The following is a 69,313-nucleotide window of genomic DNA, read 5'->3' as shown; positions in this document are numbered from 1 at the left end:
ATCTCACTCCTAAAAGATGATCACTCCAAAAATGAACGCATAGTTTCTAATTTAGGAAAAAAAATCCGACAGCAGGAATCTGACATTGAAGAAATATGGGCCCATTTTAAGAGAGCTAACCTAAGAATAATTGGAATAGAGGAGGGAAAAGAAAGTGAAACCAAAGGGATCAACAATCTCTTCAAGGAAGTAATAGCAGAAAATTTTCCAAACATAGAGCAAGAGGTCGATACACAGGTCCAGGAAACTTATAGAACCCCGTTTAGACAGGATCAGAGAAGAGGATCCCCACGCCACATAATTGTCAAAATGACCAATGTGGAAGCCAAGCAGAGAATCTTAAAGGCAACAAAAACAAAGGGCCAAGTGACATTCAGAGGCAAACCAATTAGAATCACTCCAGACTTCCCAAACCAAGTCATGAGAGCCAGAAGGGTTTGGAGTAACATATTCCAAACTCTGAAAGAAAACAACTTCCAGCCAAAAATTTCCTACCCAGCAAAACTATCTATCAAATTAGATGGGGAAATAAGAAGCTTCCATGACAAACAGAAACTGAAGGAATTTATGTCTTCAAAACCAGCGCTAGAGAAAATACTCAAAGAGATTAACTACAAAGAAGAAATAGGTAACACGCACCAGAACCAGAGAAACAAGATTTTCCATCCAACAGACAACTAAGACTGGTTATCTTTGGAGATTCATTATTTATGTTAGTCTTTTACCTATTTCTAAATTGTATTGTTTGCTTTTACTGTTGCTAATTTTTAGGACTTCTATTTGGAATATTAATATACCTTCAGATATAGCATTTGGAAATATTTTATCCCATTCTATCAGTAACTTTTAACTCTGTTGACATTGTCTTTTGATATACAATATTTTTTTAGGGAGTTTGTTTACCCTTCTGTTGCCTGTGCCATTGAAATCATATCCAAGAAATCACTGCCAATTCCAATGTTGTGAGGTTTTATGACCCAGATTTTCTTCTAAAACTTAATCGTCTTAAGATTTATATTTAGGTCTTTTATCTATTTTGAGTGAATATTTGTATATGGTGTTAGGTAAGGGTCCAATTTTATTCTTTTTCATGTAATTATTATTTTTCAACAATATTTAGTTAAAAGATTATTTCCTTCACCAAATATTTGTGGAAACCTTGTCAAAAATAACTTGACAATATAGGGAAGAATTTATCTCTAGGCTTTTATTTAACTCCAATGGTTTATATATCTGCCTTTATAACAGTACTACACTGTTTCAATTATTGTAGCTTTATAAGGTTTGAAATCAGAAAATATATATCTTCTAGCTTTGTTCTTTTTTGCGATTGTTTTGAGTATCTAGAGTCCATCTTTCATATTAGGACAGATTTTTTCTGAAAAATAAATAAATAAATGTATGATAGTTTCACCTTAAAAAAAAAGAAAAAATATCCTCTGGTAAGAAAGAAAGCAAAAAGAAATATTGAAATGTTATCTTTAAGTCATCAAAAGCTTGGTATCAGACAAATGAAACTGTTATGTGAGATTATCATTGTTAATATTGGATAAATTGCTATAATACTAGATGTCAACCACTAAGCCAAGCATGGGAGGGAGGGATGGGGAGGGAATGGGGATCGGGTGGGGGCTGAATGGGCGATGTGTGCATGTATGTCTACAAAAGTTTTTTTTAATCCCATTATGATGTATGAATACAGTGCACCAATAAAAAAAATAATAATAACATAAAACTTCCTTCCTTCCTTTTAGTACTGGTGAGCAAACCCTTGAGCTACTCCCCCAGCCTTATTTATTTATCTATTTATTGTGTGTGTGTGTGTGTGTGTGTGTGTGTGTGTGTGTGATGCTGAGGGTTGAACCCAGGGCATTTTACCTCTAAGCTACACCCCAGCCCTTTTGTTTTTTGTTTTGAAACAGGGTCTCATTAGGTTGATGACAGTCTCACAATTTGCTAAGGTTGTCCTCGAACCTGTGATCCTCCTATCTCAGCCTCCCAAGTACTGGGTTTACAGGTTTCCGCCACCCCACCCAGCCTTTTTTATTTATTTATTTATTTATTTATTTATTTATTTACTTACTTACTTATTTATTTTTGCAGTACGGGATGAAACCCAGGGACATTTTCCCTCAAGCTAAACCCCAGCCCTATTTTTTTTTAGTCTTTTTAAAATTTGAAACAGGGTCTCACTGAGTTGCCAAGGGCCTCACTAAGTAGCTGAGGCTGGCCCCAAACCCGGATCCTCCTGTCTCAGCCTCCCAAATGCTGGGACTACAAGCGTGTGCCACCACGCTGATAAGTTGGGTCCCTCCCCCACGTGATCTCGCAGTGGAACCCCAGAAGCCAGAAGTGGAGATATCGCGAGACTCCAGGTGCCTCCAGAATCGGCATGCCTATAAAAGATCGGTGCCTCCCATCCCCCACGTGACTCAGCCGGCCCATCAGGACTGTGCGCAACTCTCCAGACGCGTGGCCGTTGGTCCCTTCCCCCAGGGCCAGCTGACTCTTCGAGGGTGCCGGGTCCGAATAAAACAGCGGTCTCTGATGACCCCGTTGGTGTTTTTACCTCCCTCCTCAACCCCCTAACTCTATTTTCAACCTTACATATGCCCAGCCTTATTTTTTATTTTGAAGCAGGTTCTCCTAAATTGCTGAGGCCAGCTTCAAACCTATGGTCCTCCTGTCTCAGCCTCCCAGGTAGTGGGATTACAGGCATGCACCATGCCCGGCTTATTTTTTATTTTGAAGTAGGGTCTCACTAAAGTGCTAATGGCCTCACTGAGTAGCTAAGGCTGGCCTCAAACTTGTGACCTTCCTGTCTCAGCCTCCCAAGTACCGAGATCACAGGGGTGCTGATGTCCAGCACCGCCGCTTTGACCTCAGAGAAGCCTGGTGCCCTGTCCCCGGGGAAGCCAGAGAGTGCTGGCCGCTTCCCAGGGACCCCCAGCGTGACCTCGGCCGGGAAGCGCTTTGGGCCATGTGAGTGGACGCTTTTGATAGCAGGCAACTGTGGCTTCCTAGCGTTCCTGTGGCTTGGTTTCTCAAGACTCAAGAGTCTGAAGGGGAGCTCCCCCACTGCCCGGCTCCTGGCTTGACCTTCGGGGTGGCCGGGGTGGGGGGCACCAAGTTTCTCTTCCATGGTCTCAGAGTCTCTGAGCACCTCGGCCTCCTGGCCCCCACCACCACCCTGGGCCACTGTCCCAGCTGCAGCCTCGGCCCAGCCCCGGGGGAGGCCAGAACAATGCCCTTATCAACAGCTGACTTGGACTTCCCTTCTCAAGGTCAACTCTTATCTTAACACTTGCCTCTGAGTCAGCCCTGATCCTCCCAGCCAAGCTCTTCCCACCATAAAAGCACCTTACCCCCCCAACAGCCTGGCTTCCTCCTCCCTGCCCTCCTCCTCCTCCCTGCCCTCCTCCTCCTCCCTGCCCTCCTCCTCCTCCCTGACCTCCTCCTCCTCCCTGCCCTCCTCCTCCCTGCCCTCCTCCTCCCTGCCCTCCTCCTCCTTGCCCTCCTCCTCCTCCCTGCCCTCCTCCTCCTCCCTGCCCTCCTCCTCCTTGCCCTCCTCCTCCTCCCTGCCCTCCTCCTCCTCCCTGCCCTCCTCCTCCCTGCCCTCCTCCTCCTCCCTGCCCTCCTCCTCCTCCCTGCCCTCCTCCTCCCTGCCCTCCTCCTCCTCACTGCCCTCCTCCTCCTCACTGCCCCAGCTCAGAAACAAATCATCAGCCCCCACACCTCACTCCTAGCTGAGTTCACCTGAGCCCAGAGAGGGCTCTGCCTCGCTCAGAGTCACACAGCAGCGTCAGGGCCAGGCCTCCCAGCCAGTTCTTTGCTTCTGTAATAAACACCTTTTTTTTTTTTTTTTGGTGCTGGGGATGGAACCCAGGAGCATTCTACTGCCAAATTACACCTGAGTTCTTGCCACTTTTTCCTCTGAAGCAGTGTCTCACGAAATTGCTGAAGCTGGCCTCCAATCTGTGTCTCCAATCCAGTCTCAGCCTCCCAAGCAATGAGATTGCAGGCCTGCGCCAGCACACCAGCCAGACTTGTTTTTACTTAAGTTTTCATTCTACACTAGCCCGCAGGGGCGCTTCCTTCTCCCTGGACGCAGCAGCAGCCTGGGTCTCCAGCACCCCAGGAGTCAGGCTGGCTCAGCCCAGAAGAAGATCAGAAACCCCCATGAATCAGAATGTACAAGCGTCCCAAATAGGGCTACACAACAGGACAAATATCTAACAATAAAAGAGTTGCAGCTGGGTACGGTAGCACAAGTTTATAATCCCAGGACTTGGGAGGCTGGCACAGGAGGATTGCAGTCCCAGTACTTAGGAGGCTGAGACAGGAAGATCGCAGGTTCAAGGACAGCTTCAGCAAGTAGTGAGATTCTCATCAACCTAATGAGACCCTGTTTCCAAATAAAAATAAAATAGGACTGGGAATATAGCTCTGAGGTAGAATGTCCCCGAGTTCAATTCCCAGTACCACAAACAAACAAATAATAATAATAAATAAAAGAGCCGGGCGTGGTGGCACATGCTTGTAATCCCAGCATTTGGGAGGCTGAGACTGGAGGATTGCGGTTCGCAGACAGCCTCAGCTACTTAGTGAGGCCCTCCACAACTCAGTGAGACCCTGTTTCAAAATAAAAAGTAAAAAATAAATAGGGCAGGGGGTGTAGCTTGGAGGTCAAATGCCCCTGGGTTTCATCCCCAGACCTGCAATAAATAAATAAATAAATAAATAAATAAATAAATAAATAATAGAGTTGCCAGCTGGATGCTATGGCGTGCACCTGTGATCCCAGTACTTGGGGGGCTAAGACAGGAGGCTCATAGGTGGGAGGACAGCCTCAGCAAGCAGAGATTCATCAACCTAACAAGACCCTGTTTCAAGATAAAAATTAAAGTCAAATAGGGCTGAGGTTGTTGCTTGGAGGTAGAACGCCCCTGGGTTCAATCTCCAGTACCACAGAATATACACATAGACACGTACGTACAGGCTGGGGGTGCAGCTCAGAGGTAGAATGCCCCTGCGTTCAATCCCTAGTAACCAAAAATCAAACCAAAAAAGACATTGCAAAATTCTGGGCTGGGGATGTGGCTCAGCCGCAGAGCCCTGGCCTTGCCTGTGCAGAGCCGGGGGTTCAGACCCCAGCACCACACACAAAAGAAAATGCCAGAGGGGTACCAAAACTCCTGTATAACCTTCAATCACGCGACTACAAGCACTTACCCTACCAGCACTTACACACGCCTGCTACCCCCCAGCCGAGTCAGGGTTTGCTCTTTGTCTCACTCATGTTCTTTTCTTGTTTCTTTCTTTCTTTCTTTCTTTCTTTCTTTTTTTTTTTTTTTCCCCCTCGGGTCTGGTGATGGAACCCAGGGGCATACTACCTCCAAGCTATACTCTCTGCCCTACTTTTTTATTCTTTATTTTGAAACTCACTGAGTCGCAGAGGGCCTCCCTAAGTAGCTGAGGCTGTCTGCAAATCGCGATCCCAAATGCTGGGATTACAAGCGTGCGCCACCATACCTGGCTTTTTTTTTTTTTTTTTTTACTTTTTTAGATCTGGGAAATGAACCCAGGGCCATTCTACCTCTGAGCTAGACCTCCAGCTCATCCATCCATCCATCCATCCATCCATCCATCCATCCGTACTTTTATGGTACTAGGATTGTAATTCAGGGGCATTCTACCTCCAAGCTACATCCCTGGCCTTATTTCTTCATTTTTATTTTGAAAGGTGTGTACCCCTGAGTCTGGCTACTAAGTGGAAAATTTTTTTTTGTGTGTGTGGTGCTAGGGATTGAACCCAGGAGCATTCTACCTCTGAGCTACTCCCCCAGCCCAATTTTTCATTTTTTATTATGAAACAGGTTCTCACCGAGTCACAGAGGGCCTCGCTAAGGAGCTGAGGCTGTCCACCAACCGCGATCCTCCAGTCTCAGCCTCCCGAATGCTGGGATTACAAGCGTGCGCCACCATGCCTGGCCTAAGTGGAATTCCTGACATGGACAGCTACTTAGTCCTTCTGAATCTCACCTTTCTAATCTGCAAAGTAGGAATAATGACAATATGTAGCTCATAGGATTGTAGGGAGAAGAAAAGAGAATCATGTGAAATACCAGCACAGAAGGCCTGGATGAGTGACTGATTAGCTCTCTTAGGGAATAAAGCAAATTTTTCCACTGGCACATAATTATCGTAACAAAACGTCGACTCACAACAATATCAGTTGATCTGAGGGGAAGCTTTTTAAGGCTCAACTATAGAATTTTTTCATATGGTTACAATAAAATTTTCTTCCAGAAGGGGGCAGCACGTAAGACAGTTTCCTGAGTCTTGGTGATAAAATCTTCACAGCAGGAAACATCCACATGTGCTAGAAAAAGAAACTGTTGGCGCACACCTGTCATCTAAGTACTTGGGAGGGTGAGACAGGAGGACGTGGAGTTCAAGGACAGCCTCAGCAACTTGGAGAGGCCTTGTTTCAAAATACAAAGGAAAAGCCAGGTGTGGTGGCTCACGCTTGTAATCCCAGCCTTTAGGAGGCTGGGACAGGAGGATAGTGGTTTGCATACAGTCTCAGCTACTTAGTGAGGCCCTCTGTAACTCGGTGAGACCCGGTTTCAAAATAGAGAATAAAAAAATAGGGCTGGGGCTGTAGCTCAGAGGTAGAATGCCCCTGGGTTCCATCCCCAGACCCACAAAAATAAAAAATAAAAAAATAAGCCGGGCGTGGTGGCGCACGCTTGTAATCCCCGCGCTTGGGAGGCTGAGACAGGAGGATCGCACAGGTTCGAAGCCAGCCTCAGCTACTTAGTGAGGCTCTCAGCAACTTAGCGAGACCCTGTTTCCAAATAAAATATAAAATAGGGCTGGGAGTATAGCCCGGAGGTAGAAAGCCTCTGGATTCCACCCCTAGTACCACCAAATAAATAAATAAATAAATAAAAATAAAAAAGAGAAAAGAACTGGGGGTATAGCTCAAAGGTAGAATGCCTCTGGTTTCTACTTTGAGTACCAAAAAGAAAAGAAAAATAAAGAAACTATGTGATAGGTCGGGTGCCTCTCTTCCCCCATGGGACCCTGCAGCAGGAACAAGAGAGGAAACCGGGAAGCCAGAAGCGGAGACAGCAAGACTCCAGGTGTCATGAGACTCCAGACAACACGAGACAGACATGTAGACAGACATGTCGGCATTCCCACACCGCTAGCCCCACCCACACCCCTCACTTTAAATATCAGGGTGCTGCCGGGCGTGGTGGCGCACGCTTGTAATCCCCGCGCTTGGGAGGCGGAGACAGGAGGATCGCGCTGGTTCAGAGCCAGCCGCGCTGGCTTAAGAGACCCTGTTTCCAAATAAAAAATATAAAAAAAAATAGGTCTGGAAGTGTAGCCCGGAGGTAGAAGGGCTTCCAGGAACCTCAGTACCAAATAAATAAATAAATAAATAAATAAATAAATAAATAAATAAATAATAAATATCAGGGTGCTTTCGCTCCCCCATGAAACTGCATGGCTCATCAGTCCCTTCCCCCACGGCCAGCAACCCACCCAGAGGCACAGGTTGACTAAAGCAGCTGTTGATAACTAGGCTGGTATTTACCTCCTTGCGACCTCCAACTCAATTTCAGTGTTACACTATGGAATTAATTTACTCATATAAAAAATGAGAAATAATCCACGACTTAAAAAAAAAAAGCTGGGCGTGGTGGCGCACGCTTGTAATCCCAGCATTTGGGAGGCTGAGACAGGAGGATCGTGGTTCGCGGCCAGCCTCAGCTACTTAGTGAGGCCTTCGGCAACTCAGTGAGACCCTGTTTCAAAGTAAAGAATAAAAGCTGGGCGTGGTGGCGCACGCTTGTAATCCTGCGCTTGGGAGGCAGAGACAGGAGGATCGCGCAGGTTCGAAGCCAGCCTCACTGGCTTAAGAGACCCTGTTTCCAAATAAAAATATAAAATAGGTCTGGGAATGAACCCCAGTACCACCAAAAAAAAAAAAAAAAAAGGCTGCGGGTGTAGCTCGGCGGTAAAATGCCCCTGTGTTCCATCCCCAGTACCAAAAAAAAAATAAAAATAAATAAAAAATGCTGGACATGGTGATGCATACCTTTAATCCCAGGATTTGGGAGGCTAGATAGGACAATCACAAGTTCAAGGCCAGCCTAAGCAATGTAGTGGGATCCTCAACAACTTAGCGAGACCATGTTTCAAAATTAAAACAATAAAAACTAAAAAGACCGGGGTGGGGGGGTAGCTCAGAGGCAGAATCCCCGGTACGAAAAGAAGAATAAAAGTGTCTTGACGGCCAGGTACAGTGGCACGTAGCTGTAATCCCAGTACTTGGGGGGCTAAGCCAGAAGGTTGCAAACTGGAGCCCAGCCTCAGCCACTGAGCTACCGGTCCCTGTCTAAGCTCAGTCCCTGTGGCCGTCGTCACCTCTGGCCGCTCTCCCGTCATGTAGCCTAAGTGTGATTTGTTGCCGTCCTCCACGACCCAGCTGATGTACGAGCTCACCCGAGAAAGAATTCCTCCTCTCCCCTCCCTGGGAAAGTTCAACGCGAGACCCAGAGACCAAACACAGCCCCCTCCTTTCCTGGAAAAGGAACTTCCGAAGATGCTTCGCCAATAGGAAAAGAGGCTTATGTAATTTGCCAGCCCTCGCCAAAAGCCAGTTGGCAGCTTCTGCTCAAGCTTGGAAAACCCAAGCTCTCCTGGCAAAGCTTGGCCGCCCCTCATGGAAGGCGGAGGGAGGGGTGGAATGTCAAGTGGCCCCCCAACTCCCAAGAGCAGCCCAGTGCACCCACTTTCCCTAGCAGCCTTCGTCCTCCCTCGGGCTCCGGCTGGGAATGTGGTTCAGGGTATTGAATGCAGGGGCATTCTGCCTCCGAGCTACACCCCCACCTTTTTTTCTTCATTTTAACTTAGAAATAGGGTCTTTCTAGGTTGATGAGAGTCTCACCACTTGCTGAAGCCGTCCTCAAACCTGCAATCCTCCTGTCTCAGACTCCCGAGTACTCCGATTACAAGTATATGCCATCATGCCCAGCCCGTTTGAAACTCTATAACAGGGTCTCACTAAATCGCCACTGGTCTAGCTACATTGCTGAGGCTGACCTCAACCTTGCAATCCTCCTGTCTCAGTCTCCCAAGCACTGGGATGACAGGCGTGCCCCGGGCCGGTCACATATTCCCACACTCAGCGAGTTCCCAGGAGGGCAACTGTGTTTGTCTTGTTGACCAGGGATCCGGGCCAACAGAAACTTCAAATCCTTGAACGACCTTGAGTGTGTCACTTTACCGTCTCCTGTGCAGCTATTTTCAACTCAGAGCTACCTCCTGCCCTTCCCTGACGGGGCCACTGGCCAGCTTCCTGGCCAGCGGAGGCCTGGGAGCTTCCGCCAGGGAGAGGGCTCCAGCAGGGATCAGATAAGCCGGCCCGATGCTGGGTGGGGAGAGGTACTTAAGACGCCTCCAGCCTCTTCAGCAGACTAGGGGCCTCTCTCCTCTCTCCTCTCTCCTCTCTCCTCTCTCCTCTCTCCTCTCTCCTCTCTCCTCTCTCCTCTCTCTCTCTCCTCTCTCCTCTCTCCTCTCTCCTCTCTCCTCTCTCCTCTCTCTCTCTCTCTCTCTCTCTCTCTCTCTCTCTCTCTCGTACTGATGATTGAACCCAAGGGCATCCCAGCCCTTTGGGTTTTTTACATTTATTATTTTCAATTTTTTTTTCAGTACTGGGGATGGAACCCAGGGGCGTTCTACCTCTGAGCAACATCCCCAGCCCGATTTTTTATTCTTTCTTTTTGCAAGCTTAAGCAATTTTTTTTTTTTGGTGGCATTAGGGGTGGAACCCAGAGGCTTTTTACCTCCAGGCTATACTCGCAGACCTATTTTATATTTTTTTTATTTTTTTGGAAACAGGGTCTCGCAGTTGCTGAGAGCCTCACTAAATAGCCAAGGCTGGCTTCGAACCTGCGTGATCCTCCTGTCTCAGCTTCCCAAGCGCGGGGATTACAAGCGTGTGCCACCACGTCCAGCTAAGCTTAAGCAATTTTATTATTACAAAGGTAGAAAGAAGGTACAGAAAAATAAAGCACTGCGTTAGAGAGATAAACGAGAGATAAACGCAGTGGAGTGTCTTGAAAGTAAGACACTCTATTCTTTATTTTGAAACAGGGTTTTTACTGAGTTGCAAAGGGCCTCACTAAGCAGCTGAGGCTGTCCGCAGTCCTCCAGTCTCTGCCTCTCAAATGCTGGGATTACAAGTGTGTGCCGCCACGCCCGGCTTATTTACAAATTTTGAAACAGGGTCTCGCTAAATTGCTGAGATTGACCTGGAAACTGCAATCCTCCAGTCTCAGCCTCCCAAGCGCTGGGATCACAGGCGTGCACCACCACACCTGGAGCTAAGGTCACAAAGCACCATTTCTCTTGAACTTCAGGCACAGGGTAGGGGCCGAGGTATGGGGTCTGGCTGGCCCCTGGATGGTGCTGGGAAGCCCTGGGGTGACCCAGAAATCTCAGGCCCCAGGTCCCTGCCAGACTCTGGGACTGCTTTGCTCACTGCTCACATAGTGTTCACCTCCTCTGACTGATGCCAACCATGTGTTCATAGAACCCAAGGATTTTTCTAGGGGAGAGGGCAAGAGGAAAGGGGGGCAGGGGGCCCCAAGAGGGCTCAGGTGTGCCCTTACGGTGCTTACCTGGCTCAAGAGTCCCATGAGGTTGCTTAAGAGCAGGGGAGGTCTGAAGTGGGGCTGGGAGGGGGGGGACCCAGGGCAGAGGCGGGGAGGAGAGGACCCTGCCTGGGTCTACAGGAGCACCAGGTCAAGAAGGGCAGCAGGAGTGCCCCTGCTGGGAAGAAGTGGATCAAAGGGCCTGGAGAGCTCTCCACGCGCAGGCAAACACTGCCCCAGCCCTGCCCCGGGGCCCTCTCCCGCGCTATAAGAGCCCCGGCCCCAAGTGGGCACCCAGGCTGCGGAGGCGCCATGGCCAAGCCACCCCTGCTGCGGTGGCTGCTGCTGCTGCCCACACTCTGTGGCTCAGGCGTGGGTGAGTCTCCCCAGCCCACCTCCCAGAGGTGCCCCCACCAGCTACATAGCGCCGGCTCAGTGCCCAGAGTCACCCAGGTCTGTACATACCCAGCATTTTAACGAAAAAACTGCTGAGGCCCAGAGAGGCTTCCCGGCTTGCCCGGCAGCGCCTGGGCACTGCAGCTGGGGAACCCAGCGATGTCTGACATGTTGATCGGCCATACATTCCCAGAAAAACTGACCTCATGGTTGGGTATGTCCTGGCATAGCCTGGGTCCTAAGATTGCTCTGGCCCCAAACTGTAGCTGTCTGGCCCTCCTCATCGCCGGCCTGTGCCCAGGGCCCGGAGTTCTGGTGTCAAAGCCTGGAGCAAGCGTTGCAGTGCCGGGCCCTGGGGCACTGCCTGCAGGAAGTCTGGGGACACGTGGGGGCCGTGAGTACCGCCATGGATGTGCCGGGGGTGTGGAAAGGAGGGTGCGGGCGGGGCTGGAGACTGGAGCCCTCAGAGGGGATGGATGATGGGAGGGAGGATGGGTGCGTGGATGGGCTGGCTAGGTAGTTGGATGGGTGGATGGATGGATGGATGGATGGACACGCAGATGATGGGATGGATGGGTGGGTGGGTGGATGGATGGATGTATGGATGGATGTATGGATGGATGGATGGACATGCAGATGATGGGATGGATGGGTGGATGGGTAGATGGGTGAGATGGGCGGATGAGGGCATGCATAATGGGATGGATGAGATGGGGCAGCGGGCAGCTGCCTGTACCCGGGAGGGCCCTGTATGACTTGTGCCCGAAAAAGCTTCACTCTCTGGAGCTGGAAGCCGGCCTCCGTTTACATGCCCTGCCTTGCGACTTCTCCCCAGGATGACCTGTGCCAAGAGTGTGAGGACATCGTCCGCATCCTCACAAAGATGACCAAAGAGGAAATTTTCCAGGTGATGAGGCCTGGATCCTGGGTGAAGTTTGGGAAATAAGAGATAAGGGACAAGCCAGGAGTGGTGGCGCACGCCTATAGTCCTGAGGCGGGAGGATTGCAGGTTCAAGGCCAGCATCAGCAACTTAGGGAGACCCTGTTTCAAAATTTAAAAATAGCCGGGCCTGGCATCGCACGCTTGTAATCCCTGCGCTTAAGAGGCAGAGACAGTAGGATTGCACAGGTTCGAAGCCAGCCTCAGCTACTTAGTGAGGCTCTCAGTAACTTGGTGAAACCCTGTTTCTAAATAAGAAGTATAAAAAAGGTCTAGGAGTATAGCCCAGAGGTAGAAAAGCCCCTGGATTCCACACCCAGTACCACACAAAACACACAATTAATTAATTAATTAAATCAAATAGAGCTGGGGCAGCTCAGATGTAGAATGCCCCTGGCTTCAATCTCCAGCATAAAAGAGGGGGCAGGAGAGAACGAAGCAGGTGGCGGTGCGGCCCCGGGGGGTATTTCCAGCTGAGGGTGAGGCCTAGACTCCAAGCTTCTCCAGGTCTGGCCCAGGCCCGGACCGAGCTCTGCGCAGCCATGTCGTCCCTGAGTGGGGAGAGGGCGTCCACGTGCTCGCAGCCCAACTCCCGGTCACTCTCGGAACCCCAGTGCCTTTAGAGAAGGGGGCCATCCTGCATCCAGGGACTCGCAGACCTTTCCCTCTCCCCCCGCTCAGAAAACAATTCGGAAGTTCCTGGAGCAGGAGTGCGACGTCCTACCCTTGAAGCTGCTGGTGCCTCAGTGCCGCCAAGTCCTGGAGGCCTACTTCCCCCTGGTCATCGACTACTTCCAGAGCCAGATCGTAAGCTCCCTGCCGGGTCCACACCGCCATGCCCCGCCCCTCCCAGGCCCCGCCCATACCATAGCCCCTCCCACACCGCCATGCTCCGCTCCTCCCAGGCCCCGCCCCATACTCTAGCCACTCCCACAGCGCCAGGCATAGCCCACCACCACAGGCCCCGCCCCAGTCATGCCCCGCCCCTTCTACAAGCCTGCCCCTCCCATGGCCCCACCCTCTCGCGGTCACGCCCACACCACCTTCCACAGGGCTATGCCCCGCCCCTCCACACAGCCCACCCTCCTATAGCCCCACCCCAACTTCCACACAGCATGCCACGCCCCTCCTACACAGCCCACCCACCGCTTCCAATAACCACGCCCACAGCCCCCCCCCCGCCCTCCCCAGCCTTCCACACAATCCTGCCCCTCCCCTCCCACATAGCTCCACCCACCTGCCGGCCTAGACCTCGGATTCCCACACCCCACACCCCCCCCTCCCCGTACAGCCTGGCCCACCGAGGCCAGGTGGCCCCAGCTGGACACACACACACACACACACACACACACACACACACACACTCCACCCAGCACAGGCCCAGGAAACATTGGTGCACACATGCTCGCGCAGGCACGCTGCCAGCCCGCCCGGCCTCTCTGGGCAGCACCCCACCCCACCTGCTCCCCACTGTCTCAGGCCAAAGCCGCTGGGCCGCCTGAGCAGGAGGGGCTCCATCCTGCCCTAATGGCGCCTCTCCTGTCCTGTGCCCTAGACCCCGAAGGCCATCTGCCAGCATCTGGGCCTGTGCCAGCCCAGGTGGCCAGAGCAGGAGCCAGGGAGGCCAGACGCCCTGCCCGACCCTCTGCCGGGCAAGCTGGTCCTCCCCGTGCTGCCGGGGGGCCTTCTGGAGAGGCCTGGGCCTCAGACACAGGTGAGGGGGGCACCACCAGCGAGGGGCCCCCGGGGCTGGAGAGGCAGCCTGCCTGCCAGGGGAAGCAGCCTAGGAGAGCCCGCGGGTGTGCACACCCAGAACCCCAGGACTTGGGAGGCTGAGATGGGATCACAGCATCAGCAACCTAGCGAGGTCCTTAGCAACTCAGCGAGACTCTTCCAAAAGAAAAAAGAAAAAGGGCTGGAGGCATAGCAGAGGTAGAACGCCCCTGGGTTCAATCCCAGCACCACAGAGAGTAAATATGTAAAGTAAGGAGGGCCGGGTGTGGCTGGGAGGTGGAACGCCCGCAGGAGCAGCCGCGGCTCCAGGACTCCTGGGGGGGGGGGGGGCAGCCTCCGCAGCCTGGCCCCGCCCCGCCCATCTTCCCCCAGGACCTCTCTGCGCGCAGGTTCCCCATACCCCTGCCCTTCTGCTGGCTCTGCAGGACTCTGATCAAGCGGGTCCAAGCGGTGATCCCCAAGGTGAGGCGCCCGGCACTCCCCCGGCTTCCTCCCCCACCGCAGACCCCGCCAGGGCCGCGGCCAGGCCTGCGCTCGCAAACACCGAGGCCCAGTACTCGGGGCACTTTGCCAGGCGTGGCGTAGGAGCACGGTCCCGCCTGGTCCTCCCGCAGCCTACTACCACCTGGTGGCGAGGAATCCCCAGCTGTCGCCTTGATTTCTCAAAAGGGTGCTTTCAAAGCCTTCTGGTCACGGAGGGCTCACAGCTGTGGACGAGTGCTGTGGGATCCGAGGAGACCCGCGGGGTAGGCATGGCCAGGCCCGGTGGACACTGTTCAGCTAAGTGAAAACAAAGGGCCTGGGGCCAGCACACAACTGTAATCCCACAATCTCAGCACGCAGGGGGCAGACAGGAGGATTACAGGTTCAAGGCCAGCCTCAGCAATTTATCAAGACCTTGTTTCAAAGTAACTAATAAAAATAAAGAGCTAGGGTATATCTCAGAGGTCATATGGCCATGGGGTTGATTCCAGAAAGGACGGGAGGGAGGCAGCGAGGGAGGAAGGCAGTGGGTCAGCTGCTCAACAGCAGAGCATTTGCTAGTATGTGCGAAGCCCTGAGTTCAATCTCCAGCAACACAAAAAATAATTTTCTTAATAGAAAGTCTTCATACTGGAGCCGGGCGCGGTGGTGCACGCTTATAATCCCAGTACTTGGGAGGCTGAGTCAGGAGGATCGCGCAGGTTTGAAGCCAGCCTCAGCTATTTAGTGAGGCTCCCAGCAACGTAGTGAGAGACCCTGTTTCCAAATAAAATATAAAATGGGTCTGGAAGTGTAACCCGGAGGTAGATGGCCCCTGGGTCCCATCCCCAGTACAAAAAAAAAAAAAAAGGAAAGAAATGAAAAAGGCTAAGAAAGCCCAAGGGTTTAATCCAGAGAGAAAGAGAGAGAGGGGGATGGAGAGAGGGAGGGAGGGAGGGAGGGAGGGAGGGAGAGAGAGAGAGAGAGAGAGAGAGAGAGAGAGAGAGAGAGAGAGAACACCTCCCAGCTGATGTGGAGAGGGCTTGGCGTCCCCTCCGCACGCCCTTGGCTGGGGAGAGGCGGCTCTGGGGACAGGCGGCATCTACCAGGACTCCCGACAAATCCGTGGAGTTGCTTTGGAAAGAAAGCGGGCGCGGGCTCTGCAGGGTAGATGGCAGGAAGAAGAGCTGAGGCCAGAGAGGGCCGACGGCTGCTGCTGCCCGTGGGAAGCGGCAGGGACCGCTCACCTGCGCCACAGCAGGACGGACGAGCGGCCGCTGCGCACAGCTGGGCACAGGGCCCGCCGGTGAGCCATGAAGGCTTGGCACCAGAGAAGCGTGTGCCCAGCCCCCCTGGGCACGAATGCTGGGGCGAGGAAGCCCCGCGCTGGCCACCTCCCCTTACCCTCTGGCTGGGAGGTTTGGATGGGGGTGAGGCGCGGAAAGGTCGGGGTTCCTAAAGCCAGGGCTGTGTTTTGGGGGCTCGCTCTGGGTGGCATGGCTCTCCCTTCCCAGTAGGGAATGGGGCTTGTGTACCCGGCGCCCGGCTGGCACCAAGCATGGTCGAGCTAGCCGGGAAGGTTCCACGCTGCCCTGTCTGTGCCCGCCCCAGGGTGTGCTGGCCGTGGCCGTGGCCCAGGTGTGCCACGTGGTGCCCCTGGTGGTGGGCGGCATCTGCCAGTGCCTGGCGGAGCGCTACACGGTCCTCCTGCTCGACGCCCTGCTGGGCCGCGTGCTGCCCCAGCTGGTCTGCGGCCTCGTGCTCCGCTGCTCCAGCGAGGACGGCTTGGGCCCAGGTGAGCCCCGCGCCCCCCACCCCTGCCCCCCAGAACTGGAAGCCCTGCGCATCCAACAGCCCGGCCCGGTTTCCCTCCAGGCCTCCCCAGCCTGGGCTCCCTGCCAGAAGAGTGGCTGCTGCAGGACCCCGCCTGCCACCTCTGCGTGTCCGTGGCCTCGCAGGCCTGGAACAGCACCCAGCAGGCCCTGCCGCAGGCCCTGCGCCAGGCCTGCCTCAGCTCCCGGCTGGACAGGCAAAAGGTGCGGGGTGGCGCAGCGCGGAGGTGTGGGGCCAGGGCTTCGCAGCCAGACCCAGGCCAGGGGCCAGGATGTCGGTCAGACAGCAGCGCGACTACAACCGTGACCTAGGGCAGGGCCTGCCAAGAGGCGGGGTTATCGCTGGGGCGGGCGCGCTCCTGGGCGGGCGAGGAGAGACCCAGGGAGCTTCTCCAGGCGTTCACCCTGCCCACCGGCCCTGGGGCGCTGGCCGGCTCAGGCCCTTGCTGGGGGTGCCGGTGCCTTGTAGGGACTGGGAGATGAGTAAGCCTGGGGCTGGCGCAGGGCCTTGGTGCTCACCAGGTGCCGCCTGGTCCCCCTCACGGTGTGGCCAGTTGGGACACGTCTGTCTGCAAAAGGAAAGGCCAGAGCCGGGGGAGTGGTCCACGCCTGTAACCCAGTACTCAGGAGGCTGAGTCGGGATTGCGGGCAACTTAGCAAGACCGTTTCAAAATAAAATTAGTAGCTCAGAGGTACAATGTCCCTGGGTTCAGTCCCCAGGACAGAGACAGACAGACAGACACAGAGACAGTCTGGATGCGAAGGTCCAGGCCTCTACCTATCCTCAGTCGATAGCAAATTTCCTTTCCAACCTAAGAAGTGTTCTGAGACTGCTGACTGATTCTCTCCCCAAGACGCAGCGCCAGCGCCCTGGCTTTCCCGACAGAAGCCTCCACGGCAGCCCACTTGGCTTGTTCAGAGCTGCTCCGGGGTGGCCTGTCCCTGGGGTCCAGGGGCCCCCAGTGACCCCCAGTGACCCAGAGAGGCGGGCTTCGAGCAGGACAGACAGTCCATCGTGAGCCCGGCTCACGCACAGCTCCCCGTCTCTCCTCAGTGTGAGCAATTTGTGGACCAGCACACGCCCCAGCTGCTGGCCCTGGAGCCCAGGGGCTGGGACGCCCACACCGCCTGCCAGGTAACCCCCAGTGCGAGGACTCCCACAGCCCCATGCCCTCCCGTTGGTGGCCCCCAGAAGTGCCGCTCCCAGGTCTGGGTGCCTAGGACTAGGAAGTTTTCATGGGGAAAAGGCCTTGGTCTCAGAGAAGTAAAGAGTGTTAGCAGCCGGGCGTGGTGGCGCACGCTTGTAATCCCAGTACTTGGGAGGCTGAGACAGGAGGATCGCAGGTTCAAAGCCAGCCTCAGCAGCTTAATGAGGCTCTCAGCAACTTGGTGAGAGCCTGTTTCCAAGTAAAATATAAAAACCTAGGTCTAGGGATGTTGTCTGAAGGTAGAAGGCCCCTGGGTTCCATCCTCAGTAGCACACATGCACACACGCACGCACACACACACGCACACCTCTAATCCAGTACCTGGAAGGCTGAAACAGGAAGATGACAGGTCCAAGGCCAGCCCGAACAACACAGCAAACTGTAGCACCCTTGTGAGACCTTGTTTAAAGGTTGAAGGGGCTGGAGTAGAGCTCGGAGGTAGAACACCCTTGGTTCCATTCCTAGTACCAGAAAAAAGACCTGGTAGCCATGGTGATACACACCTGTTAATCCCAGTACTTAGATGGCTGAGACAGGAGGACAGCAGGTTTGAGGTCAGCCTCAGTAACTTAGCAAGACTCCGTTTCAAAATAAATAAATGAATAAACAAATAGGGTTGAGGGTGTGCCTCAAGAATGCCCCCTGGGTTCAGTCTCCAGTGCCAGGAAAAAAAGAAAATAGAAGAGGGAGGAGGGGGCAGCAGGCAGCCTGGACCGGTTGTCCAGGAGCGCCCGTGGTGGGAGCAGGGCGGGGGAGCCAGGTCCTAACCGTCCCTGTGGCAGGCCCTAGGGGCATGCGCAGCCGAGGCCAGCCCTCTCCAGTGTCTCCACAGCCCCCACTTCTGAGAACTTGGACCCCAGGTGAGTCCCAGCCCCGGGGAGGGCGGGCCTGACCCATCCTGGGGAGCACCCTTGGGCCCCAGCAGGGCTACAGACACCCGCCCTCTCCCCAGGGCCGCTCCCGCCCTTTTCTCCTTTTCTTTCTTGTGGGGTAGGGATGGAACCCAGGGGGCTCGGCCTTCTAGCCACACCTTCACTATTTTCCATTTTTATTTTGAAACAGGGTCTCCTAAATTGCCGCTGGCCTTGAACCTGCAATCTTCCAGTCTCCCAGATGCCGGGATCACAAGCACAGCAGAGCCTGGCTCAGGGAAGGCCCTTCCTAGAGCCCCAGTCCCTCCCTGCCCAGAGCCCTGGCCCCGCGCCTGCACCAGCGCCCTCAGCTGCTGCCCCGGGCCTCCCGGCCAGGCCGAGCACCAAGCTTCACGGACAAGTCGGACTGCGCTGCGGAAGCCGAGCACCAACCACCTCAGGCCATGCCGACCGAGCTCGGACGTGGCACTCGGGCGGACCTGGTGCAGTCATGACCAGGGGCCCCAGGACTGCAAAATGGCCGAGGGAAGGGCACAGCAACAGCACCCTGGAGGGCGCTCGAGAGCAAACGGGGCGGCTTTGTGAACCTGCTCAGCGCCAGCCCCCCAGGAAGGCTGGCGTTCACGCGTGTGGGGTGGGGAGGCTAGGGTCGAACCCAGGGCATTCTAAACGGGATACAGCCTTGGACCCTTTTATTTGGAAACAGGGTCTTGCTAAGTTGCTGAGGCTGGTCTCCAACCTGCAATCCTCCTGTCTCAGCCTCCAGAGCACTGAAATTACAGCTGTCACTGTACATGGCAAGTTCACTCTTTTTTTTTTGGCGGTATTGGGGATTGAACCCAGGGGCATTCTACCTCTGAGCTACACTCCAGCCCTATTTTTTATTCTTTATTTTGAAACAGAGTCTCACTGAGTTGCAGAGGGCCTCACTACAGAGCTGAGGCTGTCCATGAACTGTGATCCTCCTGTCTCAGCCTCCCGAATGCTGGGATTACTAGCGTGCGCCACCACGCCCGGCTCCGCTGGCTCCTTCTGGTGCTGTTGTGTTTTAACTTAGTGAGGGGTTGTGGCTGGAGGGACAGCAAGACTCACCCCCAGGCACTAAGCCAGGTCCTCATCCACTAGAGGAAAGGCCAGCCCTGACCTGAGCCCATGGAGAGGGGCTGCACCCAACCCAGCCCCTCCAGTCTCCCTCAGTGATAACTGGGGGCCCTGGGTGGCTCCGGAGCTCTAGCCGTCTGCTCTAGGGGAAGGGCAATGGCTGGCCTGGGAGGCCTGGGCGCCGTCCCACCCAGCAGTGGGTCCCTAAGGAAGATCTCGTTCCCCTTCCAGGGGAAAGGGCGAGCTGAGTCAGGGCTCTGGAGCCCTGAGCCTGGGCCATCATGAAAGGCTCCCTCAATGTCCCCTACAGAGCGTGCACAGTGGCACATGCCTGGGATCCCAGCACTCAGGAAGCTGAGACAGGAGGACCACAGGCTCAAGGCCAGCCTCAGCAACTTAGCAAGGCCTATTTCAAAATAAAAAATTAAAAGGACTGGGGGTATAGCTCAAAGGTAGAATGCCCCTGGGTTCCATCCTTGGTACCAAATAGAAAAAAAATCTTCCTGGCACCAGAGGACCAAGAACCCAGTGTGCGCCCTCCTCCCTCTCTGCACCTGCGTGTCCCGCACCCTAAGCACAGCCTGGTGCCAACGCCACTCCCGTCCTGAGGGGCAGGGCGCATCCTGGGTGGCGCTCTCTGGGGGACCTCACAGCCGCCAGCGCGAAGCCCAGCTCCCACAGCCCCACCAGGCTGAGAACCCGCGCCGGCTGAGACAGCAGCTGGGCCGGCGGCTTCACAAGTGCCCCATGCTCAAAACACAGCCGTTAGTTATGTGCTAATATTTCTATGACGTTCAAAGTTCAGAATAAAGAGATCACAAAATACATAAAGGGCTGGGTATAGCTCCAGGAGGTACAGCGCCCCTGGGTCCAATGCCCAGTGCGACCAAAAGCGGGACCTAGGGCTGGGGTATAGGTCAGTGGTAGCGCCCCTGCCTGCCACCCGCGACATCCTGGCTTCGGTCCCCAGCACCACTATGAGGCGGGGGAGTTCTCTTCCTTCCTGTATGGTGATCGTCCCAACCTTCAAAACTCCAAGGGCCATTTTACCTCTGCCATGACTGACCGGCTCCAAGCTCCGCTGGAGTGATGCAAGCCAAGCACCACCCTGTACCGCCTGCCCGCGACCCTGCTAATAAAGTCCTGCTCACGCGTGCAAGAGAACAGTCCTTAAAGTGGCCCGAGGCCGCGAGCCTGAGCCGGCGGGCCTCACCCCCAACTGCGTGCGCGCCTCACCTCCTCTGAATTTTTGGTTTTATACTGCGAACTGAACTCAGGGACATTCTATCCCTGAACTACACACCCAGCCCTATTTTTTTTTAAGGGGGGATACTAAGGACTGACCCCAGGAGTATCCTACCTCCAGCTACATCCCCAGCCCCGTTTATTATTTTTAATATGGAATGCGTCACAATTTGCGTGTCATGCCTGCGGAGGGCCGAGCTAATCTCCGCATCGTTCCAATTTTAGTGCGTGTGCTGCCGAAGCGAGCAGGGTCTCACGAAGCCACGGAGGGCTCACCGGGTGCTGAGGCTGGCCACAAACCTGGAATCCTCCTGTCTCAGTTTCCTAAGTACTGGGATTATACATGCACACCACCAAGCCTGGCCCCCAAAATAATTTTTATTTTGAAACAGGGAGGGTCTCACTAAATTGCTGAAGATGGCCTTAAATTTGTCATCCTCCTGTCTCAGCCTCCCAAATACTAGGATTACAGGTGTACTACCATGCCTGGCTTCGTATATGTGAAATTTAGGATGCTTTCTTTTTGTATGTGTGTGGGAATGAGAATAGAAGCCAGGGGCATTCTACCTCCAGCGACGCTTTCAGACATACTTTTTTTTTTGCAGTACTGGGGATTGAACTCAGGGGCTTTATCCCTCTGAGCTCTAATCCCAGACCTATTTTTTATTCTTAGGGTATCACTAAGTTACAGAGGGCCTCACCAAGTTTAGCTGAGGCTGACCGTGAACCCATCCATGAGCCCCCTATCTTAGCCTCCCAAGTACTGGGATGTCAGGCATGGGCACCACACCCAGCTAAATTCAGGATGTTTTCCACTTAACTGTCTGTGTGTGACTCTGGGTTCTGAGGTCGTACTGAGGCAAGCGGCTCACTGCCCCCTGGGTTGGGATCCCAGCCAGGGCCTGAGACCCGGGAGAGACGCTGCACGTTGGAATCATGACCCTGAAGACACACAGCAGGCCCCACTCCCAGCCATGGTGGAAGCAAGCCACACATCACTGCCAAAAAAGACCTTAATGGCCGGGCGTGGTGGCACACGCTTGTAATACCCACGCTTGTAATCCCCACGGTTGGGAGGCAGAGATAGGAGGATCGCGCAGATTTTAAACCAGCCACAGGTTCGAAGCCAGCCTTGCTGGCTTAAGAGACCCTGTTTCCAAAAATAAAATAGGTCTTGGAGTGCAGCCCGGAGGTAGAAGGGCTTCCAGGAACCCCAGTACCATCAAAAAAAAAAAAAAAAAAAAAAGAGAGAGACGTTAATGGCCGGGCGTGGTGGCGCACGCTTGTAATCCCAGCACTCAGGAGGCAGAGATCTAAGGATGGTGGTTTGTGGACAACATCAGCTACTTAACGAGGCCCTTCGCAACTCAGTGAGACCCTGTTTAGCAATAAAAATTAAAAAAAAAAAAAAAAAACAGGGCTGGGGGTGTGGCTCGAAGGTAGAATACCCCTGGGTTCCATCCCCAGTACCGCAAAAAAAAAAAAGTTTAGTTGGAACCTGAGCATGGTACACTCTTATAATCCCAGTACTTGGAAGGCTGAGACAGGAGGATCGCAGGTTGAAGGCCAGCCTCCCTCAACTCTTAACAGGTGGACAGAGGGAGCGAGCGGGCAGGGGCAGGTAAAGTGGCTGGAGAGGACGGGGACAGGGCGCCGCTGTCCAAGTTGTGGAGGCGGCGGCCGCAGAAGCACATGGCTTCCCGAGGGAGCTCCCTTCTCACAATCTCTAGCTCCGGGCTCCGCTGCAGCACTTTTTAATTTTCATTTTGAAACAGGGTCTCACTAAGTTGCGCAGGCTGGCCTGCATCCTGGACGTACCCACGCACCAGGCTAACTGACTCCTTTTAGTCGGATACCTGGTTACCCAGAGAGAAACACCCGGGCTGGTCCACCATCCCAGCTGACGGAAGGAAGGATGCCCGCGGGTGACGCACCGCAGGACAGCGGCAAAGATTCACAAGGAAAAGGGGTCCTCCTCGGCCAGCGGCCGCGGCGAAGAGAAACTAGAGGCTGCTTTCAAAACAGGCGACGTTTAATCCATTCAGACGGAAGGACGTGGCGGGAGCCGTAGGAAAGCCTTATGACAGACAGAAGGATGCGGCCTACTGTTTGCAAGGTGGTCTGTCCTTTAAACAGCCCAGCGCCTCCAAGGCACGCCCTGTCCACCTGCGATCTGTAAAGGTCGGACGCGGAGGACACGCGAGCGCTCATCTCCCACGACCTGGCCCAGGGGCAGCTGGGGAGGGCACAGGGCCATGGGGCCCACAGCCGGGCAGGCTCTGGAGGCCGCCTCAGGCCCCCTGCTGGTTGGTCTCGTCACTGTCACGCCTCTTCCAGATCTGGCAGAAATGAAAGCAGACCGTGAGCATGCGCGGCCAGGCGACACCCCAGCACCCCCTGCCGCTCCCCAGCGCACCTTCCTCTTCCTACCACGCTCTCCTCTCTCTGCGGCGCCGAGGCGTGCGCCGGACGCGCTCCAGCCCTCAGCTTGACCCCGGTCCTATTTCACTTTTATCCTGAAACAGGGTCTCGCTAAGTGGCCGCACGCTCGGGATCCTCTCACCTCCCAAGGACAGCACATGTTTGTCATGCATGAGGCCCTGGGTCTTCTTAGCCAGCCTCCCCTCTCTCTAGCCCTAGAGCAGTTAACAAAAGCAGCCTTGCTCCTGGGCGCTCAGGCAATGGAGAAGTCAAAAACATATGGCTGGCGTGCTGGGCGTGGTGGCACACGCTTGTAATCCCCGAGCTTGGGAGGCTGAGACAGGAGGATCACATAGGTTCGAAGCCAGCCTCAGCTACTGAGTGAGGCTCTCAGCAACTTGGTGAGACCCTGTTTCCAAATAAAGTATAAAAAAAAGGTCTGGGAGCATAGCCCAGAGGTAGAAAGCCTCTGGGTTCCACCCCCAGTATCACCAAGAAAACATGGCTGGCACCCCAAGTCACAGAGAAAGAAAGGGCCGGAGACCACAGAGCCATGGGGCGAGGTTCGGGGTCCACTGTGAGCGGCGTCCCCATGGAAACCAATGGCCCTCTGCGAGCACCACCTTCGCCAGCTCAGCGCCTGCCTTCTAACTCATCTCTTCTTCATTGGGCTGCTGGGGATGAAACCCAGGGCATTCTACCTCTAAGCTACACCCACTTACTTTTATGCTTTACATTGAAATCGGGTCTTGCTAAGCTGCTGAGACTGGCCTCAAGCCTCTGATCTTCCCATCTCAGCCTCCCAGGGACTGGGACTGCAGGTGCACGCCACTTGCCAGCCCGACCCCTCTCTTCTGAAAGCCTTTTTGTGCGTGTGGTAATGGGGACTGAACCCATGGTTATTCTACTTCCAAGCTACAACTCCAGACCCATTTTCTTTCTTTTCCTTTTCTTTTCTTTTTTTTTGCGGTACTAGGGATGGAACCCAGGGGCATTCTACCTCGACCTCACCTTCAGTCTTATTTTTTAATTTGAAACAGGGTCTCAGTGAGTTGCAAAGGGCCTAAGACTTTTGAAGGAGGGTCTCACTAAGTTGCTGAGGCTGGCTGTGAACCCGCGATCCTGTCTCAATCTCCCAAATACTGGGATTACAAACGTGCACCACTGCGCTCGGCTTTCTTCTGAAAACCTGTAACTTTCCTATCTAGATGTGTGTGTGTGTGTGTGTGTGTGTGTGTGTGTGTGTGTGTGTGTGTGTCTTTCTCTGCAGGGCCTGGGCCCTAGCCAAGGCTCTAACATCATCCCACTGCTTCCTGGTCCACACCCACCTGAATGTACGCTTCCGACAGTGTGATCATCTGGGGCAGGATGTCGGTCACCTGGAGGTCCTGTAACTCATACCACTTGCCGGTCCCCTGCAGAAAGCAGAAGGGCTGGGTTAGTCAGCTGCCTAACACCAAAAGGATGCAGAGAAAAGGGATCGTAGCTGAAAGTCAGAAGATCAGAGTGGCCACTGGACATCCACCAAGAGCCCTGGGGAAGCTGGGAGTGGCGGCACACACCTGTGATCCCAGAGTTGAAGAGGCTAAGACAGGAGAATCACAGGTTTGAGGCCAGCCTCAACAATTTAATAAGACCCACAGCAACTTAGTAAAATAAAAAATTAAAAGAAGGGCTAGGGGTGTAGCTCAGAGGTAAAATGCACCTGGGTTCAACTCCCAGTGATCCCCTGTCTTGGCCTCCCACATCCTGGGGTGCAGGTGTGTGCCCCACATCCAGCCGGGCATATTCAGTTAGCACCTGTCAACCACAGCACCTCGATTCCTGTTGGAGTCTGAGAAGTATGCTGGAGATCAGACCTTCTGCATTTCTCTTTTTCTGCTTTTTTTTCTAAGGGGGATTCAAGAGGCTTCCCTAGGGACTTGGGGGTATAGTTTAAGTGAAGGCCATGATAAAGGGCTACAGTCCAGAGAATGGGTCTGCACTAGTGTTTCTGGGAGTGGATAAAGGCCCGCCGAGACGGCTTGGGTTTAGAACGTCTCCAAGCCCTCCAGAAGTGCGGGGCGATGCCGGGAGCGGCTGGACTCTCAGTAGCAGGCACACCGCGGCAGTGGGTCTGCCTGGCCGGGCCTTGGGCTGCACACGGCCCCTGTACTTGGACGCCCTCGCGCTCTGCGTGCGGCCTCCACTCCGTGAAGAGCAAAGCCTCCCTCCCTGCCCATGAAGCCCCAACCCCGCATACTCCACGCAGAACCCATCAGGGCAGGGGCAGCGCCGGTGCCCAACTGCCACCCCTCCCACGGGCTACGGACGACAAAGGCCCAGGCGAGGGACACGGGCTTCACGGTGTCCTGGGCTCCCCAAGCGCTCAGCGCACAGGGAGCACAAGGCTGCGCGGACTGAGTAAGCCCCTTCCTGCCTGCAGGACTGTAGGCTACTTGGCTTCAAATCTCACGTCTACTGGCTTCGGATATATACCCAAACTCCGAGCCTAGGTTTCCTCATCTGAGAAAGATGCTCCGCAGCCAGGCACAGTGGCGCACGCCTGCAGGCCCAGTACTTGGGAGGCTGAGCCAGGAGGATCCCTGGTTTGGGACCAGCCTCAACAACTTAGTGAGACCTTATCTCAGTATTTCAAGATAAAAAAAATAAAAGGGCTGGGGGTGTGGCTCAGAGGTAGAATGTCCTTGGGTTAAAAAAAAAGGCAGAAGGACACCCCTGCCTTGGAGATGTCTTAAGGATGTGAGACGCAAGGCAGGCACTCCTGGCACAAAGAAACGCCGTCATCACACCCACCATGCCAGGAGAGGCCGATCGAGTGACAAGTTACAACAGTCTGTGCTAAGTCTGTTTAAGGCCAGGCATTATCTCAAGTGCTTGCTGTGTGCTTTGGCCCGAGACAAATTCGCGCCAGGCACAGGAAGCCGGAGTGCGGCGCAGCAGCGCGGGCCTGGCGGGAGGGCACTCACGTGGTGGAGCACGTGGATGCGGTAGGAGCCCTCCGACGGCTTGCCGTCGTGCACGATGTTGGCGATGAGGTCGTAGGTGGTGTTCTGGTGCACGGCCTGCACTTCTTCAGACAAGTATTCTCTCAGATCCACGTTTCTGAGGACGTGAAGAAACAGCGAGAACATGAAAGCGAAGCTGGGAAGCCAGGGACACGCCAGCAGCCCCAAAGCCGCTGCCCTGCCTCGGCAGCCGCAGACGCGCCGCCAGTGACCGGCCAGCCAGGAGGAGCCCGTAGGAAGCCAGCGCAGGAGCTGCCAGTGCAGGCCTGCAGCGTGGACGGGAGCCTGGCTGTCCCTGGGGCCGTGGGCGTGAGCAGGCTACAGACGGGGCCTCTTTCATCCCGGGAGTAAGAGCCACCATGCCCTTCCAGGTTGCGGGACCGGCGCCGCCGCAGCCAGTCGGCACCTGCCTCCGGCCCTCCCATGCAGAGGTCGTCACCACAGCGCCCTCAGCGTGACAACCAGGCAGGTCACCCACGTTCTCAGTGCGTGTGTGTAGTACTGGGGATTGAACCCAGGGGCATTCTACCTCTGAGGTCTACCCCAGCCCTAATTTTTATTTTTAATTTCAGCTAAATCATTGAGATTACCAAGGCTGGTCTTGAACCTGCAATTTCTCCTGTCTCAGCCTCCCAGGTACAGGATTATATGAGTTTAGACTGTGATTATATTAACTATTTGAAAAAACAAATTTGAAAGGTAAACCACGTAGTAATCAACAAGCACACAGCTTTGTTCTGATGATTATTTTTTTGTGGTACTGGGGACTGAACCCTAAGGCATTCTTTCTATCTCTGAACTATACCCACAGCTTTATTTTAATTAATTTTTTGATGCTAGAGATTAAACTCAGCAGCATTCTACCTCTGAGCTACATCTCCAGCCCTATTTTTTTTTTTTTTGGTGGTACTGGAGGTGGAACCCAGAGGCTTTCTACCTCTGGGCTATACTCCCAGACCTATTTTATTTGGAAACAGGGTCTCACTAAGTTGCTGAGAGCCTCACTAAGTAGCTGAGGCTGGCTTCGAACCTGTGCGATCCTCCTGTCTCAGCCTCCCAAGCGCGGGGATTACAAAAGTACGCCACCACGCCTGGCTTCCCCAGCCCTATTTTAGTTTTGATTTGTAAACAGGGTCTCGCTAAGTTGTGGAGGGCCTCACAAGGTTGCTGAGGCTGGCTGTGGACCTCAGACTCCAGAGAACTGAAATTATAGGCATGTACCACTGCGCCCAGATGTTCTGGTTATTTTCTGGCTTGCTCTGCAAGGCAGTAGCTATTTGTTTTTTGTGACTGCGAGCAGATTGCAGGAAGCACACGCTGTGAAGAATGTCTGACATAAGCCAGGCGTGGTTGCGCACACTTGTGATCCCAGCATTCAGGAGGCTGAGACTGGAGGATCACAGGTTCACGGCCAGCCTCAGAAACTTGTGAGACCCTCCGTAACCTAGTAATACCCTGTTTCAAAATAAAGAATAAAAATTGGGCTGGAGTGCCAGGCATGGTGGCGCACACTTGTAATCCCAGCATTCTGGATGCTGACACGGGAGGATCATGGTTCGCAGACAGTCTCAGTTACTTAGTGAGGCCCTGCATAATAAAAATAAATAAAATGAATAGGGCTGGGAGTGTAGCTCAGAAGTAAAATGTCCATGGGTTCAGTCCCCAATACCAAATAAGTAAATAAAGGGAAACTAGGTGTGGTTGTAAACACTTGTAACCCCAGTATTTAGGAGGCTGAGGCAGGAGGATTGCACGTTGAGGTCAGCTTTAGCAACTTAGCAAAATCCTGTTTCAAAACATTTTTCAAAAGGGCTGGGGATGTAACTCAGAAGTAGGACCTGTCTTGGTTCAATCCTCAGTACCACAAAAAAATAAAATAATAAAAGTGCTCAGGGTACAGCTTAGAAGTAGAATGCTCCTGAGTTCAATCCCCAGTACCAAAATAAACAATTAAAGACTAAAAAGTAAAATAATCCGGACGTGGTGGCACATGCTTCTAATCCCAGCATTCGGGAGGCTGAGACTGGAGGATCACAGTTTGCGAACAGCCTCAGCTACTTAGTGAGGCTCTCTGTAACTTGGTGAGACCATGCTTCAAAATAAAGGTTAAAAAATAGGGCAGGAACCGGGCGTGGTGGCGCACACTTGTAATCCCCGCACTTGGGAGGCAGAAACAGGTTCGAAGACCCTGTTTCTAAATAAAAATACAAAAAATAGGTGTCTGGGAGTGCAACCCAGAGGTAGAAGGGTTTCCAGGAACCCCAGTACAACCAAAAAAAAAAAAGGGGGGGTGGCAGGGGATGTAGCTTGGAGGTCAAATGCCTCTGGGTTCTATCCCCACAAAAAAAAAAAAAAAAAAAAAAAAAAAAGTAAAACAATCCCAGATACATTTCTTCAACGTGAAAACCCTGCCTTCAGACCTGACCATGTCTCCCCAAGGCTCTTCCGAGTTAGCAGGCAGCAAACCAGAGAAGCCTCTGGTACACCACCTTCCACCTTCCCATTAAAACTCTCATAGGGCCAAGAACTCGGATCGTGGTAAAGCGCTTGCGGCCCTGGCTTCTATCACCAACACCACAAAAACAAAACCCCTCACGAATCCTCAATAAGATATAATCAGCAATCTAGTGAGACTCTGTTTCAAAACAACAAAAAATGGGGCTTGGAGGTTTAGGCTGGAGATAGAGTACCCCCCGGGGGTCTACCTCTAGTACAAACAACAACAAAAATTAAAAATCAAATGAAAGGTGGAAAGGCAGACTAAGCCTCCTGACGGCTCTCCCCGCCAGCAGCAGGAGGTAAAGGCGTGTGCTCTCCAGGCAGAATCCACCTTCAGGACCAGGACCAAAGCCCTAACGTACACAGGCAGGGACACTGTCCCATGCAACCTCCACTGAGATAGTCCAAAACTAACAGAAACCCAGCCACAGGAGCGGCAGGGCACTTACGTGATCGGGAAGTTGACAATCGTTGGATTCTTCTCCACAAAGAAGTTGTTCTTGGTGAATCTCTTGATACAGAAGATTAGATATGGAGGCAGCTTGGTGAGCTGGAAGCGCTTCAGGAAGTTCTCCTTGTAAGTCTTGTATTCCTAGAGGGGCCACCAAGAGTGCTGCAGATCAGCGGTGGGTTTGCTGCTGCTGGGGCTGCTGCTGGCTTTGTTTACTGAAGCCGGGAGCATTCTGCCTCCAAGCCAAACACCAAGCCCTTTCTATTTTGAAACAAGGTCTTGCTAAGTTGCTTAGGATCTGAAGCTGGCCTTGGACCTAAATTCCTACTGTCCCAGTCTCCCAAGTAGTGGGATTACAGACACCCACACCATGCCTGGCTAAAACTTTTTTGTTTTGTGCAGTACTGGGGATGGTTCCCAGGGGCATTCTACCTCCAACCTACATCCCCAAACCTTTTTTAAAAATTATTATTCTTTATTTTGAAACAGGGTCTCACTGAGTTGCAAAGGGCCTAAGTAGGAGCTGAGGCTGTCCGCGAACCACAATCCTCCTGTCTCAACCTCCCAAATGCTGGGATTACAAGCGTGAGCCACTATGCTCAGTTTAAAACTTTAAAATTTTTTAATTTTTTAAATTTAATTTGAATTTTTGGTGGTACTGGGGTTCCTGGAAGCCCTCCTACCTCTGAGCTACCCTCCCAGAAATATTTTTTATATTTTTATTTGGAAACAGGGTCTCTTAAGCCAGTGCGGCTGGCTTCAAATCCTCCTGTCTCCACCTCCCAAGCACGGGTATTACAAGCGTGCAATCCTCCTGTCTCCACCTCCCAAGCACAGGGATTATAAGCGTGCGCCACCACGCCCGGCTAAAACTTTTTTTTAAAATGTGCATGTGGGACTGGGAATTGAACCCGAGGCATTCTATCTCCAAGCTATACCCCAGTCCTTTTCTTATTCTTTATTTCAAAACAGTGTCTCACTAAATTGTGGAGGACCTCACAAGTTGCTGGGCACAAACCTATGATCCTCCTGTCTCAGCCTCCCAAGTACTAGGATTACAAGCATACAGTACCAACCACACCTGGGTCCTGAAACTTAACTTGATAAGGAAGGGTAACATTACAGCAAGAACAAATTATTTCAGGCTGGGCGTGGTGGCGCACGCTTGTAATCCCAGCATTTGGGAGGCTAAAACAGGAGGATTCAGGTTCACAGTCAACCTCAGCTACTTGGTGAGGCCCTTTGCAACTCAGTAAGACCCTGTTTCAAAAAAAAAAAAAAAAAAAAAAAACTGAGAGGGTTGTAGTTCGGAGGTAGGATGCCCCTGGGTTCCATATCTCCAGTACCAAAAAAATAAAAAAAATAAATAAATTTTTTCAGTCAGTCATGGCAGGACATGCCTGTAATCCCAGTACAGGGGAGGCTCAGACAGGAGGATCACAGGTTCTTGGCCAGAAGCAGCAACTTCTGAGGCCCTCCACAATTTGGTGAGACCCTGTTTCAAAATAAAAAATAAAAGCTGGGTGTGGTAGTGCATTCTTATAATCTCAGTACTTGGGAGGCTGAGACAGGAGGATCCGGGTTAACAGCCAGCCTCAGCAACTTGTAATGAGGCCCTCCACAACTTAGTGAGATTCTGCCTCAAAATAAAAAATAAAATAGGGGTGGGGGTGCAACTCTGAGGTAGAATGCCTGAGTTTCAATCCCTAGTATAACAACAAAAAATATTTATTTATATTTTAGTTCTGTAATTTTCTCACAATAATATTAATGTTAAATTTTTTTTTTTATACTGGGGATTGAACCCAGGGCCATTCTACCTCCAAGCTACACCCCCAGCCCTATTTTTTTCTTTTTTTCTTTTTCTTTTTTTTGGCGGGTCTGGGGATGCAATCCAGGGGCATTCGACCTCCGAGCTACACCCCCTGCCCTACTGTTTATTCTTTATTTTGAAACAGGGTCTCAATGAGTTGCAGAGGGCCTCGCTAAGTAGCTGAGGCTGTAGATGAACTGCGATCCTCCAGTCTCAGCCTCCCGAATGCTGGGATTACAAGCGTGCTCCACCACGCCCGGCTCTTTATTTTGAAACAGGTCTCACTAAGTTGTGGAGGGCCTCACCAAAGTAGCTGAGGCTGGCTGTGAACCTGCGATCCTCCTATCTCAGCCTCCCGAATGCTGGGATTACAAGCGTGCTCCACCACGCCCGGCTCTTTATTCTGAAACAGGTCTCACTAAGTTGTGGAGGGCCTCACCAAGTAGCTGAGGCTGGCTGTGAACCTGTGATCCTATCTCAGCCTCCCGAATGCTGGGATTACAAGTGTGAGCCACCACACCCGGCTCCTATTTTCTTTGTCTGGAGCTGGGTCTTGCTAAGTAGCTGGCTCACTCCATAGCTGAGGCTGGCCTCAGACCCTCCTTCGGCTCTCCTGCTTCAGCCTCCAAGCACTGGGAATAAGGGCGCGCACCACTACATGTAGCTACGTTATAACATCTTTAAAAGGGGAGTGGTTTTCCACCTCCCATGCTTCTACTATGCTAATAGCTACGTTGCTCTGTGCACCCAGAGGCAGGCAGCAGGTTAAGAGATCCAGGAGGCGAACAAAATGGGCGCTGTGAATTGAGAATTCAAACACCAGGGACTCAATACCGACAATACGTATTATAATACCCACAAGTATACATGTGGTGATCCTCCGGCGTGCTGGCACACGCTTGTCATCCCAGTACTTAGGAGGCTAAGACGGGAAGATCATGGTTTGGGGACAGCCTCAGCTACTTGTGAGGCCCTTTGCAACTCATTGAGACCCTGTTTCTAAATAAAGAATAAAAGCCGGGCGTGGTGGCGCATGCTTGTAATCCCCGTGCTTGGGAGGCTGAGACAGGATCGCGCAGATTCAAAGTCAGCCTCAGCAACTTAGTGAGACCCTGTTTCCAAATAAAATATAAAAAAGGTCTGGGAGTGTATCCCAGAGGTAGAAAGCCTCTGGGTTCCATCCCCAGTACCACCAAAAAGAAAGAAAGAATAAAAATTAGGGATGGGGGTATAGCTTGAAGGTGGAATGTCCCTGGGTTCCATCCCCAGTACTGAAACAAAACCAAACCCCAAGGGACTGGAGTGTGGCTGAGTGGCACAGCACTTGCTGAGCAGGCCCCGGGCCCTGGGCTCAACCCTCACCACCAAGGGGGGCGCGGGGCGCAGGCGCAGGGGGCTGGCTACCTTCTCGGTGGCGCCGTTGAACTTGGCCAGGATGTTGAAGAGCGGCACCTGGGGGATGATGAGCTGCTCCTTCTCGTCCTTGTAGAGCGGGGCGGTGGGCAGGTCCAGCGTCAGGTACATGAACGTGGACTCCACCATGGTCTCCTGGTACTCGTCGTTACGCAGCAGCTGCTCCTTCTCTTCTGCTGGCTGCAGGAGGGGAGGGAGGGGCATGAACAGAAAGGCCAGAAACCTCTGGGCTACACCACGGGCTACATCCCGGCCCCTGTCACTTTTAATTTGGAAACAGATTTTTTTTTTTTTTTTTGGTGGCACTGGGGGTGGGAGCCGGGGGCTTTCTACCTCCGGGCTCTGCTCCCAGACCTAGCTTTGACAAGGTGCCGAGCGTCTCATTCAGCTGCTGAGGCTGGCCTTGAACCTGCAGTCCTCCCACCTCAGTCCCCCAAGTACTGAGATTACACTCCTGCACCACCATGCCTGGCCTGTTTTTGTTACACACACATTATTTGATGGGGAAGAGGAGAGGTGCCCAGGACCCGGTTAGCTTTGTAGGCGGCAACGCCACCTGGTTGGATTAGTTTAAGAACCCCCAGGCGTGGTGGTGCCCGCCTGTTACCCCAGGACTTGGAAGGCCGAGACGAGACGACCAGGTTTGAGGCCACCCTTAGCCTTCAAGCAACTTAGTGAGACCCTGTTTCAAAATAAAAAATAAATAAAATAGGACTGGGGGTGTGGCTTAGAAGCAGAATACCCCAAGTTCATCCCCAGCAACACACACACACACACACACACACACACACACACACACACACACACACGGAAAAGGACTAGCAGCTCTCCGCGTGCGCGCGTGTATGTGTGTGTGTGTGTGTGTGTGTGTGTGTGTGTGTGTGTTCTCACTAGGCTGCACCACTTGCTGAGACTGTCCTGACTCAGCCTCCCAATTACGAGGATCATGGGCGTGCGCCACCACACTTGGCTTTTGCTTTTTCTTTTCTTTTTTACTTATTTATTTATTTTGGTGATACTGGGGATGGAACCCTTCTATCTCCGGGCTACATTCCCAGACACTTATTTTTCATATTTTTATTTGGAAACAGGGTCTCTTAAGCCAGTGAGGCTGGCTTCGAACCTGCGCGATCCTCCTGTCTCCGCCTCCCAAGTGCAGGGATTACAAGCGTGCGCCACCACGCCCGGCTTTTCTTTTATTTTTGATACTGAGGATTGAACCCAAAGTCATTCTATCTATAAGCTATACGTCAGCATTTTTAAAAAAATTTGAAACAGGGTCTTGCTAAGTTGGGAAGGGTCTATATTGCCGAGGCTGGCTTTGAACCTGTGATCTTCCTTTTCTCAGCCTTCCAAGTACTGGGATTAAAAGCAGGCACCATTGTGCCCAGCTAGGCTTTCCTTCTTCTGAGGGATTCTGCTTATCTGCCAGACCATCTAAAAAGCTCTCGGACTGTACAGAAAGCGTATCTGAGCTTTCTGAAAAAACATCAGCAGAGCCAGGCATGGTGACACACACCTGTATTCCTAGTACTTGGGAGGCCAAGACAGGAGGATCACAGGTTCGAGGTCAGCCTCAGCAAGCAGTAAGAGTCTCATCAACCCAGAGAGACCCTGTTTCCAAATAAATATAACAATAAAATAGGGCTGAGGTGTAGCTAAGGGGTAGAATGTGCTGGGTCACATCCTGTACCAAAATCAAAACATCAGCACTCCACGGCCAAAGCCCTTGAACCTGCAGACTAACCCCCGACCCCACAGCTACCAGGGAAGGGCTCCACGGGGACCCGGGGTCTGGCACCCACGGCGCTCTGTGGGACCTCTTCGGGGGCAGGCGGCTGGCTCCGTCCTCTGGCACGTCTGTCCCCAGGTGCCCAGGGCAGGATCAATGAGCCCGGAGCACACTCATCACTTACCAGATCCGGATGGGGGAGCTTCTTAGTGAAGATCCTCATGGAGCCCTGGAAGACGTCAGTCACTATCGCTGCAAGAACAGAAAGTGAAACAGGAGCGTGGCGAGGCTGGAAAGCACGCCACACACTGCCAGCGCGTGCGCGTGCGGCTGGCCATGACCCAGCGGCAGTCCACCACTGAGCTCTGCCCCAACTCTCTATTAGCAGTAGTTGGTACTAGGGATTGAACCCGGGGCATTCAATCTTTGAGCTACATCAGTCCTTTTTATTCTGAAACAAGGTCACACACTACCCTGCCTAGGGTCTCACACCCCAAGCAGCCCACACACCATTAGCTGTGCTGGGCACTTGAGAAAAACACCGAGCACATTCTTTGCTTTTCTTGAGCACTGGGGATGGAACCCAGGGGCATTCTACCTCCAAGACACACCCCCTGCCCTATTTTTTACTCTTTATTTTGAAATGGAGTCTCACTGAGTTGCAGAGGGCCTCACTAGGTAGCTGAGGCTGTCCGTGAACCCGGATCCTCCGGTCTCAGCATCCCGAATGCTGAGATGACAAGCGTGCGCCACGCCTGGCAACATGAAGCCCATTCTAACGCAGTAAGCTGCTGGGGACGCCTGGGCCTGCGCGCTGATGGCGAGGAGGGAGCCCTCAGCCTGCGCTTGGCTCAGCCCCTGGCCAGGCGAGCCAGTGCATGCAGCCTGCACACCCTCGGCACAGCCGAGTCAGAGGCCTACGACAGGCTGACTCAGCTGGAGTCAGGACTTCCAGGACACAATTAAACCCACTACTGGTTTTTGTTGTTGTAACCGCTCCTCTATTTTCCCCCAGAATATCAACTTTTTCAGCTCTCACACATATGTCAGAACACACAGCACATACCTTTCACTTAACATAATGTCTTCTGCCACTAGGAGGAACTGCCACCAGCTGCCCCTGGGTGACTCATTGGTAGAGCATTGCCTAGCACACGTGAGGCCCTGGGTTCAATCCTCAGCAATACACGCACACACACACACACACACACACACACACACACACACACACACAAAGCCGGGCATGGTGGCACATACTTGTAATACTAGTGCTTGGGAGGCTGAGACAGGAGGATCAAAGGTTCGCAGCCAGTCTTAGCTACTTTGTGAGGCCTCCACAATGTAGTGAGATCCTGCTTCACAATAAAGAATAAAAAATAGACGCGCGTGGTGGCGCACGTTTCTGACCCCAGTGCTTGGGAGGCTGAGACAGGAGGATCGCACAGGTTAGAAGCCAGCCTCAGCTACTTAGTGAGACTCTTAGCAACTTAGTGAGACCCTGTTTCCAAACAAAGTATAAAAGAGGTCTGAGAGTAGAGCCCAGAAGTAGAAAAGCCCCTGTGTTCCACCTTTAGTACTACCAAAAAAATAATAATAATAAAAATAAAAAATAGGGCTGTGTTGCTGGGCGTAGTGGCACATGCTTATAATACCCGCGCTTGGGAGGCGGAGACAGGAGGATCGTGCAGGCTTAAAAGACCCTGTTTCCAAATAAAAAAAATATAAAAGTCTGGGAGTGTAGGCCGGAAGTAGAAGGGCTTCCAGGAACCCCAGTACCACCAAAAACTTTTTAAAAATTGGGCTGTGTTATGTATAGCTTAGGGGTAGAATACCCCTAGGTCCAATTCCCATTACCATGCCAAAAAAAAAGAAAAGTGTGTGTGTATGTCTATATAGAAATAACAGCTGGGGTTGGTGGCCCACACTTGTAATCTTGGTACATGAGAGGCTGGGAGAGGAGGATCACAGGTTCGCATCCAGCCGCTGCTACCTAGTGAGGCCCTCTATAACTTAGTGAGACCCTGTTTCAAAATAAACAAAGCAGGGCACGGTGGCACATGGTTGTAATCCCACCATTTGAGAGGCTGAGAAAGGAAGATTGTGGTTTGCAGCCAGCCTCAGCTACTTAGTGAGGCCCTTTGCAGCTTAGTGAGATCCTGTTCAAAATAAAGAATAAAAAATAGAAGCTGGGCGTAGTGGCGCATGCTTGTAAACCCAGCATTTGGGAGGCTGAGACCGGAGGATCGTGGTTCACAGACAGCCTCAGCTACTTAGTGAGGCCCTCTACACTCAGTGAGACCCGGTTTCAAAAAAAGAATAAAAAATAGGGCAGGGGGTGTAGCTCAGAGGTTGAATGCCCCTGGATTCCATCCCCAGACCCGCCAAAAAATAAAATATATATATATACAGGGCTAGCCAGACATGGTGGTACACGCTTGTAATCCCAGCATTCGGGAGGCTGAGACCAGAGGGTCACGGTTCGTGGACAGCCTCATCTACTTAGTGAGGCCCTTTGCAATTTAGTGAGACCCTGTTTCAAAGTAAAGAATAAAAAATATGGCAGGGGATGTAGCTTGGAGGTCGAATGCCCCTGGGGTCCATTCCCAGTACGAAAAAAAAAAAAAAAAAAGAATAAAAAAGAATAAAATATGAGCTCAGAGGTACAATGTTGCTGGGTTCAATCTTCAACACCACAAAAATAAATAAATAAAACAAAATAGGGCGGGAGGTGTAGCTGGTAGGTAGAATGCTCCTAGGTTCAATCCCCAATAAAATACACACAAACACACACGCACACACACAAGCACACACGCACACACACAAGCACACACAAACACATGCACACACACACACGCACACATACACACACGAAACAAATACTGGAACTATAGCATATTCTAAAAAAAAATACGGGGAGTGGCTATTCAGGAAGAAAATTTAGTCTATGTGTATGTATACATATTGTATGTACACATATCGTATTATACAATAAATACCAACACACACCCTCCATCAAAAAAAGATAGAGCCAGGAACCAAAGGATGGACCTGGCTTGGTGTGCATGCCTGTAATCCCTGGGCTTGGGTAGCAGAGGCAGAGGCAGGAGGATGACAGGTTCGAGGCAGGATGTAACAGCTTAAGGCCCTGTTTCGAAATAAAAGATAGGGAACACTGGAGACATAGCTGAGGGAAAGAATGGCCAGGTTCAGTCCCTACCACAGACGGAAAGGAGAGAAGATGCTCGGGCGCTGCACGGAGGGCGGCAGAGGGCGGGGCCCCTTTCACGAGCCGTTTGACTTACTCTTCTTCTTCTTCTTCGTGCGCCCCAGGGCCGAGTGCAGGGCATTCAGAAACCACGAGAGAAAGTCCACTCCGTCCCCTGGGGAGAGAAGGGCGGCCGGGGTGAAGTGGGAGGGCGAGAAGGGCGCGGCGCACACGCCGGCCAGGCCTGCTCTGCACTCGCCGGCGCTCCCGCGAGGGCGAAGTGCTCAGAGGAAGCCTTACTGGCCATGCTGCAAACCATTAAGCACCACGCTCAAGCAGCCTGAAATCTGTATCGCACACTGTACTCCCAGTACCTGGGAGGCCGAGACAGGAGGATCGCAGGTGCCGGGCAGCCTGTGCAAACTGAGACTCTCATCAGCCTAGAGACTGCTTCAAAATCAAAATGAAACAGGGGTGGAGGTTACCTCAAAGGAAAATGCCCGCGGGGAGATTTTTTTTTAAAGAAACACACCCATAACCGCAATACTTCAGACACTGAGACAAAAAAATTGCAGGTTCAGTACTTGCCTTTAGCAACTTAGCAAGACTCTGCAATTTAGCCAGATTCTGTTTCAAAAACAAAAAATAAAATGGGGTTGGGGGTATAGCTTGGAGGTAAAACACTCCAGTACCGAAAGTAAATAATTTTGTGGGGGGAGTACTGTGAGGACCCTGCACTCAGCACTCCACTGGCCAGAGCCAAGGTCCAGCTCCCTGCGGCCTGTGTGTGCAGGCGCCGCCCCACCTCTGCCCGCCAGTCCTCATTTTTTTTTTTTTGCCGGTCTGGGGGTGGAACTCAGGGGCATTCGACCTCCGAGCTACACCTCCTGCCCTATTTTTTATTTTTTATTTTGAAACCGGGTATCACTGAGTTGCAGAGGGCCTAAGTAGCAGAGGCTGTCCGTGATCCGCGATCCTCCGGTCTCAGCCTCCTGAATGCTGGGATGACAAGCGTGCCCACCACGCCTGGCTACCACCGGTCCTCTTTACCTGCCTCCTCCTCTCGTGAGCGCTGGGGCCTTGCTCCATACTCGCTCCCACAGCACTCAGCTTTCTCCTACCATAGCATTCAACGCCCAAGATTACCCTTTCTTTGTGGTACTGGGGATTGAACCCAGGGACATTCCACCTCTGAGCTACCCCCCCAGACCTTTTTATTTTTTTGTTTGGAAACAGGGTCTGGCTACGTTGCTGAGTCTGGCTAAATTGCCAGGGATGGCTTTGAAGCTATGATCTTCCTTTCTCTGCCTCCCACACTTGGGATTACAGGTGTGCACTATCACACTCAACCACAATTTCCTTTTTCTTAATTTTTTTAATTTATTTTTTGGTGGTACTGGGGTTCTTGGAAGCCCTTCTACCTCCGGGCTACACTCCCAGACCTATTTTTACATTTTTATTTAGAAACAGGGTCTCCTAAGACAGCGTGCGTGGCTGGCTTCGAACCTGTCTCTGCCTCCCAAGCGCGGAGATGACAAGCGTGCGCCACCACGCCCGGCTTTGACACAACTTCCTTTTTACACAGCTCCCTTCCCCAATAGCCTGGGAGCACCCGCAAGAGAAAAACCATGTTTCTTGCCCCTGTGGCTCTAAACCTAGCACCATAACACACATTCAGCAAACCAATGCGCACCAGCTGGCCCAGCACTGAGCCGACGTGCGCTCTGCTCACAGGGCAACGACAACTTAGGTTCAGAAAAACAAAAACAACCGAAAAGCTTCAGTGTGGGGTAGGTCAAAAGGAGAAGCAAGACCGCGGAGACTTGGTAAGGGCTGCCGCCTCGAATCATCTTACCAACAAAACAGACTCGCTGCACTGGGTGTGGTGCGCACCTGGAGCCCATCCCAGTACTCGGGAGGCTGAGAGGGGAGGACCTCGGGCTCCAGGACAGACTCAGCAACTTAGGGAGACCCTCGGGAGCCTGATGAGACTGTTAAAAAAAAGAAGGGCCGGGCGCGGTGCGCGCTTGTCTTCCCCGCACTCGGGAGGCGGAGACAGGAGGATGCACGGGTCCGAAGCCAGCCTCAGCTACTGAGTGCGGCTCTCAGCAACTCAGTGAGACCCTGTTTCCAAATAAAATATAAAAAAGGTCTGGGAGGATAGCCCGGAGGTAGAAAAGCCCCTGGGTTCCACCCCCAGCACCAAAAAAAAGGGCTTGGGGTGGGGTATGGAGGTAGAAAGCCCCTGGGTTCCACCCCCAGTACCACAGAAAAAAAAAAAAAAAAAAAGGAAAAACCCAATTCTCTCAGCGGAAATCTCTTGGTTCCAGGGAGCAGCACCCCAACCAAGCTGTCCACTCACTAGCTACTACCAAAGTTCACAGCAAAACAGGGAAAGATCCGTTCATCAAACCAGTTTCGTTGTCAGAGAAGTGCGATGCCGTCTTCCACGCCTCGCCTGGGTGCTGGGGACGGAGCCAGGCTCAGGACGCTGGGCGGGCGCTGCCCGAGCTGGGTCTCCCATTGGCCCCTGCCCCTCACCTTGCTTGGTGATCTGGAAAGTTTTCTTGCTGCAGAGGACCACAGCCTGGAGCATCTCGTGGGGAGAGACATGTGCCTTGAAGTTCCGAGGGTTCCAGAGCTTTCGCATCAGCTCTCCAAAGCGCTGGACCAACAGGAACATGATGTCTCCTGGGGGACGCTTGATGTTCTTATAATTGTCTTCCTCCAGGAAGTAGTTACGCAGAGGAGGAACATTAGACAGAGCCTGGAAATCACACACTCCAGTTAATTCAAGACCCTCTGCAAGGCCCACTGGAACCAGCTCTTCCAGCTAATGTTCTTCTAGCAGAGCCCTGTGCAGGCCTGGAATAGCCTTATGGAATTCAAAGTAAAAAGACCCTCAGAGTCCTACCCCAGAGCGCAAATTACAGAGACGCCCTTAACTCCGAGTTCCAAGCAAAGCACAGTACTACAGACGTCCAAGAGATACTGGCATTAAAGACGGGTTAAAAGAGCCGGGCGTGGTGGCGCACGCTTGTAATCCCAGCATTCGGGAGGCTGAGACCGGAGGATCACAGTGTGCAAACAGCCTCAGCTACCTAGTGAGGCCCTCAGCAACTCAGTGAGACCCTGTTTCAAAATAAAGAATAAAAGCCAGGCATGATGGGGCACGCTTGTAATCCCAGCATTTGGGAGGCTGAGACCAGATGATCGCGGTTCGCGGACAGCCTCAGCTACTAAGTGAGCCCCTCTACAACTCAGTGAGACCCTGTTTCAAAATAAAGAATAAAAAATTGGGCAGGGGTATAGCTTGAAGGTCGAATGCCTCAAAAACTCCAGAGGCCTGCCGGTGGTGGTAGGGGGTGCATGCTTGTAATCCCCATGCTTGGGAGGCGGAGACAGGAGGATCGTGCAGGTTCGAAGCCAGCCGAGCTGGCTTAAGAGACCCTGTTTCCAAATAAAAATATAAGAAAATAGGTCTGGGAGTGTAGCCCGGAGGTAGAAGGGTTTCCAGGAACCCCAGTACCACAAAATAAATAAATATAATAAATAAATAAACTCCAGAGGCCATAAGCTTAGAAGCTGGAAAAAGCCGCACCATTTGGCAACAGCCCCTTGAGCAGATGTAGAACATTTTGCTTGTTGTAAAACAAACGCTCAAGTAGAATTCGCAGCCAGGCCCAGGGTCCGGGCCCTCTGGTTGTAAAGGAGCCCACTGCTCCCAGGCCCCTCCTCCCCACACCCACCTGAAGAACGGCGTTCGCGTAGTCGTTGGCCTTGATGTTGTTCAGCCCCACGATGCCCGGCAGGTATGTGGTGCCGTCGTACGCCCGGGACAATTTGGCTTGCTTGTCTAAGTTTGCGATTTGTTGCTTTGTGAAAGTGGGTTTCAATACATACTGCAAAGCAAAAGAAAATTCTAAGTTACTTTTGGGCTGTAAACAGACTACACAAGATAGGTCTAGGACAGCAATTTCTGCCAAAACAAAAAAATGCTTTGGTTATGAACATCCCACCACACATCCAGAAAGGCCCCCAACGGAGAGGGTAAAGACCAAGGTAAAAGGGAAGGCCTCTGCACACCACTAATCTGGTAGGGCTTTCTGTCTAAACCTAGTCACCAGACCCAAGTCTTTCTGCAGACCTCAGGCCAGTCAACTCTGGTAACGACTGTGCCAAGCGCAGACACGCTTCTCTAAGTACAGCGGGAGCCTGCATCCCAGGCTGCCCTCACCAAGAGGCCTGTGCCTAACCAGGGGCAGGGACTCAGGACTCCCTGACCCCGGGGCAAGAGCAGGGCATCCCCAGCCAGCCGGGCAGTGGCACACACCTCTAACCCCAGTACTTGGGAGGCCGAGACAGGAGGATCACAGGTTCAGGGTCAGCCTAGCAACTCACTGAGACCTTTTTTCAAAATGATTTTTTTTTTGGGCGGGTCTGGGGATGGAACCCAGAAGCATTCTACCTTTGAGCTCCACCCCCAGCCCGATTTTTGTTTTCTTTATTTTGAAACAGGGTCTCACTGAGTTGCAAAGGGCCTCACTAAGTAGCCGAGGCTGGCCATGAACTGTGATCCTCCTGTCTCAGCCTCCTGAATGCTAGGATTACAAGTATGTGCCACCATGCCCGGCTTCAAAATAAAAATAAATTTTTTTAAAATGGGGGCTGGAAGCCGGAGACAGGAGGATCACACAGGTTTGAAGCCAGCCTCAGCTACTTAGTGAGGCTCTCAGCAACTTAGTGAGACTCTGTTTCCAAATAAAGTATAAAATAGGTCTGGGAGTATAGCCCTGAGGTAGAAAAGCCCCTGGGTTCCACCCCCAGTACCAAAAAAAACACAAAAAAACAAAACCGGGGGGGCTGAGGCATAGAAGCCCGAGTTCAAGCCCCAGAATCGCCCCCCAAAATATCCCGAGTCAGTTACAAGAGTTGTCATGTCAGGCTGGAGAGAGGTCATTACAAACACACTTTGGAACCCTGAATTTATTCCTGCTTCTCCCGCTGTCCACATGCGTCCCCAGCCTCAGCTGAGACAGTTCCCAGGGAAGTCTAGGATGACTCCCCAAAGGGTTTCCCCAGCCAGGTGCACTGTAGCACATTCCTATCTCTAATCCTGGATAACTTGGGACTCTGAGGCAGGAGAATCCCAAGTTCGAGGCCAGCCTGGGCTACTGAGACCAGGTCTCACAGTAAAAATTATTTAAAAAGAGGATTGGGCCAGGTATGGTGGCACATGCTTGTAATTCCAGTACTTGGGAGGCTGAGACAGGAGGATCACATGTTTGCGGCCATCCTCAGCTACTTGGTAAGGCCCTCTGCAACTCTGTGAGACGCTGTTTCAAAATAAAGAATAAAATATAGGGTTGGGGGTGGAATTCAGAGGAAGAATGCCCCTGGGCTCCATTGCCAGTACCACAAAAATAAAGAAAGAAAAGGGGAAAGAAAAGGCAAGAATGTGCCTCAAAGCGCCCTTGCACGCACCGTGATGTCCTCCAGTGAGGAGTCGATGATCTCGTAGTTGTCTGGAAGGCAGTAAAACTTGAGGGTGTGGAGGTTGAGGAAGACATGGTGGCTGAACTGGACGCTGTGGATGTAGGCGTGCGACTTCAACCCGCGGCCTGCAGGAAAGGGTGACAGGCTAAGAGGACGGCGCAGCTCAGGACGGTGCTCACCAGGCTCGCGCTTCCTTTCATTATTTTGTACCAGAACATGTTCAAAGCAGCGAAAGCTGAGTGCTCCGCCATTCAGGAAATGAGTCTCCAGGTGACTTTCCCTAATCTCAAACACTGGCAAAAAAGAACAGCCCAGCACTCGGGAGGCTGAGGCAGGAGGACTGTGGTTCGTGGACAGCCTCGGCTATTTAGTGAGGCCCTCTGCAACTCAGTGAGACCCTGTTTCCAAATAAAGAATAATAAATAGGTCTGGGGGTGTAGCTCAGAGGTAGAATACCCCTGGGTTCCATCTCCAGTATCGGAAAGAAAGAAAAGAAAGGAAGAGAAGAGAAAGAAGGAAAAAAGAAAGAAAGAATGAACAGCACGCGAGGTACTTTGTTCTCTAGATGGCATGAAAAAACTGATTAGGGCTGGTGGTGCACACCTGTAATCCCAGAACTCTGAAGGCTGAGACAGGAGGATGACAGGTTCGAGGACAGCCTCAGCAATCAGTGAGACTCTCATCAACCTAGTGAGACCCTGTTTCCAAATAAGAAATAAAATCAGGCTGGGGTATAACTTGAAGGTAAAATGCTTCTAGGTTCAATCACTGGTGACACACACACACACACACACACACACACACACACACACACACAAAAAAAAGCCGGGCATGGGGCATGGTGGCACACACCTATAATTCCAATACTTGTTTATAATTCCAATACTCAGAAGGCTGAGACAGGAGGATCACAGGTTCAAGGATAGTCTCAGCAATTTAGCAAGGCCCTCAGAAGCTTAGTGAGGCCCTGTTTCCAATTTAAAAAAAATAAAATAGGCCAGGCATGGTGGCGCACGCTTGTAATCCCCGCGCTTGGGAGGCGGAGACAGGAGGATGGCATAGGTTCAAAGCCAGCCGTGCTGGCTTAAAAGACCCTGTTTCCAAATAAAAATATAAAAATAGGCCTGGGAGTGTAGCCCGGAGGTAAAAGGGTTTCCAGGAACCCCGGTACCACAAAAAAATAAATAAATAAATAAAATAAAATAAATAAATAAATAAAAATAATAAAATAATAAAATAATAAAATAAAATAGGACTGTAGCGTAGCTCAGAGTTGAATGTCCCTAGGTCCAACTTCTAGTACTACCAAAAAATAAATAAATACATACATAAAATATATTGGTTGAGGAAGTTAATTTCAACACAAAATAAATATACATAAATACATAAAAGCTTATGAGCTAGCTTTGTATGTATAAGCTGCTAGGAATAGCTGATTATGCATGATACATACACACACAGTACGCACATTCACATAAACACATACACCTGGGTCAGTCCCTACCTTCCGACTGCCCACTCAGGCGAGTCGTGCCCAGGCACTGTGCTCACATGCCTGCTCTGCTCTGGCACCTCTCAGCCTTGACCCATGGAGCCCGCGTCCCCTCCCACGCCGCCCCACCACCCTCCTCCTGAACGCGACGAGGCTCCCGGCGGCCACTCACCTTTGCATCTTTCAGCCCTACCGCCCTTGTTTTTGCTCACGGTCACAAGTCTAGAAGGAACTCATGATCTTATGCAAGGTACCAAGTGTTTTATGTGTCAAACTTATGTGATTCCTCCTAAGAGCAACGAATGCAGTTTCTATCTGTCTCTTTTATGCTTTTGTTTGTTTGATCGTTTTTGGTGGTACTGGGGACTGAACTCAGAAGAGTTCTACCTCTGAGCTACACTCCCAGCCCTTTTTATTTTTTGTTTTGAAATAGGGTCTTGCTAGGTTACTGAGAGTCTTCCTACTTGCTGAGGCTGGCCTCAAACCTGCAATCCTCCTGGCTCCCAAGTACTGGGATTACAGACACATGCCACCAAATTCGGCTAGTTTGTATCTCTTTTGAATCCTCTATTTAAGTACATAGTATATGCTTGGTCTAAGCATACACTAAAACTTCAGAAAAGAACAGAATAAAAAAGTCCTCAGAAAAGCTGGTTCTAGGCCGGGCGTGGTGGTGCACGCTTGTAATCCCTGCGCTTGGGAGGCTGAGACAGGAGGATCGCACGGGTTCGAAGCCAGCCTCAGCTACTTAGTGAGGCTTTCAGCAACTTATCAAGACCCTGTTTCTAAATAAAATATAAAAAAGGTCTGGGAGTATAGCCCGGAGGTAGAAAGCCTCTGAGTTCTACCCCCAGTACTACCAGAAAAAAAAAAAGAAAAGCTGGTTCTAGTGGCGAATATTTGGGTTTTTTTGTTTGTTTGTTTGTTTGTTTTGTGGCACTGGGAATGGACCCCGGGGGCCTTCTACCTCCAGGCTACACTCCCAGACCTATTTTTTTATATTTTATTTGGAAACAGGGTCTCTTAAACCAGCTGAGGCTGGCTTCGAACCTGCGCGATACTCCTGTCTCTGCCTCCCAAGCGCTGGGATTACAAGCCTGCGCCACCATGCCTGGCCTTAGTGGCGTATATTTGTAATCCCAGTATGTGGGAGTCTGAAACAGGAGGATCATAGGTTCGAGGACAACTTCAGCAAGTAGTGAGACTCTCATCAACTTAGCAAGACCCTGTTTAAAAATAAAAATAAGCCGGGCATGGTGGCGCACGCTGTAATCCTCGCGCTTGGGAGGCGGAGACAGGAGGATCGCGCTGGTTCTGAGCCAGCCTTGCTGGCTTAAGAGACCCGTTTCCAAATTTAAAAATATAAAATAAGTCTGGGAGTGTAGCCTGGTGGTAGAAGGGCTTCCAGGAATCCCAGTACCACTAAAATAAATAAATAAAAAATAAAAATAAAATACGGCTGAAGGTTTAGCTCAGAGGTCAAATGCCTCTGGGTTCAATCCCCAATACCACACACACAAAAAATAAAACAAACGAAAAGTCCTTAGGACAAAAATATTATCTAAAAAGTCATAAGTAAAAAAAAAAAAAAAAAAAGTTACAAGTAGAGCTATGGGCACGAGCATGTTCAAGGCCCTGGGTTCAATCCCCCATCCCTCACCCCCACACACAAGACATACAGATAGCTCTGAAAACTTAATAATGAGTTTGTGCTCCGTAAAAATTCTGTTAATACAAGGTGAGTTTCACTTACCTTGGAAGTACTTGCCGCACACCAGACAGGCGTAGGCGTTGATATGTGAGAGGGAGATGGAGCAGAGCTTCTCAAAGTCGAAGTCCAGCACGCTCCTGAGAGAACACAGAGAACACGCGATTAACAGGGAGGTCGGTCTGAGAGAACACAGAAGGACACGCCGTTAACAGGGAGGGAGGTCTAGGAGACGCCCAACGAAGCAGCACTGGCTCCGCGGCCCACGACGTCACTCAGCATCCTGCAGAGAACAGTCTGAAAACCAACTATCAACTGTGGGGAGCAGTAGTTATCCCCTCTACCCTCCACACCCGACAGGACGGCAAGTAGACACAGTTTATACTTATATATGGGTTTTGCACAGGTGGAGCCAAAGGCATTCCACCTCCGGGCTACAGCCCAGCCCCGTTTTTTATTGTTTTTAAACAGGGTCTTGTTAGGTTAATGAGAATATTACTACTGTGCTTGGACCTATGATCCTGTCTCATTCTGCCGAGTACTGGGATTACAGGTGTGCACCACCACACCTGGTGCGCTCTCTCTCTCTCTTTGATATTGGTTGTTAAGTTGCTGAGGGTTTCACAAAGTTGCTGTGGCTGGCCTCCAACTTGCAATTCTCCTACTCGGCCTAAGTACTGGGATTACAGGCAGGCGCCACCACACATGGCTCCCAGTTTTCTTTTTCTACCTTTGGTATCTCTATTCTACTGACCTGTTAATGGTATCCAGGTATGGGCAGTGGCGGCTTCTCCGGTCCTCAGAATCCACCCGGCCATTCTTTGCTGAAATAAAAATCATCACAAACTTTAAAAATGGGAAACTTGAACTCAGTGTTAACTGTCAGTACGAAGAAACATCGGGGAAATCTGATCCCGATGAGCTCCAATTAAGATGAGCTCCTATTTTTCAGGTGGCAAACATGAAAAATAATAAGAAGCCACAAACTAGGATAATGTATTCTGCACATATATAACCAACAAAAATTCATTTGTATATTATATAATCCGGTGAGCCATGAATGATATTGTGCACTTATCACAAGTGCTTACATAGCCGGGCGTGGTGGCCCACGTTTGTAATCCCAGCATTTGGGAGGCAGAGACAAGAGGATCACAGTTCTAAGACAGCCTCAGCTACTTAGTGAGGCCCTCTGCAACTCAGTGAGACCCTGTTTCAGAATAAAGAATAGAACTAGAGGTGTAGCTCAGAAGTAGAATGCCCCTAGGTTCTATCCCCAGTAACACACACACACACACACACACACACACACACACACACACACGTGCTTACATAAAGCAAATACAAAGCACAGCTCAATTACAGTTTAAAGAGTGCACATACATCCTTAAAGCCACCACTGGTCAAGAACTGATTAGAGTCCAAGATTCTACCCTAAGCCAGGTATGGTGGCCCACACCTGTAATTTCATTACTTGGGAGGCTGAGACAGACAGGAAGATCACAGGTTTGCAACCTGACTCAGCAACTTAGGGAAGCCCTCTATAGTTTAGGGAGACCCTGTTTCAAAATAACAAAAGCTGAGCTTGGTGGTGCACGCCCGTAATCCCTAGTACTTGGGAGGCTGAGACAGGAGGATTACAGGTTTGAGGACAGCCTCAACAAATTAGCAAGGCTCTTAGCAATCTAGAAAAACCCTGTTTCAAACAAAAAATAAAAAGACTGGGGAAGGCCGCGTGTGGTATCACACATTTGTAATCCCAGCATTAGGAAGGCAGAGACAGGAGGATCGCAGTTCACAGACAGCCTCAGCCACTCAGTGAAGCCCTTTGCAACTCAGTGAGACCCTGTTCCAAAATAAAGAATAAAAAATAGGGCAGGGGTGTTGTTCGGAGGTAGAATGTCCCTGGGATTCCATCACCAGTAGGGGGGGGGAGAAGACTGGAGGGCATAGTTGAGAGGTCCGACACTCTTGAGTTCAACTCCCAATCCCCAATAAATAAAAAATTAAAATAGGGCTCGGGCTGTGGCTCAGAGCAGAATGCCCTTGGGTTCAATCCCCACTATAAAACACACACACACACACACCCTATATGAACGCTAACAAGTTGCCCTGCCAGTCTCACGGATGCTAACGGAAACACAGGCGACTACCGGATCGAAAACAAAGGAGAGCTGATTACAGCAATCCCCGCAGCCAGGCTACCGCGCTGGTGTGCGTCCCTAGAGTCAGTCCTCCACGGGGCCCTGTGCACACCACGGGCTGACCTTCGGGAACGCGCATCTTTCCTCGGGGCTTGCCTTCCCTTCGCTGTCCACTACATCATGCTTGGCAAGCCAGCAGAGAGGGAAACACTAGCGGGCAGCCTCCCGGCGCGGGGCGCGGGGCGCGGGCAGCCGGCCGGGGCTCTCCGGAGCCCTGACTCGCCCCGCCGCCCCGCCGCCGGGAGGCTGGAGGGAGCCCCGCCCGGCCCCGCGCACCTCGCACCTCCCGCTCGGGCTCCGAGTCCTCGTCGGCCTCGCGCTCGCGCTTCACCCGCAGCGCCGCGATGGCGGGCGGCGGGGCCTCGCGCGCGGGCGCCGGCTCGGGCTCGCGCCGGGCGCGCACCGGGCTGCCCCGGGAGCCGGCCGCCTCGTGCTCGCGCTCGCGCTCCCGGTCGCGCTCCCGCTTGACGCGGCCCGAGCTGCCCCGCGACTCGGACTCGCGCTTCCCGCGGGTGGAACCACGAGACTCCCGCTTAGACCGGCTGGACATCGCCGCGGCCGGCCGGGCGCTCTGCGCAGGCGCCGGAAACGCCGAGCGCGCGGCCAATCAGGAGCCGGGCTGCTCCCGAGCTCCCGCCTCTACGAGTCGCCAATAGGGACAATTCTCGCGGCCCCTGCGTACCGCGAAGCAGCAGCCCGGGGCCTAAATGCCTCCCTACCCGTGGGTTCCCAGTTTAGAGACAGGAAACCCGGCTTGGTGGCAGCGCGTTTATGACCCCAGCATTCCGGAGGCTGAGACTGGAGGATCGCGGTTCGCGGACAGCCGCAGCTACTTAGTGAGGCCCTCTGCAACTCAGTGAGACGCGGTTTCAAAATAAAGAATAAAAAATAGGGCAGGGGGTGTAGCTCGGAGGTCGAATGACCCTGGGTTTCATCCCCAGACCCGGAAAAAAAATAAAAAAAATAGGAACCGTATCCGGGCGTGATGGCGCACACTTGTAATCCCAGCATTCGGGAGGCTGAGACAGGAGGATCGCGGGAGAGAGAGAAAGAGAAAGAAACAGGAACATTTTACAGGCTGCGTTTTCCGCGTAAAGGGAGCTGCCATTGGACCCCAGCCGTGCAGGAACCTGGCTGCTTAATGCCACAGTGAGGAGCTCTTGGGGCCAGGCATGTTGGTGCATGCTTGTAATTCAGGATTTGGGAGGCTGAGACCGGAGGACATAGATTTGAGGACAGCCTCATTAAGAAGTGAGACTCTCATCAACCTAGTAAGACCCTGTCTCAAAATAAAATAAGGCTGGGTAGTGGAATCCCTCAGGTTCAATCTTCAGTACCAAAGCCTGGCGTGGTGGTCCACGCTTGTATTTCCAGTACTGGGGAGGATGAGACAGGAGGATTGCTGGTTTGCGGCTAGCTTCAGCTACTTAGTGAGGCCCTGTTCCAAAATAAAGAAGTTTTTTAAAGGGCTGGGGTGTAGTTCTAGCTCGGAGGTAGAATGCTCTTGGGTTCAATCCCCAGTACCGCCAGAAAAATAAGCCAATAAATAAGTAAACAAATAAATGGACTCGAAAGACACGCACACTCGGACCCTCCACGCCTGGCTGTCCGAGCGCGTCGCGGCCTCACGACCTGAGATGGGCGCTCTCGGCGTCTCCACTTTGCAAACGAGGAAACTGAGGCACGGCGGGGTTGGAGAGTCGGCGGAGGTTCCGCCCAGCTGGCGGCGTTGCGCAATACCAGGAAACAGGGCGCTGGTGAGCATGGTGGCGTGGGGGCGCGTCTCTTGAAATGCCCGGAGGTAGCGGCGGTCGTGGCTAGCAAAGGTGTTAGAAACAAAGCCAAAGCCCGCCTTCGCGGGGGCCGCCCCGCGCGTGGGGCTCGCAGCCAATCACGCGCATCGTGGCCCCGCCCTGGGCCCGCCCGCCGGAAGTCCCGCCCCCACCGGAAGTCCGGCCCAGGCCGGAAGCGCGCGGCGGCGGCGCGGGCCGCTCCTGGCCGGGGGCGGTTGCGGCGGCCGCGGCTCCGCGCCGGGGACGCTGCATGGAGGCGGCGGCGCCGGGTCCCCAGGCGGGGCTCTGCTGCAAGCCCGGCGGGCGGCTGGACATGAGCCACGGCTTCGTGCACCACATCCGACGGAACCAGATCGCTCGGTACCGCCCCGCCCTGCCGCCACCCCTGGCCCGGCCCGGCCCGGCCCGCCCTGACTCCCGCCCGGTCCCCGCAGGGACGACTACGACAAGAAGGTGAAGCAGGCGGCCAAGGAGAGGGGCAGGAGGCGGCACACGCCCGCGCCGACGCGGCCCCGCAAGCCCGACCTGCAGGTGTACCTGCCCCGGCGCCGAGGTGAGGACGCCGCAGCTCCCCGGCCTCCCGGAGCCTGCCCTCCACGCCCCCGTCCCCGCCCAGTGACTCCCCGAGGGCCCAGCTAAGCATCACCCTCGCCGAGGGTCCTTGGCGACCAACGGGGCATCTTGGTAGCATTCCTGTTACCTAGCAGAGAGAGGGCCTGGCAGAAATATAGACGGCCAGGACGTAGTGATGGCGTGAATCTAGAACAGTGGGCTTTTCCCAGTTTCCCTGGGACCTAGAAATAATGGGAAATGGCAAACGACACTGCTCGCCAAGTGCTGTTTAAAATGATTCTCGCCGGGCATGATGGCACACGGCTGTAATTCCAATATTTGAGAGGCCCAGACAGGAGGATTGATTGCAGGTTCGAGGACAGTCTCAGCAAATGGGGAGACTCAGCAATCTAGAGAAAACGTGTGTTAGTTACTGAGGATGGAACCCAGGAGCATTCTATATCCCCAGCCCTTTTTTATTTTTCTAATTTTGAGACAGAGTTTGACTAAGTTGCTGAGGCTGGTCATGAACCTGCAATCCTCCTGCCTCTGCTTCCAAGTACTGGGATGACAAGCATGTGCCACCATATCCCGAAATAAGACATATTTTGAAAATAAAAATCTAAGAAAAGGGCTGGAGGTGTAGCTCAGAAATAGAATTCCCCTGGGTTCAGTTCCCAGCACAAAGAATGTATTAAAAAAAAAAAAAAAAAAAGCCCAGCGCTGTGGTGGCACACGCTTCTAATCCCCACGCTTGGGAGGCGGAGACCAGAGGATCACGCAGGTTCGAAGCCAGCCTCGCTGGCTTAAGAGATCCTGTTTTCAAATTAAAAGTATAAAATAAGTCTGGGAGTGTAGCCCAGAGGTAGAAGGGTTTCCAGGAACCCCAGTACCACACAAAAAAAAGAAAAGAAAAGAAAAAAAGCCAGGTATACTTGTAATCCCAGCATTTGGGAGGCTGAAACAGGATTGCTGTTTGAGGACAGCATCCGCTACTTGATGAGGCTGTTTGCAACTCAGTGAGACCCTGTTTCAAAATAAAGAATAAAAAATAGGGTTGGGGTGTAGCTCGAAGGTAGAATGCCACTGGGTTCCAGTACCAAAAGAAAAAGAAGAAATGCTTCTAGATCTCACATGTATTAATTCCTTAAGTCTATAGGACCCTATAACTTGAGAACTAGTCTCCTTTCTGGTTCATAATCAGGCAGCAGGCACAGAGAGGTTAAATAACTTACCCAAGGTCCCAGAGCTAGTAAACAGTAGAGTGTGGATGTGAACGCAGACGGAGTGCTACCTACCTCTCCATACCTTTGGCTCCTACTTGTGTGCCCACTCTGACAGGACCGTGCTGGCCACAGAGCAAGGCTACAGCGGGAAGTGAAGCGCCTGCTTGGCGGCACGCCGGGGCCAGTGGAGGGGACGGGGCGTGCTGCAGTGCCTCTCCCGCCTCCTCCCCGGGCAGAGGCTTCAGCAGCCTTCCCCCTTCCCTCTCATTCTGGTTATACTTTCAGATGGCTCCACCCGCCCTGGCCACCCTGACTGTGAGGAGTCGGGGGAAAGCAGCGGCGGCGGCTCCGAGCCCGAGCCTCCAGGCCGCCGGCTCTTCTGCTTAGACTACGAGGCAGACAGCGGGGAGGTCACGTCGGTTATCGTTTATCAGGTGCGCCTCGCGGAAACAGCCTGAAGGTTCTGAGCCACCGTTGGCCTCGGGGCCACTAGGAAGCCTTCGACTGCCCGGCCTTCCTTGCTTTCAAACACAGCTCGGCCCTGGCTGGCGTGGTTCTCGGTGGGGGGATCAAGCAGGACTCGTGGCCTCCAGCCGGGAGTCACTAATTCAGGGGTACCTGAGAAATGATGACAGGTGCCGGCAGGAAGCCTTGTGCCAAACAGTTCTGTGGAGTGTTTTCTAGGGACAGGGCTGGTCGCCTTTCCAAAGAGACCAGGCCTGAGCTTCCTGCCTCTCCCTCCACGTAGGACGACGACCCCCAAAGGGTGAGTGAGGAGGTGTCCGCGCGCACCCCTCTGGATCCACCCATGCGCGAGGCCCTCAAGCTGCGGGTCCAGGAGGAGATTGCAAAACGCCAGAGCCGACACTGAGCGGGTGGAAGCCCTTCTCTCCAGGATGGCATCACCGCACTTGGAAGACGCCTGCCCAGAGCGTTCATCTCCATCTGGGGGAGTCAGGTGCCCTAGAGCCCCTGCATCCACGCGGATGCTGCAGGTGACACCCGGCCGTCTCCCTGGCAGCAGTTCTTTCTCACGTGTTGGCCTTTGACTTGGCCTAATAGCCTGGCATCTTTGGAGACTTTTGCTTAGCTAGCGTGGTGTTCTGAAAGCAGACGCTTTGGGACGAGCCAGCGATTCTGAGCCTTTCACCAGAGTGCCACCGCCTCGCTGGGTGAGGCTCCGTGAGCCACGCTTGGCGTCTTACGGTTCTTTGGTGTTTCTGCTTTCCTGCTCATTTTCGCCCATGCCTTCCTGGGCCTTCTTATTTCGGTTCAGTTTTTGTGTTCTTTGCCTCAGGTAAAATCCTGTTTCTCCCTCCCGACATGACCATGTACCTCTGCAGCTTAGGACTTCGGACACAGGGTATTCTGGGATCTGCCTTTCTGACCAGCTTAAGTTAGAGGGCTCCTTCGCCCGCCAGGCCAACTCAGCAGCATGGCCCTCCCTCCAGTGCTTACCCCGTTGCTCGCGTGCTCCGCTGCCTCCAGCCGACCGGACACGACGCCCAGCTTAAGGAAGACGCTGTGGTTAAGCGCTAAGGACTCTAGCAGTGCAGTCTGTCTTGTCTAGGGCTGCAGGACTCCAGCCTCTGCTCTCATCCCCAGCTGTGGGTAGACTACTGCTCAGACTACAGGGAAAGTACCCAACATGCTGTTGAGTCCAACCGTGATTAACAGTCTGGAACGTTCCAGGTGAAGTCCTGGACAGTGAGCACCGGGGGAGGTCAGAGGACCCCTCTTGTCTGGCACGATTTTCTTTCCTACCTTCCAAGAGTATACGACTCAGATCCATAAAGATCTCCAGCAACAGCACCTCGTGAAGTCTCTGTTGTTCGAGCGGTGCTGGGGGTCACACCCAGGCCTCTACAACCCCAACCCAAGGAGGCATTTTTTAATACAGGATTAGTCTAAGGACTAAGGATGTCGCCGCTCAGTAGTAGAACACTTGCCTGGTGTGCCTTAGGTCCTGGATTCAACCCCCAGTACCAAAAAAAAAAAAAAAGATAGGGGTTTTAGGCTACGTTGTGAAGGCCAAGAGACATCTGTGTGCCAAAGCTTTGAAGCTCTGCTCTCCAGCAAATCAGCCCCACGTATGGGCTACAAGCGAGCTGCTGAAACTTCCTGAAGCCCCCTCCCCCGGGGATTTCTCCACACAGGGTCTAGCCATCCAATCTCAGCAGGTTTTCTTTTAAGACACCTGCGCCCCTGGAAACCAGCCCCCAAAGAAATGGGGCAGGGCAGCTACGTCAGCTAACAGTGAACACAGCCTCAGCCCGCGTGCCGAGGAGTGCTGGGATGGTGCGTAAGGTGCTGGCTAGAAAGACCGGCGTGGAGACGGCTGGGGCAGTGCCCCAGCCACAGAGCTGACCCGCAGACAAGTGCCTTAGACCTACCAGTCCTGGCTCAGCTCAGCTTTCGGAGGAAAAGGTCTTTGCCCTCTACTTACGCAACTGAGCTGGAAGTGCCTTTGGACTTCAGATATTAGCTACCTTCCAAAGCCTCTGGCGAGGAGGCTCTGCCAAGCCCTGCCCTTTCCCTGCGGGGCAGAGGGGACCGGTCATTTAGTCTTCCAGCCCGTCAGCAGATTTCGCGGCTCCAACTTTGAACCTCACTGGAACTCTAGCGTCTTAGTCTGAAAATACTTTGGAGTCTGTCTCCTCACAGCCAGACTCCTGGTTTATCACGGTACCTCGAAAGAAGGCCCAGAGAAGAATTTAGGGACGCGGCACCTGCAGCTTTGGCCTCCACTCCGAGTCTGGAGGGGAAGGGCGGGCTCAGTGTGCGCCTGTTGCCTTCGCACGTGCTGGTCACGTGATCCGCAGGGATCCGCAGGCCGAGGTTGCCCCTGGTCTTGTAAACTCCCCCTGGGGGCACTTGGGGATTGAGGGCTTATAAAAACTTCTCCACCCTGGAAAGCACTCGCGTTCTTAATGTGCAGCACAGCTAAACAGCGCCAAGCCTTGTTTGAAAGTGTGGTCCCGCAGCCTGCTGCTGAGTGGCGCGTTTCCCCGGGCCTGCCTGCAGCGCCTCCCGGGGCAGCCCTCTGCCTTAGGGCTCAGCCGCTTGACCCGAGGTTGGGGACCAAGAGAGTCCTGTCCAGCTTCTGCAGACCTTCCTCCAGACATTTCTCTCCTGTTTCAAAAACTGGCGCTTTGCCCATCAGGGAGCATGGACTGGAGCGGTTCTCAGCCCAGCGAGGGGGACTGCCCGGGGCACTCCATGCAGCGAAACAGCCCTGGGGGCACCGGCAGGCTGCTTCTGAATCCACACTCAGTGTTGGGGGATAGCTCAGGCAAAGTATCCTGCGATCAATCACCAGTACCCAAGGAGATAAGAAAGATAAAACAGCTGGGGGTTGTGGCTGGAACGCCCCTGGTTTAATCCCTAGTTAAAAAAAAACAAAACCCTAGTCATCCTGTCCCGTTCTTAACAGCAGTTAAGCCTGGGTTTTAAGGTTTTGTGTTCCTTGGGCTGCAGTGGGTGGTCACTGGTAGACTTCGGACTGCTAAAGCAAACACTCGTGCATGGGCTGTAGACCTGGCCGGGGTGGGAAGCTCTGAAGAACATGACAGGAAGGGGCACTGTGAAGCTGAGTGCCCTGTGAGCATGAAGAGCCCTCTGGAAAGCCGGGCGCGGGGGTGCACGCTCGTAATTCCAGCACTCAAGAGGCTGAGACGGAAAGATCACGGTTTGAGGCCACCCTCGGCTACTTAACCCCTTTGCAACTCAGTGAGACCCTGTTTCAAAAGTAAAGACACCGTATCCATGGGCTCCTGAGGGGCACTGCCAACCAGAGATCAGGCATGGGCATGGTAGAGGGGAACCCTAGGGTGGTGAGTGTCTAGCCTGCTGTGCCTTTAGCAGGACCTATGAATGGCAGGGTAGTGGGTCTCCAGATAGCTCACAAGTTTGAGGCTTTTGTGTGTAGAAAAAGGAATGGGGGCCAGGGCATTAGTGCACACTTGTAATCTCAGTACTTGGGAGGTTTGAGAGAGGATCACAAGTTCAAGGCCAGCCTCAGCAATTTAAGGAGGCCACTGGCCACTTAGCCAGACCCTGTTTCAAAAAGTAAATGGCTGGGGTTATTGCTCAGAGGTAGAATACCCATAGGCTCAATCTCCAGTGCTGCAAAAAAAAAAAAGAATGAGGACAGATTACTCTCCGACCTCTCAGCCTTTGGGGAGAATCCATGGCATGCTGACAATTGTTTGAAGTATTTTAGTATTGCATACCTATAATCCCAGTACTTGAGAAGATGAGATAGGACCATAGGTTCAAGGCCAGACTCAGCATTTTAGTGAGGCTCTTTCGAAAGAAAATGCGGTTGGGGTGTAGTTCAGAGGTTGAATGCCCTTGGGTTCAACCCCCATACTGAACCCCCTCCAAGAAAAATATTTTAAGTCCCTGGAACTCCTGGCCAGCAAGTCGCAGGCACCACCCCCAGCCTTCCCGAGTTGGGTAGGAGCTGTAACCTAAGAGCTTCTGCCTTAGCAGCAGAGCAAGAAGCCTGCAGGTTGGCTGTGTGTCATGGGCTAAATGTACAGAAAGCTGCACGTTCTGTACACATTTCCAGCGTTTCTGCTGTTGTGGCTAAATAAAAGTGTGCAAATAATTTGAAAATCCAGAAGGAAGGGGCTTTTCAAATACAGTGTTTTATTTTTAACTAACAAACTTGCTATTTTTATAGCACTGTTTTGTCAGGAGTTGTGAAACACATGTGTACATGGAGAAGTGGAGATAACGTTCCTGTCCAGAAGTCATTCCACCAAACGATCGGCTCAGGGACTCTTTTGGCTTTGCCTGGCTATTTTAAGAGCCGCTGTAGACAGCAGCTTGAATTAATGGCACTAGAGCTGGAAGGGTTGTTTTTGGTTTTTTTTGTTTTTTTTTTTTTGGTGGTACTGGGGTTCCTGGAAGCCCTTCTACCTCCGGGCTACACTCCCAGACCTATCTTTTACATTTTTATTTGGAAACGGTCTCCTAAGCCAGTGCGCGTGGCTGGCTTCGAACCTGCGCGATCCTCCTGTCTCTGCCTCCCAAGCGCGGGGATTACAAGCGTGCACCACCACGCCCAGCTGGAAGGGGTTTTTATTGTATTTATTTGTGTGTGTGTGTGTGTGTGTGTGTGTGGTACTGGGGGTGGAGCCCAGGGGCTTTTCTACCTCTGGGCCACACTCCCAGACCTATTTTATACTTTATTTGGAAACAGGGTCTCACTAGTTGCTGAGAACCTCACTAAGTAGCTGAGGCGGCCTTCAAACCTGTGTGATCCTCCTGTCTTAGCCTCCCAAGTACTGGGGTTACAAGTGAGCGCCACCATGCCCAGCTGGAAGGGGTTTTTAAAGATCCAGCTCCGCCTACCTGATAAAAGACTCTCTGTCAAGACCCTTAAGGAGGCTCTGTCATAGGCGATCTGTCTTGGATTCTATTTTAGGGACTATTCAGATTGTTAACTAAACTTAAAAGTGTCTCCAGCATCACAGCTCTGAAGCGCCTTGCCCCATGGCACGTGAGAACAGCCTGCTGAGCCTGAGGAGTCCTCTCACCCTGGACAGGGGTGCAAACCCTGTTACCATATCAACAGGATATAGTAAATTAAGAACCACCAGGCCTGGCCAGATGAGGCAGCCGGAGTCTGAATCCCAGCAACTGGGGAGACAGGCTGGGCAATGTAGAAAGACCCTATCTCGAAGGGCTGGGGACATAGCTTGTGGTAGTGCCCCAGTACCACACACGCGCACAGCACCCTCCGTCCTGGGGAAGATGGCTGGGTCTCCTGCCCGGGCCCAGTCGGCCAGGTTCTGTGCTGTGATCTCTGCACAGCGTGCTTCCTGGGCCTGCTTTAATTCCCAGAGCTACAGGAGTGAGGACGGTCGACTTCCCCTTCCACTGGGTGTGAAAGGCGCCGTCTGCACCTTGGCAGTGGCGTGCGAAAGCTTTCTCCCTCTCCATACCACTGCTCACTTTATCCTCTCTCTCTGCAGCCCAGTGCTGGTTCTGCTTTCAACCTTTGCCTCACTAGTGTGACCCCTCGGACCATCCACCTTGGACATAATGACCAACATGGTCTCACGAGGGCTCCGAGCTGCTGGGCTTCTCGGTAGAGCCAGGCACACTTCTAATAAGTGAGGAAGTATTCCAGTATTCCTGTCCTTTAAACCCTGGAAAAAAATCCAGCATGGTGGTACACACTTGGAATCCCAGTGTTTGGGAGGCTGAGACAGGAGGATGGCAGGTCTGCAGCCAGCCTCAGCTACTTAGTGAGGCCCTGCTTCCAAATAAAGGATAAAAAACAGGGCTAGGGGTGTAGCTTGGAGGGAGAATACCCCTGGGTTCCATCCCCAGTACTGCAAGCAAAAGAAAAAAAAATAGGGCTGGGAATATAGCTCAGAGGTACATGCCCTGGGACCCACCTCCAGTTCCAAAATTAAATAAACCCTGAAAGAGTCTCCAGGAGTGGCAAGGGCTTTGGTGAAGCTAACAGCTTACTCCCAGTCAATACTGTTTCCTTCTCCCATTTCCATCTGGGTCTCTTCCTTCCTTTTTGCTGACGGCTGGCCCTGTTTCCTTGGGATGCTATCCAATTGCCTAATGAGTCCATTTAGAATGGACACCCTTTTATTTCTGTTGTGTGCATGTGTGGTACTGTGGATTGAACCCAGGGGTATTCTACCTCTAGATTTACACCTGCAGCCCCCCCCCCTTTTTAAGTAGGGTCTTGCTAAATTGCTGAGGCTGGCCTTGAGCCTGTGATCCTCCTGACTCAGCCTCCCAAGTACTGGTATTACAGGCATGCACCACATGCCTGGATAGAATGACATCCTTTGATAGCTTGGCGCACGCCTGTAATCCCCGTATTTAGGAGATTGAGACCCGAGGATTGCAGGTTCAGGGCCAGCCTTGGAAAAACCCTGTTTCAAAATAAAGGCTAGAGATGGCTGGGGGTGTAGCTTGGTGGTAGAGTGCCCCTGAGTTCTCAATCCCCAACTCCCCCCCCCCAAAAGGGACATCCTTTGGTCTCTGCCCTATTTTAAGTAGATGTTGATAGTCGGGAGATGTCTTGGACAGCTCGATTCCTGGCCAGTACTCGGTGTACTTGAACGTCTGAAAATAAAGTATCAGATGAAAGGAGCGCTTCTCTTCTAACAGCGTGCTGCCGGGGAGCGTCGGCGCAGCCGGCGCTGCTGTCTAAGGGCCGTCCTTGCGGAGGTCCCCGGCCTCCGCCCGCCCCGTCCCGCGGCCGCTCGAGGGTCTCGGGAGTTGTAGTCCGGCGCGGACTCCAGGTCCCGGCGGGCGGCGCGGCGGGGCGGGGCGGGGCCGCCGGCCCTTTAAACCTCTCGGGCTGCGCGGCCGCGGCCCGGGACGGCGCCACGAGGGCCGAGCAGGGCGCGGCGGCCCGAGGTGCGTGGGGGCCGGGGGCCGCGGCCCGCTCCCCCCGGCTCGCCAGGCCCGCTCAGCCGCCGCCGGAGGGCTGCCCCGGCCGGCCGCGTCCTCCCCGCGCGTCCCGGCCCCGGCGGCAGGGAGGGCAGGTGGGAGGGGGCCCTGCGGGGTCCCTGGGCCACAGCGGCCGCCTCGATGGCCGCGGGACGGCGCCCACGTCCCGGGAGCGCCCAGCCCAAAGTTTGGCCGCGGGAGCGCGCCGGAGGAGGTGTTGACCACCCCCCTCCCCCGCCGGCACAGACGAGGACTTTGCTCTCTCCCCCCAGGCCAGGGCAGCTGATGGTTGAGGCCGCCACATCCCAAGGTAGCCGGGCCCGCCCCCTCCTCCCCACTCACCTCCTGTCCGCCCCCCACACCGCCACCACCCTGGCTCCCCTCCCTCATGACCGCCTGGACCCTCCTTCCTGTCAGCCTGTCCGCCTTCTCCATCACCGGCATATGGACCGTGTGAGTAGAAGGGCACACAGCGCCCCTCGGCCTGCCCTGGGCGCCAGGGTGGTACCCACCGACGCTCCGGCAGTCTCCAGGCCTGGCCCGCTGCCCGGGCACAAGCTGGCACCGCTGTGGTCCAGCGGGAGAGCCAGGACTGGCCAACTGCTAGCCAGGGCGCCTTCCAGAGGGCATGGAGCTGGGGGCCCGGCTGCCTGCGCGGGGTAGACAAGTGAGGCAGTGGGTGGGCGCGGGCTGGGCAGGGCTGCTGGCTGACAGTTCTGCCCCCCAGGTATGCCATGGCCCTGATGAACCGCCACGTGTGCCCCGTGGAGAACTGGTAGGAGCGCTCCGCAGGCAGCCTCGCTCTAGGGCTCCCTCATCCCTGTCCCTCTTGGGCCCTCTGCCGCCAGAGCCAGGTGCAGACCTGGGCCTCCCTGTTCTTCTCTGACACTGGCCCCAGGCAGCCGGCCTGCCTACTTTCCGCCAGGCCCCACTCCTCTGGCCTCTGTGGCGGGCAGGCCCTGGGGAGCAGGCTCTAGTGCCCCTGCTGGGGAGGTCTGGGAGAGGCTCCCCTTCCCCAGTCTACTCGGTGTCCTGCCGCCAGGTCCTACAATGAGTCCTGCTCTCCTGACCCTGATGAGCAAGGGGGCGGGGGCCCCAAGACCTGCTGCACCCTGGAAGATGTCCCGCTCATCAGGTGAGTCCTGGGAACTGGGCAGGCCAGCAACACCCAGAGTCCCAGTACAGAAAGCCCAGAGCAAAGGACTGTCCTTGGCTCTCAGGAATAGCCATTATACCAAAGCCCACTTAATAACAGCACTTAGCCAGGCATGGGGGTGCAGCCTGTAATCCCCGTACTTCAGAGGCTGAGACACGAAGATTGCTGATTTGAGGCCATTCTCAGAAATTTAGTGAGACCTTGTTTCAAAATAAGACATAAAGCTGGGAGTGGTGGCTCACACTTGTAATTCCAGTACTTGGGAGGCTGAGACAGGAGGATTGCAGGTTCAAAAGCTAGCCTCTGTAATTTAGTGAGGCTCTCAGCAACCTTGTGAGACACTGTTTCCAAATAAGAAATTAAAAAAAAAAAAACTGGGCTGGGGGTGTACAGCTCGGAGGCAGAGAGCCTCTGGGTTCAATCAAGGAAAAAAAAAAGAAATAAAAAGGGCTCTGAATGGCTGGGTATGGTGGTGCATGCTTATGATCCCAGAATTTGGGAGGCTGAGACAGGAGGATCGCAGGTTCATGGATAGCCTCAGCTACTTTGCAACTCAGTGAGATTTTGTTTCAAAATAAAGAATAAAAAACCAGGCTGGGGATGTAGTTTGGAGGTAGAATGCCCCTGGGTTCAATCCCCAGCACCACACACAAAAAAGGGCTAGGGATGTAGGTCAAAGGCAGCATACCCCTGGGTTCAATCCCCAGTACAAATAAGTAACACTGCCAGACAGGACCTGAGCGCTCCGGGAGGGACTCTACGCCTGCCTCTAGCTCTTCCAGCAGGGAGGTCAATATCGTTTTCACCACCTTACTGATGAGGAAAGCGTCTCACAGCTAGTAACTGCAGGCACCTGGGTTTCGGCTCCAGCCTCTGATCTCCCAGGCCAGCTGGGTCGTAGGCCCGCAGACCTCTGAGGCCCAGGGCCCTTGTGTAAACAGGCAGGTCTCGGGGCCAGGCCCCTGGCCACTCACTCTGCCCCTGCCTTCCTCAGCAAGTGCGGCACGTATCCCCCAGAGAGCTGCCTCTTCAGCCTCATTGGCAACGTGGGTGCTTTCATGGGTGAGTTGTACCCTCAGCCCCACTCTCCCAGAAAGGCCCAGAAGCCCACCAAGCCAGCTTCTCTCCTGCTTCTTTTCCCTGCAAGCCAAAGGCTGGCTCCATTCAGCCTGAGGACACCGCCTGCCTGCCCCGGGAGCTGGGGGGCTGGCGGGCGGGAGCAGGCTCCAGGCTGGCCCCAGCCGCACTCTCTCCCCAGTGGCGCTCATCTGCCTCCTGCGGTACGGGCAGCTCCTGGAGCAGAGCCGGCACTCCTGGGTCAACACCACGGCGCTCATCTTAGGCTGCACCAACGCCGCGGGCCTCGTGGTGGTTGGCAACTTCCAGGTGCCCTCGCCCGCCCCTCCGGCCTGGCTGCCCAAACGCAGCGCCTCGGGGTTGAGGGCTGGGGAGGAAGGGGGTGGACGGCAGACCGCAGACAGAGGGTGGGCTGCCTCACGGACTGGCTCTCTGCCCGCAGGTGGACCATGCCAAATCTCTGCACTACATCGGGGCGGGCGTGGCCTTCCCCTCCGGGCTACTTTTCGTCTGCCTGCACTGGGCACTCTCCTACCACGGGGCCAGCACCCCCCTGGACCTGGCTGTGGCCTACCTGCGAGGTGTGCTGGCGGTCATTGCCTTCGTCACCCTGGTCCTCAGTATCCTTCCCGGCCAGCTGGGCTGGCAGGGCCGACAGAAATCAGTCTCTAGCCCAGCCCTGCCCGGGGGGCAGGGCCCAGGTTGCAGCCACACAGGCCTCTGCCTCCTCCCAGGAGCTGTTAAAGGGATAGGGCACGCTTGTAATCCCAGCACTGGGAGGCTGAGACCGGAGGATCACGGTTGAAGGACAGCCTCAGCTACTACTTAGGCCCTTTGCAACTCAGTGAGACCCTGTTTCAAAATAAAGAATAAAAGGGGGGGGGGGGACTGGGAATGTAGCTCAGAGGTAAAAAGCCCCTGGGTCCCATCCCCAGTACCGCAAAATAAAAAGAAGGAAAGGGCTGGGGTATATGGAGGTGTCGCTTGGAGGTAGAAAGCCCCTGGGCTCCATCCCTAGGACCACACAAAAAGAGCGCACGCTAGGGCCGCACATCGCTGGGACACTTCCTTAGCCCCTGCCAGGCGGCGTCTTCTTCCTCCATGAGAGTCCTCAGCTGCAGCACGGGGCGGCCCTGTGTGAGTGGGTCTTCGTCATCGACATCCTCATTTTCTACGGCACCTTCAGCTATGAGTTCGGGGCGGTGTCCTCGGACACGCTGGTGGCCGCACTGCAGCCCGCCCCTGGCCGGGCCTGCAAGTCCTCGGGGAGCAGCAGCACCTCCGCCCACCTCAACTGCACTCCAGAGAGCATCGCCATGATCTGAGGTCTGGAGGGGCCCTGGCCTCCACGGCAGCCCGCCCCTCACCTTGCATTATTTTGTACCAAAAACAACTTTGAGCAAAGTATTCTGTTGGCATCAGGGCTCCCTCTCCGGGAGAAGCGGCCATCCCGCCCGTGCCAGCGCCACAGTGCAGTTTTGGGTTTAGAGGCCCCTGGCCTCGCTCGCCTGGCCAGCCCCTCAGGTGCCTTCTACTCCAGTGCCAGGCCACTGGGGCTTCCTGCCCAGGAGCCAGGGCTGGGCACAGGGTGGTGGCGGTGCGGTGGCGCGCTTCAGCCCAGAGCTGCCCGGGCGACCTCACTCTGCCCTCCCTCCCTCTAGGGCAAATAACACAGAACCACGTGGGTATTTTAGTACTTTTTTATATCTATTAAAAAAAAATTCTAATTTGCATGCTTGTAGTCTGTTTGGCGAGTCAGAGGGCGACTCCAGAGTGGTTTTCCCTAAGTGAGGGATGGGAGGAAACCCCTGCCCTCGAGGAGAACCCCATGTCCGTGGCCCCAGGAGCTGGGCTGCCAGGAATGAGGAGTGCCAGCTGTTTCTCAAATACCCTGAAGACACCGAAACCCTCTCTGCCCCCAGACAGTCTAGGGCCTGGCCTGCCGGTCTTGCTCCCGCCCCCATTCAGAGTCCGGTTTGAACTTTGATTCCTGCGTGCTTTTTTCTTTTTTTTTTTCTTTTTGGTGGTACTAGGGATTGAACCCAAGGGCATTCTACCTCTGAGCTACATACAGCCCTAGCCTATTTAACTTATTTTTTATTTATTATTTATTTTATTTTGCAGTGCCAAGGGTGGGATCTAGGGGCATTGTACTTCCAAGCCCTATCTTTATTTTATTTTTTTTTTTTTGGCTGAGATTAAAAGCGTGCGCCACCACACCCGACTTTTTCTTTGTTTTTGAAACGGGTCCTCACTAACTTGCAGAGGGCCTCACCAAGTAGCTGAGACTGGCTGCAAACGTGCAATCCTCCTGTCTCAGACTCCCAGGTGCTGGGATTACAAACATGTGCCACCAAGCCTGGCTAACATTTTTATTTTGACACAGGGCTTTGCTAAATTGCTGAGGCTGGCCTGGAACCTGCAATCCTCCTATTTCAGCCTTCCAAATACTGGGATTACAGCATACGCCACACCTGTTTCAACTTTGATTCCTTATTACAGGGGGTGGGGGGATACTGACGAGAGCAACTTTATTTTTTTTTATTTTTTATTTTTGATGCTTCTGGGGTTCCTGGAAGCCCTTCTACTTCCGGGCTACACTCCCAGACCTACCTATTTTCATATTTTTTTTTTTTATCTGGAAGCAGGGTCTCTTAAGCCAGTGAGGCTGGCTTCGAACCTGAGTGATCCTCCTGTCTCCGCCTCCCAAGCGCGGGAATTACAAGCGTGCGCCACCACGCCCGGCACTTGAGAGCAACTTTAAAACATTAAAAGCAGCTGAGTGTCATGGCTACACTTGTAATCCCGGTACTTGGGATGTTGAGACAGGAGGATCGCAGGGTCATGACCAGCCTCAGCTACTTAGTGAGGCCCTCTGCAACTTAGTGAGACCCTGTTTCAAAATAAAGAATAAAGCCGCGCTTGAGAGGTGGAGACAGGAGGATCGCGCAGGTTCAAAGCCAGCCGCGCTGGCTTAGGAGACCCTGTTTCCAAATAAAAATGTAAAAACAGGTCTGGGAGTGTAGCCTGGAGGTAGAAGGGCTTCCAGGAACCCCAGTACCACCAAAAAAAAAGAAGAAGAAAAATAGGACTGGGGTGTGTAGCTCCAAAGTAGAATGCCCCTGGGTTCAATTCACATACCACCAAAGGGGAAAGAAAAGCAGCCCCTCTGTTGAGCTAAAGGAAACCTCCAGGATTCCAAGGTTAACTAGAAACCGTAGGGGTGGCCGGGCGTGGTGGTGGACACCTGTAATCCCAGTACTTGGGAGGCTGAGACAAAAGTATCAGGGATTTGAGGCCAGCCTCAGCAACTTAGTCAGACCTTGTTTCAAAATAAACTGGGCTGAGGGTATTACTCAGGGCTAAAATACCCTTGGGTTCAATCCCCAGTATCACAATAAATTTAAAAAATGGCAGCCACGAATGATGGCGCACACTTGTTAATCCCAGCATTCAGGAGGCTGAGACCGGAGGATCGCGGTTCGCGGACAGCCTCAGCTACTTAGTGAGGCCCTCTGCAACTCAGTGAGACCCAGTTTCCAAAAAAAAAAAAAAAAAAATTGGGCAGAGGATATAGCCCGAAGGTAGAATGCCCCTGGGTTCCAGCCCCAGTACCACACAAATAAGTAAACAAACAAATAAATAAATAAATAAATAAATAAATAAATGGCAGCCGTTGTGGCACACACTTGTAATCCCAGCACTGGGGAGGCTGAAACAGGAGTATCAGTTCACGGACAGCCTCAGCTACTTAGTGAGGCCCTTTGCAACTCCAAAATAAAGAATAAAAAATAGGGCTGGGGGTGTAGCTCAGAGGTAGAATGCCCCTGGGCTCCATCCCAAGTACTGCCAAAAAAAAAAAAAAAAGCCAGGCGTGGTGGTGCACACTTGTAATCCCAGTACCTGAAAGGCTGCAACAGGAGGATTGCAGGTCCACTCTCTGCAACCTAGTGAAGCCCTATTTCAAAATACAAAGTAAAATAGGGCAGGGGGTATAACTCAGAGGTAAAAAAAAAACAAAAAAAAAAAACCCTGCAAGGGTGGAGTGAAAGGGGATGCAAGGCAGGGATAAGGACTTAAATAGCTGCCGGGCAAGGCATAGGCTTGTCATCCCAGTGCTTGGGAGGCTGAGACAGGAGGCTCACAGGTTGGCGGCCAGCCTCAGATATTTAATTTAGTGAGGCCCTCTGAACTTAGACCCTGTTTCAAAATAAAGAATAAGCCAGGCGTGGTGGCGCACGCTTGTAATCCCAGCATTCGGGAGGCTGAGACCGGGGGATCACGGTTCACGGACAGCCTCAGCTACGTAGGCCCTCTGCAACTCAGTGAGACCCGGTTTCAAAATAAAGAATAAAAAATAGGGCAGAGGGTGTAGCTCGGAGGTCGAATGCCCCTCGGTTCCATCCCCAAACCCGCAAAAAAAATAAAGAAAAGAAGAAAGAATAAAAAATAGGGTCGGGGGTGTAGCTCGGAGGTAGAATGCCCCTGGGTTCCATCCCAGTTCCACCAAAAAAATAAAAAATAAATTAAAAAAAAAATAAAAAACCAAACCCAGCTACACAGGGCTGGACCCTGAGACGGGCAGCCTGGTAGACCTAGTGGCCGGGCTCTTTACTCGCCCCACTTCCTGGAACCCAGCCAGGCCAGCAGAGGGCGATGCACTGCGGTGCCTTCCGCTGTGCCACCTTCCCCAACAGCAGCAGGGACCTGGTGGGAATGCAGAGCGCCCGCCCCTGAGCACTGCAGCCGCAGGGCAGGTACAGAGGCCTTTAATGAGGGATCAAGGTGCGAGACAGACGTGAGGGCTGGTACTCGGGCCAGGGCCTCATGTGTACATGGCCCCATGGAGGTTCTCTAGTCGGTGTTGCTGCTGCTGCTTCCGAGCCTGGAAGAAAAGAGCCATGGTAAGGGGATGCGGCAGCTGTCGGGGCGGGATCTCCTGTCTTCAGGCCCCCAGCGTGTGGACTGCCCTCATCAAAGTCTGGGCTGGTGACCAAAGCCAGGCCTACACCCACGCCTGGGGAAACGGAGAATAAACTCAGCTGGATCGGGCTGCAGGGCCCATGTCACAGCCTGCCCCTCGTGCCGCCAGCTCTTACCTTATCCTTTCTGTGCTGCTCGTACGTGTCGTCATCAGTGGGCAGCTCGTGGCGGCACAGAGGGCAGGAATTTGTCTGGGGAGAGTAAAGCAGCGTTCCAGCCTGTGTGTGGTCTTTGTAAGCTTGTAACCCTCCCCTGTCTCCACCCCCCCCCTTTTTCTTGTGGTATTGGGGATGGAATCCAGGGGCACTGTACCCCCAAGCTCCACCCCCAGCCCCATTTTTTTAGTCTTTTTACTTATTATTTCTGGTACTGGGGATGGAACCCAGGGGCATTCTACCTCCGAGCTACACCCCTATCCCTATTTTTTATCCTTTATTTTGAAACAGGGTCTCACTGAGTTGCAAAGGGCCTCACTAAGTAGTAGCTGAAGCTGTCCATGAACCGCGATCCTCCTGAATGCTGGGATTACAATCGTGCACCACCCCGCCCGGCTTAGTCTTTTTATTTTTTGAAATAGGGTCTGAGTTGGGAAGGGCCTTGCTAAGTAACTGAGGCCGTCTGCGAACTGCGATCCTCCGATCTCAGCCTCCAGAATGCTGGGATTACACTCGCGCACCACCCACCACACCTGGCTCCTGTTCCCTCTTTTGATCCCAGAAAGAAGCTTGAGAGCTGGGCCTAGGACAGGGTGACGGCGGGAGGAAAGAAAGTAGTACCTTGCTCAGCCAGGGCAGAATGCAGCTGGAGTGGAAGAGGTGGTGGCAGGGCATCTCGATGGCAGTCTCCTCCTCCTCAAACTCCAAGAGACACACGGGACACTTGAGCTCTTGAGGAGGGAGTGTGGGTCAGGACAGCTGCTGTAGACCCCCGCCCCAGCTCCCACTCCCCAAAGCCACTCTGCCCCAATCTGGCCTAGAAAATTACGGGCCAGACTGTGGGAAGGGGTGAGCCCAGCAGACCTGCCCAGCAGCAAAAGGACTTGGGGTCCTCACCGGCTTGGGAGCCGCTGATGACGGTCCTGGGGAGGCTCTCCACCGCGGCCTTGGCAGCGGGTGGAGGCAGGTGGTGATCCCAGTCCACTACCAATCCCAGGTCTTCAAAGTCCATCCTATTGAAAAGAGATCTGGAAGCAGAGGCAGCGTCAGGGCCGGGGAAAACCATAAATTCTCTTTATGGGCACTAACTTAATATCCTACCCCGCTCGTAGTAACATGAGCCACCCTTTGCACTTTAGTCCGTGCTCGCTAGATAAAAGCACGGTGGGAAACGGTCGACACCTGCTGCCAAACTCCAACAAAACACTTATTGTCGTTTGACCTGCAAGACAAGAGCTCGGACCCCGCAAGACGGGCCTGGTAAAGCGAGACTGTAAGCCTGGTTCCTGGCGCCCCGGCCCCGGCCCCGCCGCACCCCGCCACGCCCGGCCCGCCGCGGACGCCGGCTCCTCGCGACCTCAGCCGGCCGCCGATTGCCCCGTCCTCCCCGAGTCCTCCCCTAGTCCTCCCTGACAGCGCGGCCCGGAAGCCCGCCGCCGCCCACCGCCCCACCTGGCGAGCTCCAGCAGGACGTTGGCCCGGGCATCCCGCTCACGGCCCAACGGCTCACAGTCGTGCTCATCGAAATAGGACGCCATAGCTGCCGTGGTCTGACACAGTCCCCGGACCCGCGGGCTGCCACCTAGAGGCGCCGGCCAATAAACTGGCGCGTAGAGAGAGAGTGGCCAATCAGAGTATGCAAGGGGCGGGCATAGTGGACCTTAAGCGTCCAAAAGGCGGAAGTACTGATTATGCCGCCTTTTATTGGTCGAACGAGTCAGGTGACTAACGACTACAGCCAATGAGGCTGGAGGAGGAGTAAATTCCCGGGAATTTCTGGCGTGGACGTTCCGTCGCGGCCGTGGCAAGTGCGGCGTCTGGGCCGCAGGCTCCTCTAGGCGTTCCGCGGTCGGGGGCGGCCCGAGGCAGGGCTTCGCGGGCCCTGCGAGCCTCGCCGCGATGGCTGCCCCCACCTAGGGGGAAGCGCGCAGTCCTTATGACCTGGGCGTAATACTGAAGGGGGCCGGCCTCCCGACTCAGCGACCCGAATGACCTGTATCGATGGATACTTTACACGTGTATCAATAAATCTCACTGTAGTCCTGGAGATGAAATATGTTTTGTTCCTAGGATTGCCTCTAAGCAGTTTCTCTACCAATGATTTACACTCTCAGTCCCTATTGTCCGTGTGTGTGTGTGTGTGTGTGTGTGTGTGTGTGTGTGTGTGTGTTACTGGGGATTAACCCTGGGGCGTCCTACTTCTGGGCTTCACCTCCAGCCCTATTTTAATATTTACTTATTTACTTAGTGGTACTGGAGATTAAATCCAGGAGCATTCTACCTCTGAGCTACATCCCCAGCCCTATTTTATATGTGTTTGTTTATGTGTGGTACTGGGGATTTAACCCAGGGGTATTCTACCTCCGAACTACATTCCCAGACCTATTTTATTATTTTATTTTGAAACAGGGTCTTGGTAGGTTGAGAAGAGTCTCACTACTTGCTGAAGCTGTCCTCAAACCTGCGATCCTCCAGTCTCAGCCTCCCAAGTACTGAGATCACAGGCTGCACCATCGCGCCTAGGGTTGGGCTAGGTTGATGAGATTCTCACTGCTTGCTGAGGATGTGCTTGAACCTACAATCCTCCTGTCCCAGCCTCCCAAATACTGGGATTCAAGGGAGCACTGCCACGATAGTCCCCTATTGCCCTTTCTACTTATATAAAACTTGATTCAGAGAGGCTTGCCCAAAGCCAGGTGTAGTGGCGTACCCCTGCAGTCCCTGTAGCTAGAAGACAGACAGGAGGATCTGCAGATTGAAAACCAAACTCAACAACATATTTATTTATTTGTTTATTTATTTATTTTTGGTGGTACTGGGGGTGGAACCCAGAGACTTTCTACCTCCAGGCTATACTCCCAGACCTATTTTCTATTTTATTTGGAAACAGGGTCTCACTAAGTTGCTGAGAGCCTCACTAAGTAGTTGAGGCTGGCTTCGAACCTGTGCGATCCCCGTCTCAGCCTCCCAAGCGCGGGATTACAAGCATGCGCCACCACGCCCGGCTCCAAACTCAACAATTTAGCAAGGCT

General features: G+C 53.2%; 5 protein-coding genes across 8 annotated transcripts; 3 read left to right on the top strand and 2 right to left on the bottom strand.

Moving 5' to 3' along the window:
• Positions 1–10,985: 10,985 nt before the first annotated feature.
• Positions 10,986–18,090, top strand: SFTPB (surfactant protein B; the record flags this gene model as incomplete). The annotated part of the gene is made up of 10 exons (XM_080711649.1): positions 10,986–11,049; positions 11,336–11,463; positions 11,905–11,976; positions 12,691–12,816; positions 13,565–13,723; positions 14,116–14,205; positions 15,817–16,000; positions 16,081–16,241; positions 17,092–17,172; positions 18,028–18,090. The coding sequence occupies 10 exons, from the start codon at positions 10,986–10,988 to the stop codon at positions 18,088–18,090; spliced, it is 1,128 nt and encodes a 375-aa protein (XP_080567775.1).
• A 4,664-nt stretch (positions 18,091–22,754) lies between these two features.
• USP39 (ubiquitin specific peptidase 39) lies at positions 22,755–48,455 on the bottom strand (the record flags this gene model as incomplete). The annotated part of the gene is made up of 13 exons (XM_080711314.1): positions 22,755–22,802; positions 24,213–24,299; positions 25,854–25,989; positions 28,841–28,983; positions 32,060–32,248; positions 33,985–34,052; positions 37,103–37,180; positions 39,547–39,772; positions 40,755–40,907; positions 42,490–42,626; positions 45,747–45,841; positions 46,456–46,525; positions 48,182–48,455. The coding sequence occupies 13 exons, from the start codon at positions 48,453–48,455 to the stop codon at positions 22,755–22,757; spliced, it is 1,704 nt and encodes a 567-aa protein (XP_080567440.1).
• Positions 48,456–49,948: 1,493 nt separating this feature from the next.
• Positions 49,949–52,347, top strand: LOC308274251 (UPF0561 protein C2orf68 homolog; the record flags this gene model as incomplete). Its single annotated transcript, XM_080711814.1, has 4 exons — positions 49,949–50,058; positions 50,133–50,251; positions 51,762–51,910; positions 52,225–52,347. 4 exons carry the CDS (start codon positions 49,949–49,951, stop codon positions 52,345–52,347), a joined length of 501 nt encoding a protein of 166 aa, XP_080567940.1.
• Positions 52,348–59,298: 6,951 nt separating this feature from the next.
• TMEM150A (transmembrane protein 150A) lies at positions 59,299–62,519 on the top strand (the record flags this gene model as incomplete). The annotated part of the gene is made up of 7 exons (XM_080711648.1): positions 59,299–59,363; positions 59,638–59,685; positions 59,953–60,045; positions 61,061–61,128; positions 61,325–61,452; positions 61,586–61,763; positions 62,227–62,519. 7 exons carry the CDS (start codon positions 59,299–59,301, stop codon positions 62,466–62,468), a joined length of 822 nt encoding a protein of 273 aa, XP_080567774.1. The 3' UTR covers positions 62,469–62,519.
• A 3,449-nt stretch (positions 62,520–65,968) lies between these two features.
• On the bottom strand, positions 65,969–67,819 carry RNF181 (ring finger protein 181; the record flags this gene model as incomplete). 4 transcript variants are annotated; one of them, XM_080711650.1, is made up of 5 exons in its annotated part: positions 65,969–66,028; positions 66,243–66,317; positions 66,903–67,012; positions 67,179–67,309; positions 67,716–67,819. In XM_080711650.1, 5 exons carry the CDS (start codon positions 67,817–67,819, stop codon positions 65,969–65,971), a joined length of 480 nt encoding a protein of 159 aa, XP_080567776.1. The 4 variants fall into 4 exon arrangements, with proteins under 4 accessions (XP_080567776.1, XP_080567777.1, XP_080567778.1 ...); XM_080711651.1 differs by having other exon boundaries at positions 67,734–67,819; XM_080711652.1 differs by lacking the exon at positions 66,243–66,317.
• Between the last annotated feature and the right edge of the window lie 1,494 nt (positions 67,820–69,313).

This window comes from Muscardinus avellanarius (genome assembly GCF_963383645.1).
Source record: "Muscardinus avellanarius genome assembly, chromosome: 15".
Lineage (NCBI taxonomy): Eukaryota > Metazoa > Chordata > Mammalia > Rodentia > Gliridae > Muscardinus > Muscardinus avellanarius.
The sequence above is the reverse complement of the archived record's forward strand: the minus strand, read 5'-3'. Positions and strand labels throughout refer to the sequence as shown.